This window comes from Hippopotamus amphibius, chromosome 13 (genome assembly GCF_030028045.1).
Source record: "Hippopotamus amphibius kiboko isolate mHipAmp2 chromosome 13, mHipAmp2.hap2, whole genome shotgun sequence".
NCBI lineage: Eukaryota > Metazoa > Chordata > Mammalia > Artiodactyla > Hippopotamidae > Hippopotamus > Hippopotamus amphibius.
The window spans coordinates 71,015,011-71,087,099 of record NC_080198.1 but is presented as its reverse complement, the minus strand read 5'-3'; the positions used below and the strand labels follow the sequence as shown (position 1 = coordinate 71,087,099).

General features: G+C 39.1%; 1 protein-coding gene across 1 annotated transcript; it reads right to left on the bottom strand.

The window, feature by feature from the left end:
• Positions 1-28,210: 28,210 nt before the first annotated feature.
• On the bottom strand, positions 28,211-53,937 carry LOC130834489 (cGMP-specific 3',5'-cyclic phosphodiesterase-like). The gene is made up of 3 exons (XM_057704632.1): positions 53,498-53,937; positions 31,532-32,120; positions 28,211-28,273 (listed from the first exon to the last, which is right to left on the bottom strand). The coding sequence occupies exons 1-3, from the start codon at positions 53,617-53,619 to the stop codon at positions 28,211-28,213; spliced, it is 774 nt and encodes a 257-aa protein (XP_057560615.1). The 5' UTR covers positions 53,620-53,937.
• Between the last annotated feature and the right edge of the window lie 18,152 nt (positions 53,938-72,089).

Sequence of the window (72,089 nt, the reverse complement as noted above, 5' to 3'; positions counted from 1 at the left end):
TCAGGCATACACATATAGGCAAATAACCCCAATTCTTCATTAAAATAGAAATTTTTTCTTGTCTAGTGAGATTGATCACTTTAAGCAAAGGAAAATTACAAAAATGAAATAAAATGAGCTCTAACATTAATCAGTCTCCCCAGCCTTATCCCTAAAACCACTCTCTTGTAAGATTTAATTCTTATTCAGGACATACGTATCAAATAGGTTAGAAATCAATGCAGAGGGGTACTTCACCCAGTGCATATAAATTCAATTTTATTTATAATGTATTATTAAATTCCATTTTTACAGAATCAACGCTTTCTTATATCACATTCTGGCTGCCCTGAGTTTTTAAGGGGCTTTATTATACCACTGAGTCAGACAAAACTTAAATACAAATATTTTAATTATGTCATTTCACAATAGCAAGACATTTTCGCATTTATGTATATGTATATATATATATATATATATATTCATATTTGTATATATAAATTTTATATAAGGAGCCGTGCTTTACAAGTGCTTTTTTCAATTCTGTCCATCTGAATGTCCCTCTCCCTCTCTTTTCCCCTATGCACCCTCATCCCCATAGCCATCCCTTTCACCAAAAAATTCTTACAAGCCATAACAGTCCTATCAAAACATAAAGGAGAGGGAGTCGTGGGAGGGAGGGAATATGGGGATATGTGTATAAATACAGCTGGTTGACTTTGGTGTACCTCAAAAACTGGTACAAGAGTGTAAAGCAATTATATTCCAATAAAGAGCTTTAACAAATAAAATAATCAAAATATCAAAAAAAAAAAAAAAAAGGAACAGACACTTGAAAGCAAAACAAGATGAAAGTGATGTGTACACAGATGCCCCCAGATCCATGGTCTTACTCAGAACTTCTCTTCTTTACCAGTTCACAGGTGGCATTAGCCATCTAGTTCTCAGGACCTGCATCAAGGGGATGTAGTGTCTAGCCAGGTGGTCTTTATGTCAAATTTACAACAAAACATATCATTTAGGATTTCTGATGCTGAGATTGAGTCCTCAGGTGGCAATCAGGATAAACAGGGATGGGACTAGAGGAATCAGGAATGAAGATACAGAAAGAACAGTCCTAGAGAGGAGGAGATGTTTAGAATCTTATAAGATTTTATTGTCTATATATATAATATAGACAATAAAAAGCACGTTTTCATTAGCACTCTAAAATTATAGCCCGATTTCATTATGCTGTGACTTTCAACTCACACAAAATTTAAAATGAGAATACAAGAATAACATGCATAGGCTAATAATATAGCTTTGCTGCCTTCAACTTCTAAATTTAGGGGACAAAATATGACTTACATATCTGTAATAATCAGCTGTCTTATGATGGTAGGTACATTACACACACACACACACACACACATACACACGAATCTCAAAAATCAAAGTTGGTTTTTAACTAAAAATAACTTTCAGGTACTTACAGTTATTCCTAGCTTTGAAAGTGACATGTTGATAACATCATTCACTGTGTCTGAATTTGTTACTGTTATAGTTACAGACTGCAAGAAGCAAGAAAAATTGCTATAAATAAGTTTTAAACAGGTGAGTAAATAACTATTGTCAAATTATTTATCCATATTCTAAAGGCAAAGCTTGTTTTCAGGTAATGACAATGTAAAGCGCATGTAGAACACAAACCCCTAATTATAGTTGATTTCCATTTCTTTATATAACATGAAGCTAGCTAGGAGAAAGCATTTCAGTAAAACAGATATTTCTCTTAAAGGATTTGTGGCACACAAAATATAGAAGCTTAAGTAAGAAAGAGAAAGACAGAATTCTGAGAGGGCACATGGGCTGGTCTTCAGCACCTTAAGGCTGTGTCTATAATGGAGGAAGGATAGTTTAAAAAGAAGGATCTGGACCCTCTTCTCTCTTCCTGAGTTGTGTTTTTATAGTATGGTTTTATTGCTTTGCAATTACATAGTAAAGTAAATTAGTAAAATTAGAATAAGAGCTGGCTATAAAATATATTTCTAAAAAAACTACTATTTAGTGAGTACTTTCTCTGTGTCAGGTATCATGGTTACTAAGATTTTCATGATTGAAATCTGTTGAGGACTTCCCTGGTAGCACAGTGGTTAAGAATCCAACTGACAATGCAGGGGACGCAGGTTCGATCCCTGGTCAGGGAAGATCCCTCATTCCGAGGAGCAACCAAGCCCGTGTGCCACAACTACTGAGGCTGCGCTCTAGAGCCCGAGAGTGACAACTGCTCCGCCCGTGTGCCACAGCTACTGAAGCCTGCACGCCTAGAGCCTGTGCTCTGCAACAAGAGAAGCCACCGCAATGAGAAGCCCGCGCACTGCAAAGAAGAGTAGTCGCCTCTCGCTGCAACTAGAGAAAGCCCTCGTGCACAGCAACAAAGACCCAATGCAGCCAAAAATAAATAAATAAATAAATTAATTAAAAAAAAGAAATCTGTTGAGTCAATTAAATAAAATCAATGAATCTAGGAAATGAGATTGTAAATTTTAAAGATTCCAGTTCCATTTCGAACTCTGCCCGTGAATAGGGTATTTATAATAGCTCTACCACACATCACATTAAGAAACTGCTCCAAAAAAATAGGAAGACACTTTATAGAAAATTAATATGAGGTAATAATGATTAAAATTTTGCAAACTTGGTGAAAGACATAAATTTACAAATTCAAGAAGTTCAGAAAATGCCAAACAGGCAGATTCGAAAAAGACCATGCTTTGAAACTTCATCGCCACGCTGCTAAAAACGAAAAATAAAGAAAAAATCTTGAAAGCAGCCAAAGAAAAATGACAAATCACATACAGGGGATTAATGTTTGAGCACAGAATACTCATCAGAAAACACAGAGACTAAAAGACAATGGAACATCTTTAAAGTGCTGAGAGGAAAACATTTGCAAACAAAATTCTATAGCCAGCAAAAATAGCCTTCAAGAGTTAAGGTGAGATAGACTTTTTAAAAAGTCTTTATTGACTTTATTACGATATTGCTTCTGTCTTATGTTTTTTGGTTTTTTTTGACCCTGAGGCACGTGGGATCTTATCTCCCTGACCAGGGACTGAACCTGCACCCCTTGCATTGGAAGGCAACGTCTTAACCACTTGGCTGCCAGGGAAGTCTCCCAAAGTAAAGACATTTTTAGATAAAAGAAACTAAGAAAATCTGTTAGCACCAGATCTGTACAAGAAAAGCTAAGGACAGTTTCCTCAGGATGAAATGAGGTAGTACCAGAGGGAAACTTGGATCTTCAGGAATGAAAAACATCAGAAATGTTTATTCTGTGTAAATTATATATAAAGTTGATTTTTTAAAATTTCAAGGTGATTTTCTGTGAAAAATTCTGAGTGTATCCCGCTGCCACAAATCAAAGCTGGCAGAGATAAAGAGTGGGCTTTGCTACAGGAGAACTCTCTCGTCTCATCTCCCTCAACCATTGCATTTATCTGGTGCTCAGAAACAGATCAGAATATTTGCATGGCTTTTGCTGTTGGCCAGGAAATAACTGTCTTAAACTACCTCTTCTTCTGTCTGCAAATACTATTTTATGTGATCTAGAGCTACTGTAAACTAGAGCAGAACAGAATGTCATAAAAAGTACCCAGAATATCTTGTCACTGTAAATGTTTTGGCTACTACAGTACACGTTCAGAAATTAAATGATATACAGATAACTGGGGCTAATGGTGTGACTTTTTTTTTTTCTCCAACAGCGGAAACAAAATCAGGTAGAAATATGCTGGTAATTTCAGAGTATCATCCCTTTCAGCTCAATTCGATCCTGACATTCTTCAGAATGAAAGACCTTTCAGAAGTCTTCTGCATTTGACATGACTAAAAGCAACACCATCCCCTTGATCCTGTACTGGAAAGGGGACAGCACTGAGGTCAGCTGACAAAATGGGAACATGAATGGTTGATTAAAGTATTACATCAATGTTAAATTTAGTAAAGGTCATAACTGTGTGGTGGTTATATGAGAGAAGATCCTCATTCTTAGGAGATACCTCAGTATTTAAGCATAAAGGGCCATGGTGTATGTATGACCCTCAAAAATAGTTAGACACATACACCTACAGAGAGAGAGAGAGAGAGGGAGGGAGAAATGATAAAGCAAATGGAACAAAGTGTTCATAAATAGATGAATCTAGGTCAAGGGTATATGGAGTATTCTTTGCACTGTTTTTATTTTTGTAGCTTTTCTGTAAGTTTGCAATTATTCCAAATAAAAACATCACAGGAAAGAAAGAAAACTGTGGAAACAATCCAAACCACAATGTATGTAAGTAGCAACAATTAGAAGAAAAAATGTTTAATTTCGATAGGAAATACCTGCTTATGAAAATTACTTTATTACAGTGAACCACTAAAGCCGTTATTAGAAGAATCCAGAGAAATATTATGGACACTTAACGGTCAGTATTCTTTCCATGCTTAAACAGTGTAGCTGTCGTGGATTCCTCTTGCTTCATATTGCCTAGGATTCACTTTTTATGAGGGAGAGTCAAAAATTATCCGCACTCCGGTTATATTAAAACTTCTGTTGGCTGTACTGTCTTATCAGCGCTTTCTGTTCAAGGCTACTGTCTCCCCAGTCACTGGTGTGGAGGTGTGAACGTGTTACATCAGTTCATTTGTAACTGCAGTGCAAGCAAAAATGGATGCCCCACTTGTGATCTGCACAAAAGAAGAGCAGCGTGCAGTGATTTGTTTTTTGTGCTCTGAGGGTGTACCCGGTGCCGATATTTATCGAAGACTTTGTGCGCAGTATGGAGAAAGTGTTTTGTTGTGACGAAGTGTGTATGAATGGATAGAGGAGTTCAAGGAAGGTCACACAAGTGTTAGCCATCAAGAAGGAGCCAGATTCACTTCTGATGAAGAAGTGAAGACAGCAGTGCATTTGAACATTTTTAATGAGGGAATATGAAAGCTTGTTGACAGATGGACAAAGTGTGTTGAAAAGCGAGGAGATTACATCGAAAAATGATGTATTTGTCTTCTCTGAAAGTTAAATTCTACAGCCAGAGTGCAGATAATTTCTGACTCACCCTTGTGTGTGTGTGTGTGTGTGTGTTTGTGAAGACACACATTTTTATAGGAAAATACATGTTCCCACATAGTACTTTCTAAATACTCCCTCTCTCTTTCCACTCTCTTTCATTCTCCCTCCCTCCCACCCATCCCATCTCTCTCTCTCTCTCTCTTTCTCTCTCCTGTATATCTCTATCAGTTTCATTTTGCTAAGTCAAGAACTTGGAATTTCATGTTTGATCTTAAAAACACTTACACAGGCACAGTTCTTGATGTCCTCAGTGAAGATTTTGAGGGGAATGCTTTTTGGCTGGTCCTTCTCTTTGGCTAACTTGATGTACCTAATAAAATTCAGTAATAACCCAAAACAGAGTAGACGAATTAGCTATTAGCTTATTTTCAAATCAATCTGTGTTGCTAATATTTTAAATAGTCTTTTTTATTCTCAAAGCATATAGATAGACTCAACAAAATCAAATTAGGGGTTGGAAGAAAATATGCAAAAATGTTTCCGGAAAATAAGATATGACCCAGAAAATAACAGGTCTCCTTTGTCATGTGAGATGTGGGCAGCGGATCCAGTCCTCAAAGCTTTCCTGCCTAGGTTGGCAGGCCCAGTGCCTTCCTGGGTTCAAGGGTAGGAAGTAGCAGTTGCTTTGAGAATCATTCAGTACAGTCAGTAACCTGCACTTATGGAAATTTAATATATGTTTTGAGAATAATGTTAGCTCCGGCCATAAGGATGGAGAAAAGGGAAAGATGAGAGTGATCATCAGAACTTCCTCAAAAATAAGCAGAACATACATGTAAATGAGAGAACAGTATTTGCAGTAGGAGCCATGATAAATCTACACAAGAGGGTAGTCTAACAATTCCTACCAAAGAGAGGGAGAAAAGTTTGGGGGCACTGCCTTGAAGAGATTTGTATTCTTCTATCATGGATTAAAGATTTAAGATACGTATACAAAATACCTTTGAAGGAAAGAGTGCCATTTTTCCTTTAGTTTGGAAGAACTGTAATATTAAAAAATGGGAGAAAAAATTACATGAAATACTTACACTAACATATTAAGACTTGTACTAACATATCAAGTGCCATTCCAGGTAAAAATATCAGCAGCCAGTTGGTAACCGATGTGTATGCATGTGTAAGTTGTACCTTCCTCATAACTGGGCTTTTGATGGATGGACTCTGCTCTTTTTCAAGCAGTATTACAGCGATCGCAAGTAGATCTTAAGAGAAATTGGTTTGGAATCTAAACACTTGATTGCAGCTGTGTGATGCAAGCTGTGTCATCACGGGCAAGTCGCTTAACCACTCTGAGCTTCAGTTTTCAGAACTGAAGAAGGGTTAATTATACCTCAGAGTGTTCTTGCAGCTGGAAGTGCGATTCAGGTATAAAGAACATTATTATTCAGATTACATCATACTTAGGAACTGGCATTTGGATGGAACTGTCTTGTCCCAGAAACAAGAGTATATTTTTAGGGAAAAAACCCTACAGTATTTTATTCCTTTATGTGTATAGCGTATAGCAGATTGTAATACATTAAATTAGTTTCTAGAAAACACGTTTTTCAGTACTGTGATCCTCTGATCGAGATCAATCTACCTACTGCTAAGTTATTAAAGAGTAGTAGTTTGTCTGCTAAAGTTTGTGCAGCACTTACTATCCAAAGCTGAAAATGTTTTAAGTCTCATTCATGTGTGGACTTATCACTTACTAGCTTTTATTTATTGTAGTAAATTTCACATAACATAAAATTGACCATGAGTGACCTTCAGTACATTAACAGTATCGTGCAACCCTCACCACTATCTGGTTCTGGAGCATTTTCGTCACCCAAAAGCAAACCCAGTGTCCATTAAGCAGTCACTCCCCATCCCCCCAACCTCAGGCCCTGTACCACATTTTGTTTATACATTCATCAGTTGATAAACACTTAGGCTTGTTTATTTGGCTATTGTGGATAATGCTTCTGTGAGCATGTGTGTATAGATTTTTGTGTGGATGTGTGTTTTCATTTCCTTTGGGTATATACCCAGAATATATATGTTCTCCAGGGGCTGCCACATTTTATCTTCCCGTCCGCAACGCTGCTCCTGCCCCCTCCATCACCATTTCAGGACGTGTTTTAATCAGGAAGTGGAAATGCCCACTTATCTCCGCAACCGACATATGTACATGACACAGCTTCTAATTACTCATGGCAGTCTGCGGGAGAGCAAAACAGCCAATGGCAAAAGCGCTAGGTGCCAGGCATTGTCATACATGCCGTATATGTTCTTACACAGATTTTTAGCCAGTATGACACGTGTGAACCTGCCTTTCGCATTCCCCCCTCACTAGAAAACAAGAATCTTGGACCCTCCCTTATCATAATCTTTGAATATTCCCAGTTGAAACTGCTTCCTTTCACTTGCAACATGGAAAAGATGTTAAGCCATAGGAGCTGATAATCTTTCGAGAAGTAAGTCATGGAAAGTAGACATGTAGAAAATGACACAAATCATGTTTCTTCCCAAAAAGCTTTGAAAACGTTCCTGAAGTCAACAGCTGCATTCTAGAATAGAGTATAAATTAACAACTTGGCAACATTTTCGTTGTCCTGTCTTTGTGATGGTGCCAGAGATTTTGGTGGAGTGGGGCGGGGGGGACAAGAAAGAGGAGTGTTGAGTGCCTGTGATGAACACTCAGTGTGCATAAGAATGAGACTTGAGGTGTGGTTGTTCCCAAAGGGCAGGCATAAGTGTTGCGTGACCCCTGGGAACCCAGCAGTGTCAACCTAGGATGTCCACATTCCCCATCCTCACTCCAGCCTAAGGATGCGTCTTGGAAAACTGACCTGTACTCCATGAAATCATACCTTTGTTTTAGACTGTCACCCCTCTGCAGACACCAAATAAGATAACCTGTACACAGCAATTTAGGCGACCTAGTATTTGATGAAATGATGAATGTTATGTGTCTAATTAAATCCTGTTTTTAAGGGAATTAATTTGGGAATATAAAGTCAGTTTTTCAAATGTAATTGTACTTGCTCAAGAAAGATATTCTAGTGATTTAAAGACACAGATACTCCCTTGAGATTAGGGGGCAGGAAGTTGGAGCGGGTTCCTAGGGTCTTGCTCTCATGCTCCTCCTTCCCGATACACGAACACCATGAACACATGAAGATGCAACTTCCCAAGCTCACATGGCCCATTGAAAAACCGCTGGTCAAAACCAAAGGAAGTTATTCCAGTAGTTCCCACTATTTATGATCAATATGCATGTATTTGCACATAAAAACCGTTTTTGGGGAAAGTACAAGGCATACAAGTGTCATGGGCTGTCAAAAGGTGATCACTGGCGTGATATACGATCAGATTTAAGTGTTTTCCTTTTTTAACCCTTACAAATACAGGACCAAGCTGTAGGTCTTACCTGAAGGTGGCCACAAAGTTCACCGTGGGCCAGCCTAGGACAAAGGACTTCCTGGCACCAGTGTTGGCTTCACCAACTTTGTCTGTACAGTTGGCAGTCCACATGGTGCTCAGTGGTATTTCATTTTTTACCTTCAAGTTCTTTTTATACCTGGAAAGAACCAAACAACACTTCTGTTAGTCTGTTTCTTAAATGTAATGGGAGAAGCTGTGTTCATGCTAAGGATGCTAGTTCTCACTGCTCCAGGGCAAAGCATGTCTCCTTCATCTCTGTTACTCTGTGTGCACAGCATAGCGAGTAGTTTGATAGACCTTTTCAAAGTGTGTGCTGAGCAGAGGCTGGTCCAGGAAGGCCCTGAAAGCACTTCCTCGATGGCAGGAAATAGGCATTTTCTGAATGTTGAGTGTTGAGTATGGACCATCGTTTATATTTTAGAGCTTTTTTTAGAGAACCATTAACTCATTCTTATATTTGTTATTTATGACACTATATATTACATATGTATTTTTGTAATTATAATTTATTATACACTCACGTCTTGCCTACTTCAAAAAGTATTGAGGGGCTGAACAAAGATACATGGTACATGGTTTGTAAAAATAATTATACAGTCTTTTTCCTAGCAGAGACAGGCAAAATAAAAGCTGGGATTAGAGAGATTTAAAATACATTTTCAACCTTAATTTTTAAAAAGATTTTTTAGTATAGGTTATTTTAAGTTTCCTTTCTCAAGATTTTGTTCATACAATTTTCTCTTTGATTATAGCTAAAACTGAAAAACTGTTAGCATACAGGCTGAACCCCAACTGAAAAATCAGTCAGTCAATCTCAGACCAGTGGCTAGGGTGTCTCATGTGTAAGTGATAGATATACTTCCCATTTATCTCTGGGGAGTCAGAAGGTGATTGTCACCAGTGAAACTGCTTTCTGACAGTTTCTGCTGATTCTCTTTTGACTTCTGATATGGAAACTACCATATCTTTTGGTTAATTCACAAATTGAACACTTAGGTGGGCCTAGGATTTAGATCTTTACAAGTCCTATGAAAGATGCCTAGGGGACTTGGGCACACTGCTCTGGAACTCCCCACTAGCCAGAACCACATGTAGAAACACTAAAGGTAGAATGAGATCAAAGACGCCTCACGTGCAGAAATCCCTGTGACTCTACTGATTCATGGAACAGTTAAAGCTACAACTCTTCAGTGGGATTTATGAAATGAAAATAATTTTGCAGGAAGCCCACTTGAAGGATAATCTAGATTCAGTGGGCACTATGAATATATATATATATATATATATATATATATATATATATATATATATATATATATGGAAACATACCTTATAATTCAAGGTGGCTTTTTTCTACACTTAATTTCAACAGTTTTACCCTATGTCTGTGTATTTTAAGATTTCTATGAAACACAATTATCAGATAAAATTCTTTTTCTACATAGTAATTCTAAAGATATTATGAAGCTAAAAATATATGGCCAATGGGGAAGATAGACACATATCTGCTGGATTTTATAGATTTTTTTTTCTGATGTAGATATCCATGTGTATTGACACCCAAAGTACTGTGCAGAAACTTCCCAATACACTGACCTTGCAAAAGTCATTTCAGTAATTCTCTTCTTAGTGAAATGAAGTGCCAAAATTATCCACTCCCTTGAAACCAAACCTAGGAGTTATCCAAAAGTCCAGAGCATGGTTTCCACTCTCCTATAACATTGAGCACTTACCATATGCCAAGCACTATTGTAAATATTTTATAAACACTATTTCCTTTAATTGTCAAACAACCACACCAGGCAGTCTTTTTTAGCACCATTTTACAGAGGAGGAAACTCACAGAGAGGTTAGGTGAATTGCCAAAAGCAACAGAAACAGGGTTTGAACTCAGACAACCTGACTCATGAGCCTGTGCTCGTAACCACTTGGCCTCCATGGGTGTTGACCTGTAGGTCCCTGAAGAAGCCTCCTCCTCTTGCCTGTCCTCAGCCCCACCTCTTCCCACAGAGCCACCAGGCTTTCTGATGGGATTGTTCTTTTATTTGTGGAGTGAGATGATATATCTCATGATATCATACCAACAGAGCTAGATGCTAGCTTGGAAATGTTTAAACTGTATCACAACAAAGCTTTATACTACAGTGATTCTCCTAGGGTCTCATTGTGTTTCTTCACACTCAGTCACAACTCAGTGAGATTTTCTCAGTAGAGGTCAGAAAGAACAAAGCTAATGTAAACTAACTTGAGAAGAAGGGAGAGGAGGGCTGCAGTTTTCATTTCTATCGTGTGTCCCTTACTATGGATACCCCTCTCCTTTCCTTTACCTCAACCTTTATACCAGGGAGTAAGCCCCAATGGTTTGTGGAATTTATAGGAGTCTAGGGAGATTTCTCTTTACACAGGGGTGTCCCCTTAGATGCTTAGGAGAAGGGATTGTGGTGTATTCTGTAAGTATCTGTCATTTCACTGGTAAATTAATAGTAATCGTCATCTTTTGACCTAAATAAAATTCATTTTTTCATTGTTTCTGTATTCTTCAATAACTAAACATGAGGATAGTGATGTCTAAAGACGGTGTGAGCTACGTACAGTCCCTTCCCATTTGTAAATTCTTCATGGACCTCTACTAGTATTAATATCTTAGTATTTACAAAGCAGATCCTGTTCTAAACAACAGAGGTAATCATTTTATTTGAAAAATAACTTATTAAGCATTCTAATAAATATCAAAAGTGATATTGAAGGTTTCATCTGAGTTTAATTCTTGAGAACAGAATTTTCTAGTGTATGCAGTATGAAAAAGAAAGGACAAAAACCTCAAAACAATTTTCACTGAATATTAACATCCCACACAACTGGAGAAATATAATTTCTTTGTGAAGAAATAAACATTTTAATCCCCCTTATTATTACATACAAGCTAAAATTTACTTATTCTGACCAACTACATAGGTAGCAATCAGCTGTTTATTCCATTTGTGTTGATTTCTGTAGCATCAGTCTAAAGATGAGTGAGTTTTCACCTGAAGTCTGAAGGTGAGCTGAGGTAAAAGGAAACTTTATTCAGTCCCTCCACCCCTTCTTACGGCAAGTGGAAAAACTGGGTGCTAAACTCAGATTATTAATTGGAACAGACTGATTCAGGGCATAACACGGTCCTCCATCTAAAAAGATGAGGCACGACAGGGAAGAAGTACGTTTGTTATCACAGACGGCTATTTCTTTTTTGTTGTTTCTTTCTGGAATAAAAAAAAACAATTTTTCTTTCATATTAATAATGATCATGACTATACCTAAATGTGTTATGGGAATGATCTTGTAGGTAGTTTTCTAAAAATTGTGGAGAAAATTTGTGCAAGGTTGGCGGCATTCAGTCCTGCTAGTTATTGCAATGGAAGAATTGTGTTCCCCCCGCTCCCTGCCAACACCTTCACACCCTGACGCCCTCACTGCCAACACGACTATATTTGGAGATGGAGCTTTTAGGGTGTAATTAAGGCTTATGAGGTCATGAGGCTAAGATGCTAATCCAGTAGGATGGGTGGGCTTGTTAGAGGAGGGAGAGAGCTTTCTTCCACTCTCCCCACATCCATGCACTGAGGAAATGCCATGTGAACATACAGTGAGAGGACAGCCATCTGCAAGCCAGGAAGAGAGCTCTCATTAGAACTTCCCTACGCTGGTGCCTGATCTTGGACCTCCAGCCTCCAGAACTATCAGAAAATAAATTTCTGTTGTTTAAGCCACCAAGTCTATGGTATTAGTTGCATTTGTATTCAGGGTTGAGAGCAAAGTGCACCCAGTTGGTTCTGTCTCCAACATGTATTCCAGATCTGTCTGGCCTCATCTTTCATTTTCACTGTCAACCCCACGATGGAGCCTTTGTTCCTGTTCATCAGGACTGTTGCCTCCTCTAACTAGTCTCCCTGCTTCCACTCTTGCTTACCCAAAAGCCCATCATCTTCCAATAGTTAGAACATTCTGCTAAAAATATACACTAGATATGGCTCCTATCCTAGTTAAACACCCTTCAGCAGAGTATTTCAACCCCTTCCAGGCCTGTGGAGACCCTCTGTGACCTGACTACCATATCACATCTAATGTCACGCCCCCTGCTTTAGGCTCCAGTCACACTGGCCTTCCCTGAACTCCTCCCTCCAGGGGACTGAGCTGCACCCACTTGGGCCTAGACGCCTAGGAGACTCATGCACCTTGGCTGGGGATGGTGGCTGCTGCTCACCCCGCAGGTCCAGTTTAGAGGCTGCCGCCTTGAGAGGTTCTCCTGCACAACCCCTCTCTAAGATGGTCCCATCTTCTACACGGTACCCTATCTCCCTTGTATCAGAAGCACTCATCACAATCTGTAATTTCCCCCTCTTATTTTTATCATCTGTCTGCAAGCCCCGGGGAAGAGAGACACTGTCATATTTTCCTACAATAAGGGTTAGCGAATGTGCAATTTTATGATCCTCGGGAGAGCATGTCATGTATACGCACTTGGTATTAGATATAAGCAACAAATCGCTGTATAAGAAGAGGTGCTGCTTCTGCCTCCTCCAGCCTCTTTTGAGTTCTACGGGGCTGTGGATCAGCAGGGTATGATTGGCTCCCTCAGAGGATGTAGTATTTTGGCTGTGGGTGTCCACCTCAACGGAAGGGCTTCTCCTGCAAAACACAAACACCATAGAACAGCTAGTCGCTGGTCAGATATGGGATGGAGTTTATGTTAAATGTCAAGCTCGACACATCTCTAAAAATTAGACTCAATCTCCCAAACAGGGCTTCATAGCTCAAACTCAGGAGTCAGTAAGTTATAGAAAGTTACTGAAAGAAATGAGGTCACCTAGGGAGTTGATATGGACAGAGAACAGTTTCAGGAACAAAACCCTGGGGCATGTGGACTCTTAAAGGTGGGGAAAAGAAGAAAGCAGCAAAGCTGCTCAGGAACTGTTAGGAAGAGGAGAACCAAGAGGCCAAAGGTAGAGAGTATGACAAGAAGGTAAAAACCACCACCACCAACAAACCAACAACAACCACCCAAAATAGGACAATGTGTGGCCTCATATAGATAAAATAAAAGGATATGGAGATTTGCAAAGAAGTAATTACAACAATTCAGTTTCACGTGAACATAAAACTTTAGATAACTGAGGATTCTGGAAGATTGACCCCAATCTTATCTAAGTATTCAAATTTGGGGGAAAATTCTCAAAGATCAGCAAATAATGCTGGAAACATCAAAAAGTTTCTAAGTATGGTAGTGCTTAGCTATTATTTGGTTGAGCTATGACTACGCTCTAACATAACTCTCAGGTCATGATAGGTAAAACAACTAAGTTGAACAGAAAATACTCTTTGATAAATAGAACAGACATTTTCATAGATCTACAGAAAGTTCTCCCCCGTGGAGCCAAAAAGTGTCTCCTACTCCCCACTCCACCCCAGGAATGTAAAGCTGCTCACTTGTGTTCAGCAGCACTGAATCCTATGAACACCAGTAGCTTTTCATGAAACCAGTGCTGAAGTTAAAAATTAGTTCATATGTCTTTGAGGAAATAAAACAAAACACTTCCTGTGACCACCATCTGTTTTGATGATCAAAAATAGTATATTAAAAGACTACCTGAGGCGGCGAAACCTTGAATGACCACCAAAAAGCTCAAAGTGCTCTCTGATTGACGCGAACATCGTTTTTTCTCCAATTCTTGGCACTGAAACCAGAGTATGTCTACAGCACTTGGCAGAGTACTGTGGACAAATCCACGAAAGCTCAGGATTCCGTAGTAGTCAAGATCACTGGCCATTATGATGTCAGAGTTTTGAGGCTTATGCTATAACTGACAAACGCCATACTTGTTTCGCTGACTTTGCTTCCACCTTTTCATATTTTAAAATTACTCTTTTTATTTTGAAATAACTGTAGATTCCCATGTAGCTATAGGAAATAATATAGAGTCTATAACCTTTTCCTCAGTTTCTCCCAATGGTAACATGTCTCTAAGCTATAATACAATATCATAACTAGGATATTAACATTGAAACAGTCAAGATACAGCACATTTCCATCACCTCAGCAATCCTTTAAATTACCCTTCTACAGCTGTGTAGACTTCCCTCCAACTTTTACCACCTCTTTAATCCCTGGCAACCACTAATCTTTCTCCATTTCTTTAATTTTTTGCCATTTTCAAGAATGTTATACCAATGGGATCATACAGTATGTCACATTTTGGGATTTGCTCTTGTCCACTCAGCATAATTGGAGATTCATCCAGATTGTTGCAGGTATAATAGTTCGTTTCTTTGTAACTCTTGGTAGTAGTCCAGGATAATGATGTATCACAGTTTGCTTAACCAACTGGGTAGTCTTCAGTTTTGGCCTGTTACAAATAAAGCCACAACAAAAACTTGTGTACACATTTTTGTGTCAACATAGGTTTCCCTTTCTCTAGGCTAAATGCCCAGGAGTGCAAATGTCTGGTTGTATGGTAGTTGTACCTTTTGTTTTTAAAGAAACGGTCAAATCATTTTCCAGAGTGGCTGTACCATTTCACATTCTCACCAGTACTGTATGTGTTTGTTTCCCCAAATCCACACAAACATTTGGTGGTGTCATTTTTTATTTTAGGCATTCTGATAGCTGGGTAGCTCCATCTCATTGTGGATTTAATTTGCATTTCCCTAATAGTTAATGACACTGAACATCTTTTCATGTGCTTATTTGCCATCTGTATATCTTCTTCAGTTTTACGAACCTACGGTAATCTGCTAAAAACATTTCCTGTAAAGACACCTTTCTCTTTCCACTAGAAAACTGACCATTGTGCAGTTGAGGAGGCTGCTGCACAGATAGTTTAGGTACCATGAACCCAAGCAGCCACAGTGTAACGGAAGGATTCAAATCCCGCTGACTCTGGAGGTCACACAGCCTCTGGGCAGTGAGGCCCCTAATCTTTTCTCACAGGGATGGTCTCTTTGCTCTGACAACAGTGAAGGACTGAAATCTGATTATGTAAGAAAGTTTGTGGTTTCCCTTGCAAGCTCCTGTAATAGTTATCTGAATACATATCTTTTATTCCCCACTAGACTCTAAGGACCTCAAGGAATGAGTCTATTTTTTGATGTATCATTAAATTCTCACAGGCATTGGCACATTGGAGGAATTCAAAACATTTTATTGAGTAAATCAATGATATAGCTTTCTGCCCTGGATGAAGGAAAAAAAGAGAGAATCTAAAAGTCTCTCTTCCTTTTACTTCATTCATTTAACAGAGAGTATTTGAACCCTTACTGAAGGAAAGGCACTTGGTTAGGTCTGGGCAGCAGGGAGCAAAAGGGACTCTGGCCCAGCTCTCTCACAAAACCTAGATTTAAATGGGGGAGACAGAAATTAAACAGAATCTCACCAATAACTCTTATGTCAGACTCTGGTAGGTACTACAAAGAAAAATTAAAGAGTGAGATGAGCAATTACAAGACGGACCAGACACCTGACTTTGTGGAGAGGGCAGGCAAGGAAGGCTTCTTTGAACAGCTCCTGTGAAATGAGCTTTACAAGATAATTTGGGGGACCTCCCTGGTGGTCCAGTGGGTAAGACTCTGTGCTCCCAATGAAGAGGGCCCAGGTTCGATCCCTGGTCAGGGAACTATATCCCACATGCATACCACAACTAAGACTCCACATGCCACAACTAAAGATCCCACATGCCACAGCTAAGACCCGGCATAGCCAAAATAAATAATAGATTTTTTAAAAAGATAATTTGGAATTAATTAGGAGGGTGGAGAGGAAAGGAGAGAGGTAAAGAGGGTTGGAGGGAAGGAGCGGAAAGAGAGAGAGGGAAAGAGGGAGAAGAAGAGAAGAGAAAAATGTGTGTTGGGAGAGGATGTTTCATATTTCTTGCTGAAGGGATAGAATCTGAATATATGAAATTTCAGAGACGGGAAAGAGTTTGGTAGATTGGAGACACTAACAGAAGGTACAGGAAGGTGAAGTAAGTCAGGAAAGGTGGGTGGAGGCCAGAAGCACAGGTCTTTTTAGTCCTTTGTGACTTTGTTAAGGTCTTCACTCTTAAAATGAACTAGCATAGAAGCGGCATATAGACAGTGGCCTCCAGAGACTATTCAGCACTTTTAAAGGGACAGTGCTGGTCTGGACATGCTTGACTGTGATTAGAACCGTGGAGGCTCATTGGGCAACACTTTCTGGCCTCTCATCAAGCATTTGGCAGAATCTATTTTAGGCAAGAAATGTAGGCAGACATATCTCTGCACCTTCCCCAGTTCCCAAATTATCTCCATTCTCTGCCTCTCCCTTTTGGAGAGGTTAGGGGCCAGGAAGACGTCTCCCCTTCTAGAATCTAGTCACTGGCAATCGGTTCTGATATTCATCGAGGAGCTTTTTAGGCTGTCCTCTCCCAGAAACGTTGAGTTACCAGATCCAGAAAACCTGTATTTATAAAAAGTGTTTTGCGTGATCCTTACATAGGACCAGGACTGTGATTGTTTTTTTAGGCATCAGTTGAGGAAGAAGTATTCTTACACCATCTTCCCTTTCTAGTGAAGCAAAAGAGAGAACACTTCTCAGAAAGATCAAGGAAGGGTTCCTTAGTCATGTAATAGTAATCTTTAAATGTAATAGCTAAAGCTGAATTTCTTCCAAAATACCATTGTTAGTTCTTTTAATTTTATGAAAGAATTCTAAATGGAAAAACAGTGACGTGTGTTTTCTTTTTTTTTTTAACTTTATTTAATTTTTTTATTGGGGTATAGTTGCCTTACAATGTTGTATTAGTTTCTGCTGTACAATGAAGTGGATCAGCTATATGTATACATATATCCCCTCCCTCTTGGATCTCCCTACACCCCCACCCCCAATCCCACCCATCTAGGTCATTACAGAGCACCGAGCTGAGCTCCCTGTGCTATACAGCAGGTTCCCACCAGCTATCTATTTTACACATGGTAGTGTATATATGCCAATCATAATCTCCCAATTTGTCCCACCCTCTCCATCTCCCTCCGTGTCCACATGTCCATTCTCTGTGTCTGCGACAAGGTGCGTTTTCATTTATTTCATTGAACACTGAACTTTTGCCCTAAGTATCAAATAGAAGAGGTGATCCTATGACAATAGTACCAACATTTAAACACGTTGCAAAGATGAGACTATTCTGTTTTTTCCTTTAGATTTTTAACTCTTTGATTAAATGTCTGTATTGGAAAACAGATTGGGTATTGTCAAGAGCATGAGTTCTGGAATCCAGTTACCTAGTTTTGAATCCTTCCTTGTTCTTTACCATGTGGAAAGACTAGGAAAATCGGTGTGCAATGTCCTTATTTGTAAAATAGAGATGATGATAAAAGTACATCATGAAAATTAAGTGAGATTATACTTCAGAAAACTTACTGTGGTACCTAACACAGTAATCCCTCAGTTAATGTTAGTCATACTTTTAGGAGACTGAAACTTTGTATTCAAAGATAGCAAGCAGCATGGTGGATATTCTTCCAAGACAAAGACAGGGAGCTAGAACAGCTACCAATGTTGACTGACTGACTACAAGTTGCCAAGCTCTTTGCCATGCAGTTTATGTACATCATCTCATTTCTTTGCAGCAGATTTGTGAGGTGAGAATCATTATTTCTAGTTTTAGAGATGGAGAAACTCAGGCTCAGAAAGGTTAAGTAACTGAGAACCATATACCAAACAGTTTAGAGTCACGTTTGTCTCATTTCAAAGTCAAAATGTTTGCACAACTGAACAATGTTTCCCCTCTGGAGGAGGGAAGAAAATATATTTAAGCCACATCAGGTTTAGGTTGGCTCCCAAATTATTTAATTGGAATGTATCTAAGTGTTTTCATTAACTGTCAGCATTTGCATTTGGTGCCCATACCCTACTCTGTCCTCCTTAAAATGGCTGGTTGTGGAACCCTTGGCTGGCAGCATGGACTAGCTCTCAGACAGGAAGTTTATATCAGCTCCCAAGGTGGATCGTCGACTCCTGTTACTTTAAGGAGCCAGACCTTGGGCTTCGGGCAGGCTGGGAGTAGCAGTCAGGACTGTGAAAGTGCTCTGATGATTCACCTCCTGATGTCTGGTTGTCCACGTCTCTGTGACACAGACCAGGCTGTGAATGGTGGCTAAACCTTTCCCCTGCCTCCTCAGCCTACTCGCCATTCTGGGTCACTGTCTCTGTGAGTAATTTCTCTCCTGATTCTGGCACTCTGGACCGTCTACTACCTACTAATTGATTTTTACCTCCGCAGAAAGGGGAAAGAGAGGGATGCCCAGGCCTTGGCAGTGAGTACTTGTTCCACTACCCTTTTCTGCCCCCTGCTGACCATACCTGGGAATTATGTTTAACCCCCAGGCCCTTGGTCCAAGCCAGATTCCTAATAGAGTGAGTGAATCCTGGCACACACAAAAAAACTAAGTAAATAAAATAAGTGATATTTTCATGCATTATTTTTAAAAGGCAAATTTCAAAAAAATACTTTAAAATATATTTCAAATTTCAAAAAAAATACATGATTAACAAAATATCTCAATGTATCCTTAAAGAATACAGTCATCCCTCAGTATCTGTGGGGGATTAGTTCCCGGATTCCTTGTGGATACTACAATCTACAGATGTTTGAGTCTGTTATGTAAAATGGCATAGTATTTGCATATAACCTATGCACATCCTTCTGTATGCTTTACATCATCTACAGAGTACTTATAATAGCTAATACAATGTAAATTCTAGGTACACAGTTGCCAGTGTGCAGCAAATTTAAGTATCGCTTTCTGGAAATTTCTGGAATTTTTTTGGAATATTTTGGACCTTAAGTTGGTTGAATCCGTGGAACTTATGGATGCATAGGGCTGACTGTACCATCTTATATGTACATAGACCCTACCATCCATCTTTTCACTCAAGGGACAGGTCTGATAGCAGAGTTGAAAATCATGCTAACAGTATTGATCAGTCTTTTTCATCATGCATGTGTATGAGAAAAAAACCCCAGAAAGTGTAGTAGAAACCAGCAGCAAAAATGATAGGGTCCAAGTGGAACCGATATAACAGTTGACTCCTGAAGAAAACAGTTAATTAAGAGAACTGAAGAAAAAATTGATAAAAAAAAAAACCACCCCAAACCCTAACATCTTCAGAGTCAAGAAGCCAAAGAATAGGTGGCTGGGAAATGAGAATAATCAAAGAAGAAAGATTTCTTGGAAATTAAAGGTATCCTTGGCTAAATGAATAATTTAGTAGGAAGTCTTGAAGATTGGGTTTAAGGAATCCCATTTGAGCTTGACACTTGGAACATTCATCTTTCCATTTTAATGATATAGATTACCTTTTTTTCCTCAATAGGTAGAGCTATTCAGTCTTTCAACAAGGAGTAATTTAATAATCGGAATAATGTAAATGCTATTTCAGTTTGTAGAATCAACATATAAACAAAACTTGGAAGACAATAGTAGCTATAAAAGAGAATCTAATATTAATAACATTGATAATGTATAAAAATGGAAGTCTGACTTTTAAGGCAGCAGAGAGATGTGGAAGGTAATATCAGACAGATTTTTCTCACGTTATCTAGTAATGAATCAGATATACTATCTAAAATTGATGTAACGAAATATGGGGTTTAAGCATATTCTTTAAAATTATAGATAACCACCAGAAGAACCAAAGCACTATAACTGGAAAAACTTAGTAATGGATAAGGAAATATGAACTAAGTTTATTGTCTTTCAATAGATACTATCTAAAGTTGATGAATGAGAAGTGGAGGAATTAGCATAAGTTTCAGAGGTATGGTAATAACCAGCAACAGAATAAAAGATGTTTAAAAATAGGGAGTAAGGGGTGGTGGGATGAATTGGGACTTTGGGATTGACATATATACACTACTAAGTATAAAATAGATAACTAATGAAAACCTACTGTATAGTATAGGGAACTCTACTCAGTGCTCTGTGGTGACCTAAGTGGAAAGGAAATCCAAAAAGGAGGCGATATGTGTATACATATAGCTGATTCACTTGGCTCTACAGCAGAAACTAACACAACATTGTAAAGCAACTATACTCCAATAAAAATTAATTAAAAAAGTAGGAAGCTGGGTTAGAAATGGGCCGTGGCAGAACGAGGTCAGGTAGAGAACTTACATTTTTTAGTACCACTCTGTACTGTTTTATTTTTTTTAACTTGTGCATGTATTAATTTTACAGGTTAAAGTAAAAAGTGAAAACACACACACACACACACACAAAACAACCAAAAAAAATTCTGCAGCTGCAGCTCTTGGCACCATTTTCCTCCACAGCTGCAGTCTCTCTCCTTACACTGATGGTCAGATCCTACTGAGACAGGAATGCGTAAGAACAGAAAAGTTTCTACCCTGAAGTTTAGGTTTAAGTATTTTTTGTTTGTCTGTGCTTGTGCTCTGTCTTTTCAGTGGCCCAACCTTTTGGAATACTAACTTTTGACTACTTACATCTGTGATATCTAGAATCTCCTTAAAAGTTTTGCTAAACTTTGGTATCCTCCTGTTACTTTTTCTTCCTTTTTTTGTTTTTTCAATCAAGGTAAAATTGGTATATAACATTTATACAAATTTCAGGTATGCAACATTATAAATCAATATTTGTATACACTACAAAATAATCAGCACTGTACGTCTAGCTACCATCCATCACCATACAATTGCTCTCCTTCACTCACTTCACCCTTCCTCCAGCCCTCTTCCTTCTGGTAAACACCAATCTGTTCTCTGAATCTGTGAGTTTGCTTTCGTTTTGTTTGTTTTGGTTTTTATATTGCACATAAAAGAGAAATTATATGGTATTTGTCTTTCTTCTTCTGACTTATTTCACTTAGCATAATGCCCTCAAGGTCCATCCATGTTGTCGCAAATGGCAAGATTTCCTTGTTTTATGGCTACACGGTATTCTGTTGTGTCTATATACATTGCATCTTCTTTATCCATTCACCCATCCTTGGACGTTTGGGTTGTTTCCATATCTTGGCTGTTGTAATAATGCTGCAGTAAACATAGGGGTGCATATATCTTTTCAAATTAGTGTTTTTGTTTTCTTCAGGTAAATACCCAGAAGTAGAACTGCTGGGTCATTTAGAAGTTCTAGTAAATTTTTGAGGCGTTTCCATACTGTTTTCCACAGTGGCTGAACCAGTTTACATTCCTACCAACAGTGCACAAGAGTAATCCTGACTCACTGGCCTCTCTTGTGATCCTGGTGTTTTTTTGTTTGTTTCTGTTTTTTGTTCTTTAATACTTATTTGGGCTGCTCCAGGTCATAGGTGCAGCATGCGAACGTAGTTATGGCATGCAGACGTCTTAGCTGCAGCACGCAAGTGGGACCAAGTTCCCCCGTCAGGCACTGAACCCCAGCCCCCTGCATTGGGAGTGCAGAGTCGTACCCACTGGACCACCAGGGAAGTCCTGATCCTAGTGTTTTATTTTTTTTTTTTTTAATTTTGACTCTAGTTACCTACGGCCTACCTGGGTCCAACTCAGCCTGCCTAGGTAGGAAGGAAACGTTTATGGAAAAGTGACGACAATGACTAGTATCAGAGTAAATAAAACAGTGTACATTATTAAGTTAAAACATAGTGCGAAGGAAGTAGGGTGATGGTCTCTACTCCATTCCTCACATTTTCATGGAGAATAGTGTACTTCACCCCTACAGAGAACACACTTGGAAGGATCTGGGAGTAGAGGTTTTCTCTAGACCACAGTCTTGCATGAGACAATAGACAGGAGGAAATGAAGAAACCAGAATATCTAAATAAGAAGGCAATAATGTCTCGCATGTCACTCTCTGAGAGAAAGTAGGCAACACATACGGGGGGAATCCCCACAAGCATCTCCCAAACAAAACAAAACAAGAAGAAACACAGAAATACATATATTATACATGTAGAAATACAACTGTTGGGCAGTTTCTGGTCAGTACACACAGATGCCCAGGCTGTGGACTCAACACTGGTGCAGCTGGCTGGCCTGCCATGGGACTGAAACCAGGTGTTCTCAGGTTCTCACTGTCTCCCACACAGCTACCACTAAGAGTTACCTGCCATGCTCTTTGGCTGAGAATAGCAACATCGAACGACATTCCACCATTCATTTAATTTGGGGATCATAATTTTGTTTGTGATAACTTCTGCAGTGGAGCTGCAGTTTCCTTTGTGGCTACTGACCCCTTGGAGAGTAAAATTAACCAGAGATTTGAATTTAAAGAGGCTGAAGAAGCTACATACCTATGAAAGACAGCTTGGGACACAGCTGCAGATGTGGGAACCCAGACAAGTAAGTAAGACCCTCTGGCTGAGACGGAGCCAGTCGTATAAAATTGGGAATGAAGGCATTTGGACTTTCATTTCTGTGGGCTTTTATTTGCAAGGGGATTTCGTTTTGAGGACGTTGAATAATAAGAGTTTCCTATTGTTCAAATTTGGGACATGTTTCTGTTGTTGATCCAGTCTTTGTATTCATTTCATAAAATCTGGTGGATCTATTCTGGACAACATGACAGGAGATAATTACTGATAAGAATAGAATAGGGAGTGAATTTTGAGCTTAGGGTGCCGCATGGAATCCTGGCTGACTCATGATGCTAGAGTCTTTTGTGGGCAAAAGGTGAAATGCCCATCAGCAGTTCCAGAGGGGAACGTTGTGTAGAAAGGAGCAGAGTGTACGATGGTGAGAGCACAGCAGCACTGTGAGCAGCTGCCTGCCCTGCTGAGAGGACGGCAGCCCTGGCTGACTTCTAACTCGCTTAAGAACAATGCCTTATGACATCCTTTCCCAGCCTTCCTTCATATACACGCTGCTTTGGGATTTTTATTTATTTGCGCATCACCCATGCTAATACTGATACATTTTTAAAATATTGTGTGTACTTTAAAATTCTTGAGCTCATGATATGTTAAAATATTTTTTTTCTGAATACAGATTAAAATGCATAATTACTAAAATTAAAAAAAATGCCTGTCACCATCACCCTGCTACCTGAAATCAACTGACATAATGCCAGTGGGACACACACTGTAATATGCTACAAGATGAGAAACCTGGCAGAGAAGGGGAGGGATGCGTGTTGCTTCACTCTTCAGGTTTCTGTTCTAATCCTGTTGATGGAAAGTGGTACTGGATAAATATTTGGGGCCCCTCTCTACACCTTCTCTCTCGCACCTTCCCAGGCAACAAAGAAGAACTCAGTTTCTAAGACTTGCAGGAGCTCAGGTACAGCGTTTTCTAATTCTGCCCTTGGCGTTCAGGGAGCAGTACTTCTTACTCCCACGCTGGAGCTGGGCTTGAGTGAGGAAGACTGAAGTTCATTTGTGGAGAACTGGAGCAAACCTATTTCTGCTTTAGGCCTAAGCCTCATCTCCTACTCAGCTTTACTAGGGAACCCCATAATTTAGATGATAAGACATACATTTCAATCTCTGCTTCCTGGGTCTATTTCTCAACCTGGCTAAAGTCCATAAAGCAGAAGCCCAAATTCCAACACAGCATTTAGTTACAAAAACAAGCGAAAGAAATGAGAGAAGAAAATGTTGACTGAAGAAAACGAATGCTCCTGTTACACAACAAAATGTTTTGTGTTAATAAACATTTAGTGATAGCTTATTATGCAAAAGAGTTTTTTAAAAAGTTAATGTTCCTTGACACTCAAATATTGTGGCTGTGAGTTTTCACTTCTCCAGCTTGGGGTTAGAGTCGTGTGGTATTGTAGTCTCCTTGGCTGAGTCTGCACAGGGAAACAGGGGAACCCTTCTTTGTTCCCCAGTCTCTGAGAAGCAATGAGATACAGTAGAAAGAATATGGGCTTTGGAGTCGGGTCTGGGGATGTATTCTGGATGTTTCAAGTTGGGCAAATTACTTAACCTTCCTGAATCTCACTGTTTACAGGTATAAAATGGGGATAGTAACTCTCATTGGGTTGTTGTGAGGACTGAGATAATGCATGTGTAATGTACTAACTTGATGCCGGATCCCCTCCCTGCCCACAAATTGAGCTAAAGATACTCTAGGAAGGATTCTTTCTCCCTACTCAGTGTTCCTTCACGGTTATCCTCTGGGACTTACTGGGGATCAGCAGTTATACAACCTTCATTCTGGATCCAGTCCTTCTCTTTCCACACTCTTCTCCCCTCACAGACCTGAAGTTCTGGAGCTATTCCTTACTCTGGAGGACTTGTCATTTGGAACTCAGACTTCATTTTCTTTGCTTCGTGGCTCTGCCTATGTCCCATCACCAGTTTCCAAGACCACAGGCTGTAGCCCAAGTCTCCCACTTCCCCACCTAGAAGGAACCAGGCTGAACAGGTGTAAAGCACCGAATTGGTATTTGGCACGCAGTAGATGCTCATTACCTATAAATTTCTTTTCTTAGATCTGGAAGCTTTGAACTGTTTTCTACAGAGCTGTATTGACTATTATGATTGAGTACAGTGATCCAAGAACTGTATTTTAGAAATGAAGTATTTTGGATATCACTGACTCAATCTTTAAAACCACTAACTTCTGCACTTAGTGAGACTGCCATTCAAATAGAAATCATAACCATGTCTAGGCATCCACTCAATATGTCCATATCTAGATAGTTTTTAAAGACATTTTGAGATCTTTCCCTTGCATAGAAAGAGTATGGTTTGCCTCCTTATGCTCAGCGGCCTTTTCCAGCACAGATAAAATTCCAAGATAATAAAGATTTTGATCTCATGCAAGTTCCTTGGTGCAAACAGGCTTGCATAGCAAAATGATGCAGATAAACGTGGATGAAAACGGACTTTACACAAATAAATGAAACTATATTATGTTTCTCTAGTATAAAAATAGATCAAATGGCAGGAGGACAAAAATAGGTGAAGTGGTAACATAAACTGACTTGTGAAAAAAAGCAGTCAATAGAAAATGACCTCAAGATAATTCAGAGGTTGGAATTAACAAACAGGGACTTTAAAGCAGCTATTATAAGTGTGTTTAAGGACTGAATAGAAAATATGGTAATAATGAACAGATGGACATCTCTGTAGAAAGAAAGAAGTATTTTAAAAAAGCCAAATGGAAATTCTAGAACTGAAAAATAACAAAAGTTCATTGATGGATTTAACAACAGACTGGAAACAACAGAAGGGTCAGTGAACTTGAAGATAGATCAACAGAAAATATCTAGTCAAAAGGACTGAGAGGACAAAAAAAAAATCTATAAAAAAGTTAACAGAGCCTCAGTGTTCTCTGAGTCCAACATCAAATGGTCTAACATATATACAATTGGAGTTCAAAGAGAAGTGAATGGGGCAGAAAAAATATTTAAACACATGACCAAAAATTTCCCAACATTAGTGAAAACCTTAAACATACACACATAGTGTGAAAATGACATATATTGTGAAACTCATAAGGTGAAAAATGAAGGCTGGCTGACTTCTCATAAGAAAAATTAAAACCAGAAAAACGTGGGAGAACATTTTAAGTGTTGAAAGGAAACTACTATTAACTAAGAATTGTCCAGGCAGTGAAAATATCTTTTAGGATTACAGTCAAAATAAAGGCATTTTCAGATAAACGAAATCAGAGAATTGGTCACCACCACACGGGTACTAAAGAAGAGTTAATGAAAGCTCTTCAGCTTGAAGAGAAAGATAAGAGATTCTACAGAGAGGAGTAAAGAGCTTGGAACATGGCTTGAGCACATGCACACATATATAAAGAATAAGGAAATGAATCCAGAAAGATATTGCTAGGATTTATGTTAAGGAGTTTTATAGTGTTTTCTGTTTTCCTCTAGGAGTTTTATAGTGTCTGGTCTTACATTTAGGTCTTTAATCCATTTTGAGTTTATTTTTGTGTATGGTGTTAGAGAATGTTCTAATTTCATTCTTTTACATGTGGCTGTTCAGTTTTCCCAGCGCCATTTACTGAAGAGACTGTCTTTTATCCATTGTATATTCTTGCCCCGTTTGTCAGAGATTTGGGTTATGACGGCATCTGTGTGCTGGGATGGTGATGCACTGCCCCTCCTCCCACTCGAGAGAGCATGGAAGTTTTGTGTCCCCCACCTCGTTCCTTGCCCTATGCATCTCTTCTGTTTGGCTATTTCTGAATTGTATCCTTTATAATAAAACTGTAGTGTTAATTATAGTGCTTTCCTGAGTTCTGAGTCATTTTAAGAAATCATTAAATCTGAGCAGGGAACTCCTGAATCTGTAGCTAGCCAGACATGGATGTGGGGATCCTATTTATGGCTGGCATCTGAAGCGGGGACAATACTGTGGCACTGAGTCCTTAACCTGTGGGGTCTGCACTAACTCCAGGTAGCTAGTGTCTGAATTGAGCTGGAATGTAGCTCAAAGCGGGTGCAGGAGAAGTGAAGAACTGACTGTTGTTTGTAAAACCAAACAAGGTCTCAAGGTCAACATCTGTGGTATTCCTGCCAAAAGTGCCTAACTTGTATCTATTCAAGGAAAACATTCTACAAGATAACTGCCCTGTATTCTTCCAAAATACATGTTAAGAAAGATAAACACTGAGAAACTATTCCAGATTTAATGGAGACTAAAGAGATAGAACAAGTATATGCAACATGCAGTCCTGAATTAGAGCCTTGATCAGAGGGAAAAAACAACTATAAAGGACATCATGGAACAACTGACCAAATTTGACTATAGAATGTCAGATAAGAGTACTGTATCATAAAATTTCCAGATTTTGATTAATGTATCACAATTGTGTAAGAGAATATTCTTGTTAGAAAATATATACTCATAAAAAAGTCTCCAAATGGTTCAGAAAAAAATAATATGCATATATTACTTACATGCATTATATATAGAAAAAGAAAATAATAAAGCAATGGCACAAAATATAAACAATTGGAGAATCTGCGTAAAGGGTATGCACAAGTTTGTGATGCTGGTCTTGCAACCTTTCTGTAAGCTTGAAATAATATAAAAATAAAAGATAAAAGAAAACGAAAACGGAAATAACACAGTAGACTTGCCAAATTATATGTCGGTTTTCTTCCGCAAAGTGGAATACCTAAAGATTATTAGAACATTGAACAAAGATAGAGCAGTTCCCGAACTGTGTTTCCTGGAGTACAATTATGCCATGACAAATTTATCAAATTTATCAAAATTAATAATTTTGATAAATTAAAGACTTATCAAAATTAAAACAGTTGCTGTTGTTCTTTCTTTCCTCTGAAAATTCATTTTAGAAATAATTTCATTCATCAGAAATTCACTTGAGTAGCAAGTGAGACCTGTAGGATGAGAGCTGGTGAAGATTTGTTTATCTGGAGAAGGACTGAAAAGGGAGGAATAAAGTAGGGGTGGGTGAAGGTCACATGAGTGGCAATGTGACCCTTCCCTAAGACCTTCCAAGTTTCCTCCCTAGAAATCATGGTATCCATGGAGAGGCTGTCTCCAGGAAACAAGAGAAGAGTACAAGTTTTGCATTCCAGTTGACTTAGGAAAAAGGGTTGTTTAGACAATGTAAATCCTTTGACATAGGAAATCTTGGGGAGGCTTATGGCTTCCACAGGTCATGGAACCAGGGGTTCAAAGCAATTTGTGATGGTTAATTTTCTGTGTCACCTTGACTAGGCGAAGGGATACCCAAGTGGCTGATAAAATGTAATTTCTAGGTGTGTCTATGAGGACGTCTCCAGAAGAGATGAGCATTTGAATCAGGAGAATGAGTAAAGAAGATCTTCATCAACGCAGTGGGCATCACCCAATCCCTTGAGTACCTGAACAGAACAAAAAGGGAGAGGGAGGACGAATTTGCTTTCGGAGCTAAGACATCCATCTTCTCTTGCCCTCCTGCTGTCCATCAGAGCTCTTGGAACTAAAGCTTTTGGACTCAAACCAGAGTTACACAATTGACCCCTCCCTGATTCTTAGGCCTTCAGTTGATTATACCATCAATTTATCTGGTTCTCCAGATTGTGCAGATGGTGGGCAGATTGTGGAACTTCTAGGCCTCCATATCCAAGTGAGCTAATCCCTACAATAAATCACTTATTTATCTCTGGATATCCTACTGGTTCTGTTTCTCTGAAGAACACTGACTAATACACAATTCAATCTCGATATTGGATGATATCTAGTTTTCACATATGAGGATAATGCCAACACATTTATATAGTTGTTCTGATTATTATGTGTTAATATCTTATTATTAATAAATACTGTGCCACATTCAAGAAATTTGCACGAATGATGGGGCTGATGAAGGAGGAGATGATGTGTGACTGAACACCATTGGTATATGTGGTCTAATTGAAACTCACTGGTCTAAACTGTGGACCTTGTCTTCTATTTTAAACATATGAATGTGTTATTTTATTAATAATATAATAGTTGAATCCCTACATTTATATCATTCTGTTACAAAGTTTTAAAAAGCGAATCAAAAGTTGACCATTTCTTACAATTAATCTATCTAGCAGACTATTTTTTTACTCTTAGCTTCAATCTGAGCACTACTTTGTTTCACGGCCACTTCTTGGATTTCTACTGCTACATTATTAATTTTTAAGTGTTCTGTGGTCTCATAAGCTGAAGAAATGTGTCATTTTCACAGACACGTATTTAAAGAAGTAGGACTCAGAAAACATAGAACGTACTTTCATATTCTGACGATTTTCATAAAAGGCTATGAGACAGTATTTTGACTATTCAAATTATGAGTGGGCTAAGTGATGAATTACCCACTAGCCAACTGATTTCCACTGTTAATACCAATGTAAATTATGGCCCAGATCAATCCCACAACTTCTAATGAAATTCCTGGGATGGGAATAACTTCTGCGAGGCCTCTATAAACACAGATCAAGGGTGTCAAGGGTGAAGCAGCAACATGAGAAATCCACAGACTAAGAGGCTTCAGTCTGGGGTCACTGCAAATCAAGGACACTGAGCCTATTTTAGATGGCAGTACAAGAATTAAATCATTACTAACTGCAAAACAAAGATTACACCATCAAAACTCTAAAGATGGTAAATAGATTAAATAACGTGCATATAAGTGAAGAAATTCTCAGGGCTGGAGAAATTTAGGACCATGCAAACAGATGAAGGCTTTCTCAGCAAAGCTGTAGCATATTTATGGTCCTACTGTACTTGGGACTATAGTGCCATTGAAAAGCGGAAACCCAGCTGTCACCTAAGACAGGACGGGAATTCTGCAAATTTGGCAGCCATCCTTCAGCTGTGTCCTTAATACCCCTCTTGGAGTCTGCTATGCTGTGACATTACTTACAGAGCTCAAAGAGGTCATGGAGATAGCTCCGTGAAGAATCAAAATTGAAAACACTGCTGGTATAGAGTGGATTCTGAAAGCTATCTCAGGATTTAGCCAATCTGAACTATCACATCTTCCCCCAGATACCTGCCCTCAGGATTTCTCACCAGTTACTATTACTTATTCACCCAACTTCAAAACCTGAGTCTTCTCCAACTCCTCTTTTCTCCTCACTTCCACCTCCTGTTAGCTGCCAAGTCTAGCAGATTCAGCTTCTTCATCTTTAATCCAGTCCCTCCTTTTGGTCTCAAAGGCCAGTGCTCTGGTTCAGGTGCTTAATTCCTCAGACTATTTAACCTGTCCTCCCAGTTTCCAGTATTTTTCCCTCTAATTCATTTTATGGCCACCATAATATTCATCTTTCTAAAGCACAGTCTGAATCATGCCAGTCCCCCTTTCAAACCATCTTTAATTAGTCCTCATGGCTCTGAATCAAATAAATACTCCTCAGCTTGGCATTTAAGACCCCAGTAATCTCCAGTAGCTCCTCAACGTCTATACTATCACCCACACATTTCCTTACAAGCACCCCATGGTCCAACTTCCGGTTTCTTCCTCAAACTTCTTTTTGCAACTGGATCTCAATATGCACACGACTCAATCTACTGAAATCTTATCCATCTTCCAGGGTCCATATCAATCATTGCTTCCTCAAAGAAACCTCTCTCCATCTCCCCAATTGTATGTGATCTCCTGCTTCCCTGAACCTAACACATTTTCCCTGGATCAATTATGACCTGCTATCTAGTCTACTTATTTATCTCATCTACTATAATTTTCTCCCAATCAATATTTATTAACACTTATCTATGTTCCAGGCACTGTATTAGGCATCAGGAGTACAGGAATGAATAAAACATCTATGACCCCTCAAATGACACAGAGGAGCCTCAAGCTGGTATTATTATGGAATCTTCAAAGTGTACCACATGATAAGTAACTAGCATAATTGTTCTAGCATGATGCCAGAACATAATTCATAAACATTGTAAGTGTCATTCAATTAAGATGATTTGTTTAAAACCTCTAATTCAATTAATAAAAGAATCATTTTAAATGGGAAATTTGAAAAATCATACAGTGTAAACTTTAAGTCCATAATAAAGATCTGTTCATAATGGAAGCAAAAGTGGAAGAAATATCAAATCTTTCCACTGAAATATTGTAGGGCAAAAATGTCCATTTTCTAGAGCTATCCACACATTTATTTGTTTAATGAAACGAAAGAGTGGGAAGAAGGAAACTCAGACTTTGGTGTCAAAGGGACTTCAAATGAACGAATATGATGTATTGAGTGAATGAATTTAAAAAGACTATGGGTTTGGTTTTCTGACACTTTTTGGACCTATCATTTTAGAATCTTAGTAAAGTCCCCAGAAGTTCACGTGGAGATAACATAGATAGGGGATATGTATAGTGATCAGGTAAAAAGATGAAAGAATACAACTGTGAGATGAGCTATGTTAAATTATCATTAAGCAGGAAAACAAGACAATATTTCCCTCAGGCCTCTATCCTTGATTCAGCCCCCAGTGAAGAAACTCTGGCATTTAAAAGATGGGGAGGTCCTTACCAGACAGTCCCATTTTTAACAAGTATGCACATTTTTACATCTCAGTTTCAAATATCCCCACAATTCACAGTAGTTGTCCAAGGCCCCACCCACGCTCCACCTCCCACCCCGCCTCTGTTTCTTATTTACCTCATATGCATCTTTGATGTTCAAGGGCTCACCAAGAGCAGCCACGTGTCCCACGATGCCTTTGTTCCACTCTAAGCAGATACAGTTATTTGAAGCTTCTTCCAGTGTTGAACCTTCTGCAACATCAAAGAGGCGGCTGATAAGAAACTTGTCGTTGGAGCTGTCCTCACAGACAAGGAACAGGGAATAGCGGTCAGCGGAGATGAGTCCATGGATGTGCAAGAAAATTTTGTGACATAAGGCTGTGACATCCAAGTGACTAGAAATATCTTTCACTAATTCCAAGAGTCTTGAGCACTGGTCCCCTTCATCATTATCAAACCTTGGGGGGGTTAGAGGCATCTGTTCCTTCTTTTCTGAGTCAGAGAGGAAGCTCACAGTTCCCTCAGAATCCTTGACGACAATGGGTCTAAGAGGCAGATCAAATTCGGAGGCGGAGATTTTCCTGGTTGGTGTTCCAGGAACGCTGCTCTCTGCATGGGGACTCTGCTGCGAGGGGCAAGAGCAAGCTTCCGTGTGGCCTCTGACGCCTTCCTTGCACACAGGGATGGTGTGAACTCTCTCAGCAAACCATGCATTGACCATTTCTCTGCAGAAAAGAACATGTAGACACAGTAAATGTTTGAGGAACACCCCTTCTTAAATACTGCTACCCCCGAAAGCTTCTAAAAAGCCGCTCATGGTAAACTGATGTGGTAATGATTGATTTGTCATAGAAAATAAAAACAAGATGGTTTATTTAAGACAGTTTTATTTTGAAAAACTCTAGAGGACAATTGCTTCAGTGAACATTTTAATAAAGCCTAACTCCTATAACGTGTATTTTCAGATATCTGATTTATAACACATTGTCAAGTCTGCTCCTCTCAAATCAGTTTGTGTTAAAGTAAAAGACACTAAATTTGACAAGAGTCTTAGGAAAATATAAATATGGAAATTTATCTGCTATTTAAAACATACAACTTTTTCTGAAGTTAAATATTTAAAAATTTTTAAAAATTTATATAAAATTGGCTAGCTAATATGCTTAATTGTAGATAGTTGTTTTAATCTATATCGCTACATATAGATTAGATTTAGAAAGGGAAATGGAAAATATAAACCATTTGATCTGGTATGTGGTAGAAAGATTATAGATTTCCATTAAAATCATCCTAATAAGATTTGTTCAATTAATGGTAAAGATGATTTCTTCTTCTAGAGTATCTACTCCTTGTATAAAGGAGAAAACAAAAAAGGTAGGTAATAACATATAGAAAATTCAGTCCAAGAAAACTTAAGTTATTTATGTTATTAATGTGCCATCCCATGAAAAGAACCCATTTGGGCTAAAGCCTTCACAGTGGGTGATTTTTTTAAACAAATATGCCAGATCATACACATCCAAATGATTGTTGTTCAGGTCAAATAATTCCTCTTGGGAAGCTGCATTCTCATGCCAACGGATGGTGCCATTACTTTAGACATTTTTGGAACTCTTCTTTTGAAACTAACTTCTAAAAATTTTCAAGAGCCACATAAGAATATTAGTTTTTTAAATTAATTTTTTTGGAGTACAGTTGATTTACAATGTTGTGGGAGTTTCCGCTGTACAGCAAAGTGAATCAGTTATACATATATCCACTCTTTTTTTGATTCTTTTCCCATGTAAGCCATTACAGAGTATTGAGTAGAAAGAATATTTGTTTTATCTTAAAGTTAGATCTTGTTTTTCAGTAAGCCTTCCTCTCAAAACAAGCAAGTAAAACCACAAAAACCTAGAGTAAAAGCTAACTTAATGTATATCTTATGCATTAGACTTGACTTTTTCTGAAACTCAAATTCACTTTCAAGAGACAGAAACTTGCTACCACTGAGGATACTTAAAAGAACTGCCCTATAAAAGCAATGCAATCTCCACTTGACAATGACTTACTGATTATCTTCACCAAGGAGCCAGGATAAAAAAGTTTGACAGTGTATCATTTTGGAGAGTGCAGGGAAACAGGCACTCTCTAATCCTTCTGAATGCAATAGAAATTGATAACACCTCTTCAGAGGGCAAGTAGGCAATAGCTAGCAAGTTTTAAAATGCATTTATCCTTTGTTCCACATATTTTACGCATGTGGGAAAAGAAGTACCAGGGTATTTATTTACTGTGGTACTTTTTGTTATAGCGAAGATAAGAAGCAACCTAATACCACAAACAGAAGCCTGGCAAAAACACATCATGGCGGACTTCCTAGGTGGCGCAGTGGTTAAGAATCCGCCTGACAATGCAGAGGTCACGGGTTCGATCCAAGCTCCAGGAAGATCCCACATGCCATGGAGCAACTAAGCCCGTGTGCCAAAAAAAAAAAAAAAAACACATCATGGCACATTTATAAAGGGAACACTAGGCAGACATTTAAAAATGGTCATAGGTACTGATGTGAATAGTTATCACAATTTATTAAGTGAAAAAAGAAGATCCAGAAGGGAGAAAGAAGAGTTAGCCTTTTTTCTGAGTCTCTACTAAGTCTTTCACTTATAGAATGTTCCCTTAATTATTTTATTTTGAACAGCAACTATTGTTTGGTAAATACTGTACTACCATGAAATGACACCAGTCTAGAATGAAATGGGTCAAAAAAAAGATAACACAGATATGATCAGGATTACCCCATAATTCCAAGTGTTAGATACAGTTATAAATTTTAAAGTTCTCTTTAAAAAGCAATGTAGGGACTTCGCCCGTGGTCCAGCGGTTAAGACTGCATGCCCTCAAGTGCAGGGGGCACAGGTTTGATCCCTGATTGGGGAACTAAGATCCTGCATGTGACGCAGCATGGGCCAAAATAGTAATAATAATAATAATAATAATAATAATTAGTTTTTAAAAAAGCAATATAGGGCTTCCTGGTGGTGCAGTGGTTAAGAATCTGCCCGCCATTGCACAGCGAAAGAAACCACAAACAGGACTAGAAGACAACCCTCAGAATGGGAGAAAATATTTGCCTATGAAGCAACGGACAAAGGATTAATCTTCAAAATATACAAGCAGCTCATGCAGCTTAATACCAAAAAAGCAAATAACCCAATCCACAAATGGGCAGAAGACCTAAATAGACATTTCTCCAAAGAAGACCTGCAGATGGCCAACAAGCACATGAAAAGATGCTCAACATCACTACTCATTAGAGAAATGCAAGTCAAAGCCACAATGAGGTATCACCTCACACCAATCAGAATGGCCATCATCAAAACAACTAAAAACAATAAATGCTGGAGAGGGTGTGGAGAAAAGGGAACTCTCCTGCACTGCTGGTGGGAATGTAAGTTGGGGTACAGCCACGATGGAAAACAGTTTGGAGGTTCCTTAAAAAACTAAAAATGGAACTAACATATGACCCAGCAATTCCAATACTAGGCATATACCCAAAGCAAACCATAATCCCAAAAGAAACATGTACCATAATGTTCATTGCAGCACTGCTTACAACAGCCAGGACGTGGAAGCAACCTAAATGCCCATCAACAGATGAATAAAGAAGTTGTGGCACATATATACAATGGAATATTACTCAGCCATAAAAAAGAATGAAATTGAGTTATTTGTAATGAGGTGGATAGACCTAGAGTCGGTCATGCAGAGCAAAGTAAGCCAGAAAGAGAAAAACAAATACTGTATGCTAACTCATATATATGGAATCTAAAAAAAAAAAAAAAAAAAATGGTACTGATGAACCCAGTGACAGGGAAAGAATAAAGATGCAGATGTAGAGTATGGACTTGAGCACACAGGGTTGGGGGAGGGGGAAGGAATGGGGAAGCTGGGACGAAGTGAGAGAGTAGCTTTGAAATATATACACAACCAAATGTAAAATATATAGCTCATGAGAAGTTCCTGCATAACGTAAGGAGACAAACTCGATGATGGGTGATGACTTAGAGGGCCGGGATAGGGAGGGTTGGAGGGAGTCACGGGAGGGTGGGGATATGTGTATAAATACAGCTGATTCATTTTGATGTACCTTAAAAATTGGCACAGCACTGTAAAGCAATTATATTCCAAAAAAGAGCTTAAATTTTAAAAAATGACACAAAGATAACTAAAAAATTAAAAAAAAAAAAAAAAAAAAAGAATCCGCCTGCTAGTGCAGGGAACACAGATGGGTTCAATTCCTGGTCTGGGAAGATCCCACATGCCATGGAGCAACTAAGCCTGTGCACCACAACTACTGAAGCCCATGCACCTAGAGCCCATGCTCTGCCACAAGAGAAGCCACTGTACTGAAAAGCCCAAGCACCACAACGAAGAGTAGCCTCTGCTTTCCGCAACTAGAGAAAGCCCGCACGTAGCAATGAAGACCTAACGCAGCCAATAAATAAATAAATAAATAAATAAATAAATAAATAAATTTATTTTTAGAAAAGCAATGTAGTAAGTATACTGTACAGATCCCCGGTGTATACCTACAGCACAGAATCTTTTAAAATATAATTGCCTAATGTTTTATAAATTCATGACAAGGCTTAGGACAAAATTTTCAGCAATGAGAACATACGCTGATAATAAAATAATGCTGTATCTCAAAAACTTCGACAGAAATGAGGGGGACATACTTTGGGAAATGCTTGCATTACCTCCAGAATCACAGCAGTAGTGCCAAAGACACTGATGTCAGACATGTATGTGAAAAATGCACAGGAAGCATTTGAATATAAGCTGTTTCATAAAATGTAAGACAGAAAAGAGCAATACATTTAACTTAACGTCTCATGTGATTTAAAAGTGTGTACATGTAACTTAAATTCTCAAATGTATACAAAAATAGGCATTTTAACTATTTCAGCTACAAACCTGAAACACAGCCTCAACTTATTTCTTATCCTCTCATTGAAAAATGGTGGTCGACTTTTAAATTTTTTAATCAAACCACCTACTTGACAACTCCATGTGAACATCTAAACAGACACCTTAAAATCGTGAAATCAGAATTCCTAATGGCCCATCCTTCATCTTGCTTCAACCTCACTCCTTGACAGTTTTCTTCATATTAATAAGTAGCACCATGATCTCCCTAGCTACTCAACCAAACATCTAGGAGTTACTCTGAATTTCTGTTTCTTTCAACTCACACGTCCAATCCAGCAGCCAAGTCTTGTCTACATGACTTTCAAAACCCTATATTCTAGTCTGTTCATTTCTATCTCCTGTACTACCTCCCTGATCCAAGCCCACCACCTCTCACCTGGGACTGTGGCCACAGCCCCTTAACTGGTCTCTCTGATATTATACTAGCCTCCCTTCAATCCATTCTCCACACAGCAGCCAGAGTCATCTTTGAACAAAGAAAACCTTAACATCTTAACTACCCTACTTGGCTTCTCACTGAATTGAGACTCAAACTCAAACTCTTTCTATCCCCTACCATAGCCCCTCTCGCCCATGCCGGCCCCTTGATACTCCTCATCACATCAAACTCTAACTGCCCCCAGTCTGGACCACTCTACTCACCTGCACCCGGCTGACTGCAGCTCCTCATCCCCTGCGCAGACAGGTCTTCCCTGATCACTCCACCTCAAGTGGCCTCGACACACTATGTTCTCCCCCCACGCTATCTGAATTCTTACTATCGTCTATTTTTCTTGTTTACCAATCTGTTGGTTTATTGTCTGCCTCCTCCGAGGAGATGTAAATGTCATACTTGTCTGTCTTGTTCACGGCTGCATGTCTGTACTTAGAAAATGCCTTGCACATACTAAGTCCTTGATAACTATTTGTGTGAATGAATAAATAAATGAAGCCTCCTAAATTAACTGCATTAAAAGGGACAATAGTCCTTTGAAAATCTGAATGCTGGTATATTTGTTACAGAAAATCAACATTGTGTTTTAGCTATTAATGTTCATCTTCCTTTGGATGTGAGTCTCATAACCGACCATGGCTAATTTACCCTATAGGATATCCTATAGGGCCTAATATATGTCTTAAACTAAGCCAGTGTCCAAAAATTCTTTGTTAGGTGTTTTGTATTATATTTGTATTGTGTCACAAGTGTTTTACTTCTAGATATTTTCTTGGAGAGATGAACTCAGTATTAAATGACTCAGGAAAAATAGATCTGGTATATTCAGTGACTCAATCAACAATTTTTATTAACTACCAGTCATGGAGGGAAGGGTTTTCTCACGACCACATTATTGATTATCTGAGTCCCTGTAGATATGTCCCTGCGTAGGAAAACATATGTTATCATAACATCAAAACAATCACTTATAAACCAAGCATAAATGAAATTAAATCCTCTCTCACACCTCTCTCCCTTTAGGCATCCCTTGAGGTTTTGCAGTGCATGACCTATGTGGCTGTATGAAGTGGGCCTTCCTTCCTAAGACTAATATCTATCATCTCCTGTTGATTGTTTTTTAATACTTTAATCTCTGCAAATACAAATCACCTGCAGACTGCAATTTTACACTCTTATGTAAGATATAGAATTTCTAGAAGGAAACCAAGGTGATATTGGAGAACTATTCTAATATTACATAAAGCCACTGATAATTAAGGGTTAAGTCCAATTAAAAAACAGCTAACAACTGGAAAAAAATCAACAAGGATCATGATATAACAAACATGTGAAAATAACTGCATTCTAGATTAAGAAAGGCTGCTGGAAAAACGTCAAATATTAATTTTAAAAAACTATATTTGAGGAAAAAAGACTCTCTTTAGGATCCTGCTGCGAATGCCAAATAAGAAGTAAAGATACTTGTGTTTACGATACAGCCTTGCCAGAAAATTGTTTATTTTAATAGCTTGGCGTTTTCATTATAATCTAAATCTTCTTAAATCTAAAATAAGGTAAATTTACTCTTATAACCCGTGGTTCCATTTTTCAAGATAAAGTTCCAATCAAAGCCTTTTCACTGATATTTTTCCGTTTTAATTGGATTCACTTTTGTGTCCTTTTTTTTCTAGAATAAATTATTCTCATGAAGGTCCTTGAGTGTGTCAGGCACTAGGGATACAGGAGTGAGCAAGCCCAGACCTCTCCTCCCCAAACTGAAGTTTATATTGTGTCCAGCAGCTAATTTACACACACACTGAATTTGCTGTCATATGAAGTTATATGTAACTGCATGTGAATGAAAAAAGATGGAAAGATGAACATGTCAAATATGAGGGTAATATACCAGATGGGATTCAAGAAACCTGGCTGGTAGCTCTGATGGGGCAAATCACTTCTTTGGCCTGAGATAGGATCTCTGTTTTCCCTTCTTTCTCTTCCTTGAGTCTCTGAGATTTTGAAAAGTATTTACATTAGTGATATTGGAAGGGAAAAAAAAGCACCATTTTATTTAAACCTCGTGAAGCAGGCATGCACAATCCCAGTTTCTAAATTATGAAGCTAAATTAAATGGCTGAACCAAACACATTCTGCAAGCTGGTAACAAAACCTGGAATCAAATCTGGGTCTCCTAATCCAAGTCTTATGGCCTACAAGAACCTAAAAGTTCCCAGAACATCAATGTTTGTCACGAAGACACTTCATAATGTCTAGCTGCATCTGAAAGAGTCAAAGATCAAATTTAAACACACAAGGCATAGAGAAAATAAAATCACCTATAATACACATCCTCTAACTAAATTCTTTCCATCCAGATCATAAAAGGACAGCACACTTAACCACTGAGGTAAAAACACTGCCTCAAGGGATTCAGAGAACAAAGATTCTTAAGGATAGTGTCCTGAAAAAAAATCTGACTGAATCCCATGCCTATGTTTCTCTGAAAGCATAAAATGTTTTACAAACCAAAAATGATTCACTGAAAAGAATATATAATAAATGTGTTCAAGAGAAGAATAATTCTCAGGGCTGCTAGATTTAGCAAATAAAAATCCTGGATATCCAGTTAAAACTCAGTTTCAGGTAAACAATGGATAATTTTTTAATATCAGCAGTATCTAAAATTCAAATTTTACTGGGTGTCCTATATTTTAGCTGGCCACACTAGTCACTCGATATTCTATTTTTCCCAAGTGACACTGTTGGCAGGTAGACAACAAAGAAAAAAGCAGGTTCTATGCAGCATGCTAATGAGCTCCAGGCTATCAAATCACTAATACTAATTTTATCATTGAAAGAGCACAAAGGATCCTGTGTAAGATAACTGAACCTTTTGAAAGCTCTTGGATTAATAATTTGTGGCATAAAAGTCTTCCTTAAATCAAGTTTTTCATTTTACTGTCCAAACTATACCATATATTTAATAGAGAAAAAACAAACTGCAATCTACTTATAAAAGGGAGGCTGACTAAGTGCTAAAAACTCTTGGGACTTACAACCACACCCCGGGAAGCTGTGTTTTTCAGCCATAAATCCTAAATTCCAATCTGTTTCTTAGCTTTTGCTACCAATGGGATTTGTGACCAGTGGCAAACAATTTTCTTCTTCTGAGTTTCGATTTCATCCTCTGTATAATAGGGGAAATACTGCCTATTCTAACTTCTTCATGAAGCGCAAGGTGCTGACTTTCTTCAGCAGAGTATGAAGCCAAGAATACCAAACTGGCCATCACGAGAGAACTCTAGTTCCAACTATAAGAATACACAGATGTGAGGCTGAACCAATCACAACTTCTCTGGAGTTCATTGTCTCCAGAGTACAAGTTCTTCATTGTACACACGGTCAGCCATATGAACAGGTCATGAAGCCTGCTTACATGATGAACGGGCCAGTAGGTGATGAGGATTAGGTTGGTCAACTCTTGTCATCTCCTTTTGCCCCTCAGCTTCCTCATTTTTAAACAGGCAAAAGACGTCTTCCTCCTTCACTCACCGCACAGGGTTGGTGTGCGCGTCAAGTTAGAAAACGCACGTGGAAGCATTTCAAAATCTCTTCCATATATTGAAGATGTTGCTATCTCCTAGACCCTTAGGATTCATTCCAGTGGAGACGTAGGGCTGGGGTAAGGAGCCATGGCTGTTCACTCCCTCCTAAAGTCCAGCCAAGAGAATCAGAGAAAGTGAGGGAGAAAAAGGTTGTATTCCTGGTGGTACAGGCCCACAGGCTGAGTGGGCCTCAGAGGGTTTGGAAACAGGCTGACTACCTGCACCCTGAGCATCCAGAGTACTTGTCCAAAGCAGATACTGCAGATTGTCACTCATTATAGAATCCCACTGAGTTCTCCCTCTAAAAAGAAGAGTTACATCATAACTCTACATAAGTTACATCCTAGCCACTTGAACGAAAAGAACAAAATGGATGCACGTTCCACAAAGGTATTCCACCCTCTCCTACAAGCACTGATAACTTAGTGACTCTGCTTTCAGGTATCAGCAAGTCCTTGCTAACTGCCCTGCAATCGAAAGCAGAACAGACCTCTTGAAGTCTTTGAGTTGATTTAACTTTTACAAGGCTGTTAATGAAAGACAACAGGCCCTGGTTAATGAAGGACAACAGGCCCTGGACCCTTGAAAAAAACCCACAGCCAAGGGAAATGCAATAAAAATTAACGCCAAGAATTTATCATCGATGACAAGATCCCGATGTTTAACACCCCATCTAAGTCATTCCTTCTCTCCTCACCGAAATCTGTTTTCTTATTCTCCAGTCAGTTATTTCCTTCCACATTTTATTACACACAAAATTTCTCACCTCATAAATGAGTTGCATTATACACCTTTTTAAAATGGGTAAATTCGACGTAATTTGTTTTTAAACTTCTACAATATGTCTTAAAATAACTGGAGAAACCCTGGAGGGTGCCAAAATCAATGTTGGGAGTTACTTCACTCAGGTAACATGAATGTGAATACCATCTGTGCTTTCAAACGTACAGGTACCAGAGATGCTGCTCAGGGCTCACGAAGGGATCCTTTCCCTTCCTGAGCAAGTAAAGAACCCCAAAGATTGAAATTAATTAGAGAGCCGGAAATACAGCCACTGGAAGCTGATCAAAACGTGCCATGAGTTATCACAAATGTGACTTGGATTTTAAACCCCGAATCTCTTAAAACAATGAATCCAATCAGAAGTCTACTATCTTAGTATTCTACTTTACTGAAGACGCTTGCAGCTCAAGAGTCCCACCCGTGCAATGATGATTTAATACAAAAATCAGTGTCATGAGGAATAACGTTTAACATATTTTGATTTCAGGAGGCTTCTGTAAAGCCCCAACGGCACTGCATCCTTCAAGACAATGTTCATTGTGGCTGGAGCACCCTACAAAACTAAATGAGTTCATGCACTCAAAAGGCCAGGCGGCCAGGTTCTAGCAGCTGCTGCAGGAAAAGGCTGAGCTTGACATTTCCAGTGTCGGGCATTTGGGATCTTTGGTAATACACAGAGAAATGGAAAGAATAAATTCATTCGTGAATGATAAGAAAAAAGCATCGAAGAAATTCTGGGGGGTAGAAAGCCTAGGAGGTAAATTGTCATTTTTACAACGGTTGTAACAAAGAGTTATCTCATCAAAATTACACACATGGTAGAAACAAAGTGCTACATATTTCATTCCTACACATCCTGTGTGCTCATATTTTTAAAGAAGATGAAAAGTGTATCATTCTTAAAATGATAGATTCAATTAAGTTAATGATTAAATTTAATGGTACCAAGCTAAGAATATCTTTTTACGGGATATTTAAATAGGTTTAAGTTTTAGATATGAGCTATGCTTCATCTCATATTCTACAAAAATTTTATAAACTGATTAGTAATATCCACTGAAAAAATGGAATGTCACCAGATGATGGCACATACTCTGTTATGAATGACAACTTTCCCCCTTTTGCAATTTCTAATTTTCACTCAATATTATTACCTATCCCAGGGAGGAAAACTACAGTTTATAATTTGTGTTCTAGAAATTTCCCACTAATCTAAACAAGTCATAGCTTCTTCCAAATGCTTACTATCTAGAAGTATTAAATAGAATATGCAAAACTTACTGCATAGTGGGATGCAAATTCTCACATACCATTTCAAATACGGTTAGCAAAAGGGAGACACACACACACACACAAACACACATGCACTCGCAACTGTGTACAAAGGGGCTCCACGAAGCAATAGCTTTTACTGTGCTCACTCATCTTAAAAAGACAGAAATACCTTAAAGTACATATTCAGTATTCCAGATGCCTTGAAAGGGAAAAATAATTTAAATACTTTGTCTAGGTTTTATAGACTATTTCCTGGCATCTAGAAAAGTAAGGCAAAGAAAAATTTACAAAGCAGTGTAAAATTCTGATGTGAACATAATTCTCACGGGTTAAAAATATAATTAGATGAAATCTACTTGTAGAGCAACTAGTTTAATGTGTTTCGTACTCTTGCCTAAAATAATGTATCAGAGGATAAAAATTCTTTGAAAATATACTGTACTTAGGGTATTTGTGTTCTAATACTAAAAATACAATGGTAACAGTCCAGTACCCAAGTTTTCAGCCGTTCTATTTTAAAATGTCATTGGCGAGGTCCCACTTTTCATACTCTAAAATTATATATGGAAACGAAACCCACTTGGGCAAAGTCTTTAGGCACCTCATTTAGTAACGTGCTTGCACATTAAGAGGCCCTAGGAGAAACTTTAGTCTCTTCCTGAGTTAAATTCCTCACGACATTAAATCTATGAGTCTTTGCTTTGCTTCCGTTAATATTGAATATTGAACTTCAGTAGAGATTGGTGGGTAAGGGCTCTTGGTGGGACAGACTGAGGCTTCAACCCCAGAGCTGCTTCTGAGATAAGACCTCAGGTGCATTATTCACTCTCTATAAAATAGAGATAATGGCATTAACCCTCATCGCGTTCTTCAGAAAATTAAGGGAAATGATGCCTATAAAGTAATAGCATAGAGTCTAGTACACAGTGTTTAATATGTGGTCATTACTGTTTTTAAGTTAACTGAAGTTTTTGTTTCTGGCCACGCCATGCAGCCTGTGGGATCTTAGTTCCCTGACCAAGGATCGAACCCAGGCCATTGGCACTGAAAGCACTGAGTCCTAAACACCGGACCACCAGGAAATTCCCAAGTTAATCGAACATTAACTGAAATATATTTTCAAAATTTATTTTGTAAAAATAAAAATAATGTATTCATGGGTTTCTACAGAATAATGAGATGTTACCCATTTGTTTCTTTTTAAGCTCCTAGTTTAAAAGCACTAATTTCTCTATAGAAACACTTGTGCAAAAAAAAAAAATTGTTTCAATGTTGGTATTTTCTCAAATTAGAACTGAAAAAACATAGACTCCCTAGACCAATAACTACACTTACATATGACATAATTTCCTGAATAATGCACAAAGATTAAGAGCTGAACAGTGTTGTGTTTTGTTTCTTGAGAAAAATCAGTCTTTCTATTACTACTCAGAATTTAATTTTTAAAAATGTTATAGAATTTCGGTGATAAGTTTTTCAAAACATCACAGATATAATAAAACTGTTTGACAACAAATGTGATAAAATATACAACTAATTACTTATGATAAAAACCATAGCAATATTTCATAACAACCATACCTCTAAACTGGAGAATGGTTTTAAATATCAACACTTGATAAAAACAATGCTTTAACACTCTGCTACAGGAGATTTGGGGATTAAAATTGGTCCACTTTAGTTCCCACCCAAGGGGGCTTACTTGGGGGAATTCTATAGGTAGGCTGATATCTGGGCCTCAAGGATGTTACCCTTGAGTAACATTACAGAGATCTGCAGGGTGCCTCAAACAAAACAAAGGAAACAGTTACAGGCCCTGAATGATCCACAAACACAGTGCACAATCATGTTTTTAAGTCTACTATTAAAACATGACCCCTTTCTCTTTCTCTCCAGTGCCTTTCTCCATCACTGATGGGAATTAACCACTTAAAACCAGAATTACAAAGAGTACACTAATTTCCTGTCTAAAAAGGGATGGTTGATAACATAGGGAAATGTGATAAAATGATCTGTAGGAAAAACATAAAAATAACTCACATAAAATATAATGTTAGATATTTCTTCTGCTCTTGGATCCTAATTTTACACAGTTCTAGTTGTGTTGTTTGCATAATTGACCTAGATCCACCACTCATACTTGGAAAATACTTAAAGAAGGAAACTATTCAATCTGAGAAGTTGATATTCTGCTCTCCTGGTGAGAATCAAGAAAGCTTAGAGCTGAAAGAGATTGTTAAACTCATTTATGAATTTCTCTGCTTTGATTTCTCACCCCCTCCTATCTCCCATTTTAAAGCCAAGATTTATTAACCTGGGCCAGTCACAAAGCTGGGAACACAGGCAGGAGGTCTGGACTCCCATTTCAATTCCCTTTCCAGTACCTTACACAATCCACAAAAGGTTCTGTTCCAACCATTAATAAAAACTCATCTAAAAAATGAGAAGGACACAAAGTCTATTAAGTCCCTGTTCTGTTGTTCTAATTCCCACTTATCAGAATAAGGGGGTGACTCTCAAAGTTTGCAATTATAATTAAGGCACTGATGATTCTCAGTAAAATAAACAGTAACCTACTGAAAATCAGTCTAAAAAAGATAAGGAAATATGTATTAGTTCCTTTAAATTCCTTAAGAACACTAGAAGTCAATGCTATTATTCCCATTTTGCAGAGAAAGCAAATAAAGTACCTAAAGGTACTTTTAAGAAAGCGGTAGTTCTGGGGTTGAAGCTTAAATCTATCTTATCTGGGGCCCTTAACCACCATAAATAGAGGTAAATTTTAAAGGGTTCAGAACAGTGGCTCCTAACCAAGTAGTGGTGCCAGCCTTTGGGGGTCATGTGGAAATGTGTGTCACAATAATCAGGGTGCTCCTGACATTTAGTTTCTGGGGCCCAGGGATGTTAAACATCCTGCAACACGCGGAACAGTTTCTCACAACAACAAAAAGTATCACTACCGAATGCCAAACAGCATCCCCTTTAAGAAGCAATGGTTGACTACAATGAAAAAGAATCTGAAAAAGATGAATCACTTCGCTGTAAACCTGAAACTAACACAACACTGTAAATCAACTATACTTCAATTAAAAAAAAAAAAGGAAAGAAAAAAAAGCAATGGTTTGGATGAATAAAAGATTCACATACTATAACAGGGTATTAAATGAAACAGGGGCGATCTGGGACACCTCCAAGTGATTCCTCCAATAATCTCTACTCTGATGTTACAGTGAGTAGTTCCTTTGCTTCTGGCATGGTTTAGAAACAAATGCTGCCTAAAGTTATTTGATGTTCCCAAGTGTTCTCCAGCTATGAAAACATCTGAGACGCTTACTGGGACCAAATATAAATAAAATGCACAACTGCTTCATATTTTTACATTCAAATTTGACCAAGAGTTGGAAGAGACATGTTTTATAATTTTCCATGCATTCACAATCACATATATGAAAAATGTTCTTTCATGGAAAACCTGCTTACATCTGAAAGAAAACCTAATAAGCAAAATCTATACTGTAAATATGTAAACCGATTTGTTTTGCAGCTTAGATATGGGAAAGACTGGACTAGATTGGCATGTCTCAATCTAAGGTACGAGAAGCCGGGACAGTCCAAAGCAAGTATGTTTTGAAGATCTGTAGTTTTTCTATGGAAATGCTTCAGTTTTGCGTTTTCACACTAATGACAATTAAAACCTAAAAAAAAAAAAGTACAAGACATATACTTTAAATGATTGGGATGACCACCTTATAACCAAATACTATCCTGCAATTTTAGCAGTCAAGTTTATATTTCTGTTTACAATCACACTGCAGCCCAATGGTTCGGGGGTAAAGAGAAAAAAAAGTAGATTTAATATGCAAATATGCTTTCAAGCCAAATAAAACCCCAAAGCTGGTGTACTGTGCTATGGCACTAAAAGTTGCACGACTGTTAAGAGGGCCCCATTGGGAGAAACAATCATCAGGAGGCAACTGCAGCCAAGGCAAGCGGACCTCACCAGACCCCCGCAGGGGAATCAGGGCCACAGTCACCCTTACCAGGATGATTTAATGAAGCCTGTCAATTTACATTTGGCTAGAGTTTTATCATTTAATTTATAATTAACTTATACACTTTTTTTGGTATTAGCTGTATAATTGCTATAACTAGGATTAACTTATACCTACTCTTAAGAATTCCACATTTAACTAACAGTAAAATAAGAGAAAGTCAGTACTAGTATGGCAGATCTCTGGAACCTCTGGAGGTGCTGACATCACTTTCTTTGGGGAATTTCTCCTCCCCCACTGACGTATCACACTATGGGCGACCTGCCCCAACAAAGTAGTGAGACACCCCTATTCTTCCTGACACAGTGACAGGTCCAGAGCAGGCAAGTCATGCAAGCAAGGCCAAGTAATCTTGAGATGACTGATATGGATAAGAAGGTACTTCTCAAACATCAGAAGCTTAAGACCCACATAAACTTGCCAAGAAGAAACTTTTCCAGGGCACAAAGAAAGCCTGCCTGAGAATAAAGCCAAAGCTGCATAGGGCCAAAGGGATGGAGGGAAGCAGGGATGGAGGGAGGGAGGGAGAGAGGGAGGGAGGGAGGGAAGGAGAGAAGGAATGAAGGAAGGAAGATTGATTAGACAGATATACAGACAAAAAGAATGTTGACAAGATTATTTCATCAGGTGAATTTCACACCCAAACCAAACTCCAGGAATGTCAATTGTCAGTTAATTTTGTATGAGTTTAAGATGAGTTTCTGTCACTTGTGACCAAAAGCTTTTTAACGAAGATACTGGGGATCAATAAGAATGTCTTTCTTACAAGGTAAACATTACTTAAATTTGAGAAACACTGGACATGATCTCCTCTAACTCTACAGTTCAAAGATCCTGTGTGTTTTAATTATTTCATCAGCTTAAAAAATTAGGGTTTTTTCTCTTCTTATAACCTCAGTATACTTATTCAACAGAAAGTAGAAATGATGACTTTTTAAAAAATAATTATTACCAGGGATATGAGATCAGACAGGGATCTTTTCTTTCTCAAGTTTAGATATAATAAAATTATTCCGAGAAGACAATTTGCAAAAAGTTAATTTTACTTTACAATTCAGAAATAAGGGAAAGGTCTCAAAGAATACAGAAGCTAACAATGGCACCTAAGACTTTAAAAAGCATGTTCACTACAAACTACAAATGGGGTATGTGTATATATACATCTATGTATACATCCATATACAGAAGGCTTTTTATAAAGCTTTTTAGACTATTCATCAGGATGATTCTTATGAACGTAACACTTAGTTTACCTTACCTGCCTTAAATATTTAGTTGGCAATAAGTAGAAATTCCTACCAGTTAGAGAAAATGAATAAAGCACTCACACCATGAAAAAAAATATGATTCAAAATAAAGTGAGAATACCAAGTCAGTAAATAAGATTACAGAGCTAAATATCAAACGAATGACTCATGTGGAAAGAGTTTCTTCAATTTTTATTAGTAGGTTGTAATTCAAAGGCACTTTTTTTTTTTTTTTTTTTTTTACTGAGAATCTGATTTAACAGATATTTCCAAGGCCACATCAATCAGCTGTAACATTGATCAACTGAATCAACATCTGTCCAGCTAAAGTAATCTCATAGGAAGTCCTGCAAAGTCAGTAGCTAGTGTGCAGTCTAAATTCAAAAATTAGTCATTTTTCAACCATCCACTATCAATCAACTCAGTGATTTATTTAATTGCCCTGAAGCCCTTACCAAAGCAAGAGTTTTTATCCTACAATTAGCCCTGAGAACAAAGAAAAAATCTAACTTAACGCAACAGTTAGGGGTTTAATAAATTGTTAGTTTGAAAAATATTTGAGGGACAAACTAATAAATACCAAGCAGTTTTTTTAAAGACTTTTCTCGTACGAAAGAACTCTTTCCCAAGCATTATTAAAAAGTATTAGGAAGTTCAAGCATGTTTAGGTTAATTCGTGTTTTCAAATCTAGAAGAAGGGAAGCATGCATCGTAGTAAGACATACTCTCTGTAATCAGATAAGGGTGAAGGTACAAACTTTACCCATACAACTTGAAAGCATTTTCATATATTTTAAAAGAAATCGTATCAGAAACCAGACTCAAGTCATTTCTTCAGGTGGAACTATTTAGAAAGGAAATTGGGTTGCACAACATAATCAAAATGCTAAAAACTGCTCATCTTTAGGTACTGAAAACAATATTAAGAAAATACTGGCAATCTCTATAGATCTTCAGATCAAAAACAAAAAAAAGCTACTGAATTGTACTACAAGCCTATTTAAGTGTTACACTAAGCAAATAGATTTGAATGACTAATTGCCACTGATTAGTTCTGCCACAGTTTTAGGAATCATGATCTTGTATTGGGGGCTTTCAAAATGGAACTGAATATGAAACCCTGAGAACACTGGTGATAGAAGAGCAATGAGAAACATTTCAGGGGCTCCTATGGATTCTTCCAGATTCAATCCTATGCAAATTCAATCCACATGAGTACTTTTAGGGCACTAAAAGGTGTCTTAGAGCTGGCTATAAGGACCCTGGTCATAAGCAATACACGGATAAAAGGACATTATTACACCAGAATTACCATAATGAAAATAGAAATAATATCAAAGCCAGACTGAGTCAATGCCCACAGGACTTTATTATCTTCAGTATTAGTGACTGCTTAACAAAATATGCTTAGCAACTCGTTTGAAAATTGTGAAAAGTTTATATTCCTATATGATCACAGAAACAATCATTTTTAAGATCGAACAGCAAGATTTATTTTACACCCATCATCTGACTTGAAGATAAATATCATGCAAATAAAAGGTTATAGCTTTTAGAGACACACACACACAGAGAGACAGACACAGGAAGGAAGGAAGGAAGGAAGGAAGAGAAAGAGAGAGAGAAGGAGATATAAAGAGAGAAAGGAAGAAAGGAAGGAAGGAAGAGAAAGAAAAAGAAAGAAAGAAAAAAAGAAAGAAAGAGAGAGAGAAAGGAAGGAAGGAAGAAAAAGAGAAAGAGAAAGAAAGAAAGAAAGAAAGAAAGAAAGAAAGAAAGAAAGAAAGAAAGAAAGAAAGAAAGAAAGAAAAAAGAAAAAGAAAGAAAGAGAAAAAGAAAATCCCAAACACAGGACCTGAAACATCAACTAATTCACCACAGCTTTGCAATGTCAAATAAAAAGTCTATCATAGAAAACTACATGGGAGTGTAAAACTTCTGTTTCTGGACTTTGATCCAAGTAGTCATAAAAAGTTGTCCTCACTTAATATCTCCTATTTCCAGTATATGCCAAATATTCTCAAGCTTTGGCCTAGTGCAAAACAAAGCAATAAAAGTCAATCATATTACCCCTACAATACTAAAGGATCAAAAACATCGCCCACAATCACAGAGCTGATTAGTAACTAATGAAAGATAAATTATTCTAATATGCTGTCAAGAATAACAACAGCTGTTAAAGTGGCATTAGCACCAAAAAGGCTCCATCTGTGAATGTACAAGCATTAAAGCCCTTAATGAACACAGCATCCCAAACCTGCAGGACTGCAAAGTTTTCTATAATAGCGAGGGTGGAAGTTTTCCATAGGTTTTAGTTACTAGTCTCAAGTTAATTTTTATGCCAATAGATTATATTATGAAATGTTCAACTGACACTCTCAAAATTCACTGAAACAGGTTTTGATTGCTAAAAAGCATCTATTTGTGTGCTACAAGCTATAGCTTTTAAGGAAAGATAATTATAGGAAATAATGTAAAATATAGCAGCGATAATTGCTTTCAAGGTCAACCAAAATTCACAGGTGTTTACATGAGAGTTAAGGAGGGCCAGAACCTTCCTTCTATTCAATGACTTACTATTGAGTGCAGACCATTCAGTTTGGGGAGAGAACAGAGAAGCATGCATGAATGTCAAACAACAATTAAATCAAATAAGGTAGAAACAATTCTACCAACCAGCCTGTTTACAGGCACAGCTGGCCATTCTAAGTGAATGCAAATTTATTTTAAATCTTAAAACACACCAAATGCCTCTACAGAACTATTCTCTTTCAAGGGTTTCCCAAATCACATACAGTGTTCATTTTATACATAGTCTAACAAAAGGGGAAAAAGCAAAGTAATGTGAGCTTTTCGTTAAAAACCAAAAACCAAAAACCACAACAAAAAACAGCTGTAAACAAAGTGTCTCCAATAAGCTTTTACCACAACCATGTGAATCACACTGTGTTCAGCAGGTTGGCATTTTTATAATTTGCTAATGTTCAACCTCTCATTCTGTGTCTCCAGGTCATGCCATCAAATAGAAGCCCAAACTGGAGTACTGTTCCGTGAAAAATCTCTGGCTACAGACAAGACAGATTATATTCTTCACACTGACTACTTTCAGCGCTTTATGTATAACTCCTAAAACTGAGGGCCTACACTACTCTTGATTATCTTACACTTTCGTTTTTCAACTTGAACTCAACATAAACTCTTCTCCCAAGATTACATACACACACATATATATACCACAGAAAGCGTTTCAGCGTATTGTCCACATCAACTATGATATAAAAACCCTAACTGAAGAGAAAACCTTTAACAAAGTCTCAGATGATCTACATTTTACGCTAAGCAGTGTAATTTTGAGAACTGGGATTTTAATCCTATGCTATTTGGGAGAAAAAAGTAATGTGAAAAGAAATGTAACAACTCGTTCAATTTATTTTCCGGAAAAAAACCAACAAAAAAAACCAAAAAAACGTTACTCTCAAGCTTTTGGCGGGCTCTCATAGTGAAGTGTTTTTATGTATGAGTTAAAAGCTACCACCAAACAATCCCAAGTTTATGTCTTTAAAGGGAGAGGGGAGAAAAAAAGAAAAAGGACATTTACGCTGAGTTTAAAATAAATAATTTTGTTCTTTCTTAATAATCTGCCTAAAGAACATCCCTCTACACATTTAAAATATCAGCCCCGTTCTCCTGCCCACTCCGCATTATACTATGCGCTATAATTCATTAAGGGTGGAAGGGTGGAAGTATGCAAGGGTGAAAGGAAAACGGGGACAGATGGCCTCGGAGGAGGAGACCTCTCAAAACTGCTGGCTCCCAGCAATCGATAATTCCAGACCTAGATGGTCTTAGTGCCTCACCCCAAACCCGCAGAAAAGTGCCCTTCGAAAGGGAACCACTTTCCATTCAGGATTTATCCCCTGGCTCGCTCCAGATTTACTATTTTGATAGAAGGCGAAAGCGGGAAGAGGATTTTAAAAGGCAGGCTGAGTAATTAAACAGAGGAGATAAGATCTGTCCCGAAGCCATCGCCTCTGTTAAAACCCCCCAAAAGTGATCAACTCGACACCCACTGAACATTCCTTAGGAGCGACGGAGTTAAAAAGCGCCCCATCTAAGACCTCAGAGTATTACATCTGCAGGAAGGTAGAGGAAGACAGAAATGTCACAGAGCACATTTTCAACGAAGCATCGCCCCGCCGGTGTGACCTGGGTGCAAGCACCCTGCACCCGGCCCCCACCGCGCCCCCGGGGAAAGTGGGGAAAGAGGGGGAGGATGCTTAAGGAAGTACCTTGTTTTGTCTCCAAAAGGCAACATAGCAAACGTGGCGAGTTGGAGATGCAGATGAGGCGGCGTCGGCGGACCCTGGACTCGAGGAGGCGCCGTGGGGGTGGGGGCTGGGGGCCGACGACGTGCCCAGGGGAGGCCAGCGACTCCAAGCCGGCTCCCCTACCGCCCCCGCCGTCGCGCCGCCGCCCGCTCGCCCCGCGCTGCGCCGCCCCCTGGCGGGGAGCGCCCGGCCGAGTCGCGGCGGTGCACCGGCGGGTGGGAGCCCAGCGTCCAGCCCCGGCCGGCCCCTTCAGCATCACCGCCCCGCTCGCGTCTCCCTCCCGGAGAGGCGGCCAGCGCCAGCTGCCCGAGGGCCGCTGCCGGGAGCCGGCGACGCCGAGATCCCGGCCCCTCCTTCAAAGGGGTGCGTCTGGAGTCAGCCCCGCGCCGCGCGCAGCGGCCGGCCGGGCTTCGCACCAACTCCCCCGGCTTCGGGGCACCCGGCCGCCGGGCACTCTGCGTTTCGCCCTCCTAGCCCCTCGGCTTCAGCCGCGATTCCTCTCCAAGTCTCCCGCGAGCGCTTCCCACGCGCGCCCCGACTGCCCGCTGAGCAGCCGCCTCCCGAAGGATAGTCTCTCTCTCCTCCCCGCCCTCCGCAGCAGCCGCCCTGGCGCTTGGCTCCGGACCAGGAAGAGCTGGCCTTTGGGGTTGTCCCGGGCCGCGGGACCTGTCACCCCGCCCCAGGGTCCGCTCCCCGCCGCGCCTCCGCGCCGTCCTTTGTGTGCGCGCCGCGAACCCCTCCACAGAGCCCGTTCGGCGGCGCCGCCTTGCGCGCAAAAGCGGCCGAGAGGAGGAGCGCGAGACAACCAGGGGACTGGAAGGGGGCAAAAAACCGACAGCACTCACTCTGGGAAGGTTCCGGCATGCTGCTGCCCTTGGGGCTTCTTCGTGGTCTCGTGCCCTACCCGGGCTTCCCCGCCCCGCCAGGGCCGGGGCGAAGGGGGACGGGGGAGGAGCGGAGCCACAGGGACCGCATTGGAAAGGGTGCTTCCGGAGCGGCAGGGAAGGGGCTCAAACACTGTTTTTGGTTTCGCTAAGGAGATTTAGGGGAACCAGGAGGCTAGAGAAGGGCTAGAGGAAGGCCCGTGAGCGCAGGCATAGGAAAATAGTCTTGCTCCCAGGGAATACCAGGGCTGCCAGCGTGTTGGGGGGAGGGAGGGAGGGAGAGGGGGGTCCGGCACGTTCATTTTTGGATTTGAACTTTGTGCAAGTTGGATCGAATCCGACGCTTGGGGTTTTCGGCTGTACTCGCCTTAAAGTCGAGGTCTCTACACCGTAACAGGATCACGGCCCTACTTCAAAGGCAAAGGGCCTGACAGTGGAGACTGTTTAATGGTTAACGAAGGGGAAAATTCAATAAGGGACAGAGATCAGCCCCAGGTTACGCTCCATGCCCCGGCCGGGTCTTCCACGGGTCCTCTTCTTACCTGGTGCCTTTCCTAACAAAGTAAGAGAAGGTAAAGTCCCAGTGATCGTCCAGCCACGCTTCGACCGATTCCTGGTCCCACTGCTGCTGCGGCCGCGCGGAGCCGGGGCCGGCCCACTCCATGATCAGCGCGGCGCGTCTCTGCGGCTCCCCCGTGCAGGTTTTCCACCCCAGCTGGGGTCCCTCCCTCGGAGGAGCTGGACTCGGCCTCGAGACCCTCCCCCTTCGCCCCGCTCCAGTCCGGCCGGCTTTCGGCGGCGCTGCTCAGGCACCGGGCCAGCCTCCTGCCGCGCCCCGCCTCTCCCGGTCCTCACCGCTCCCAGGTGTGGCGGGCGGGGCGGGGTGCCGCAGCCCCGCGCTCTCCCTGGGGTCTGGCTGAGACTGGCTCTCGCAGGCTCTCGAGTCCCCAGATTCCGAGGCGCGCGCGGCGGCGACTGGCGAGCTCTGCGGAAGCCTAGTGGCCAGGACGAGAAGGCAGCCACGCGGCCGCTGGGGTGCGCTGTGTGCCGGCCGGCTCCGGACGAGCGCGCAAAGGTGACTGTGGGTGTGTGTGTTCGCTGAGCGTCCCACTCCAGGACAGGGAAGGGCGCGCTGTGGAGACCCATTCCAAGCCCAGAGAGCGGCAGCCGGGGGAAGTTTCTCCCGAAAGTGAGAGGTGCTGGTAGCCCGGGCCAGGGAGAACAATGACTGTCCCGCCTCGCTTTCTCCCAGCCCAGCGCGTGGGTTCGGGAGGAGCGGGGACCACCTCCTTCGGAGCTCAGCCAGCGCAGTGGCTCAGAGCGCCCCAGCCAAGCACCACGCCTCGGTGAGGAGAGTTGGGGCGTGTGTCACCGAAATAGATTTGCGGGTCCTGGTGGGTAACTTCCAACAAAGCCATTCCCGCGATTTAATGTTAATAATAACAATCATGATTATAAATTATGTGCCTTCGCATCAAAGGCTTAATTTGCATTAAGCCCCCTTTCTTGACTGGAAAAAGAAAAAAGTAAATTGAGATACAATAATCACGATGTTTCTGTATGAAGTCAGAAAACAAGGGCATCTCTGTACCATTAGGTGAACTTGAAGGTATGGGAACTACCCAGGTACAGTGCAGAACAGCCAGTTAGCCCAATTTTAAATTAATTCATCATCTGTACTCAACTGGAATTAACACACACACACACACACACACACACACACACACACACACACACACACACCACGGAAAAAAGTATCTGTTTAAAAGGGCTCAGCCTTCCTACCCGGTTTTGTCCTATCCCTATTACGCTTTACAAAAAAGAACTGGTGTCTTCCTTTGCTTTATCCTCATCCCTGTCTCCCTGCAGTTTTCATATGGTATTTTGCAATGACCTAATTTTTTGGGCAGAATTAAATTGGAGCTGTGTGTTTCACAACGTGTGAACGACACCATTAGCAGTGATATCCTAAAAGTGATTTAGCTGACATACTTTTAACAAACTCCTTTCAAAACACTCTTGGCAAGAATGTAAGACATTACTCACTGTGTAGAAACACATAATTCAACAGATAATATGAGAACTTTAAAAAATGTCTTCCAGTCCCCCAATGCAATGGTTTATACTTCCTGCATTAAATAATTGTCCTTTTGTAACTTGTTTCTTTGAAACTTCATTATTGTATGCAAGTAGCCACAAACCAATAACAAGCAAAGGAGTATAGCATGAAGTAATGCATGATAAATTATATCCGATTTTAAAATGAAAGTTCTCTTCTCATTTGTTACTATGATAGAGATTATGGTGCTCATGGAATAAAGACTTTCTCCTCAGTGCTCAGTTTTTCCCTGTGGAAAGCCATGCATTTCTCCTCTCAAGAGGTCAATTATAATTTAAAATTCTATGTCCTACTAAAGATGGAGTGAATTTTTGGCTTGAATTTCTTGCCTTGGTTGGCTCCCATGATTAACTAAACAGGCGTTATCCAAATGTCCATTTTCTTTCCTAACCTCAAAGGGTTAAATTATCAGCAACCAGGAAGGCTTCCGAAAAATTTGTGCAAGAAAAACAATCCATGGACTCTCCCATCAGTGAGTCTCAATTCTGCGTGGCATAGATGCTGGGTTGAGGGTTACTGTGAAGGCCTGTTACCTGAGTGAGTATATCTCAAGGGATGGGGGATGAGGCATTTCAAACTGTTCTAGTCTCTAGAAAACTCAGAGAAAACAGTACGTCTTGTAACTTTAAAGTACTTAAAGTTAAGCATATTTTGAACTGGCCTCACCCTGGCCTTTTGTTCTCCAGCTCCATTAATTCTTTATCCCATTTATTTGCTCCATTATTTTATGTATTTTCTCACTTTGTGGTATGGATTGCTCTAAGCATGTCTATCTTGTTGTAGAGTAAGCTGAAGAATAAGTGATAAACATTACTAGGAAATAACTTGGAAAACGATATTAATACTACTTACAACAAACAAACATGCAACAACTTAACAGAAAGCCCTCCAATGCATTCCCATTGAATAAAACCCAAACTCTCTACCATGGCTTAAAAGGTTCTGCATGATTTTTACCGACCTCTGCTGCTAAAGGTTTTATTCATACAACTAGAAAAAACGAACAAAACCATGGATAATCAAATTCCTTTTCCAAAAAAGAGAACACAAATTATAAAAGTCATGACATCTTTCCTGCCTTTTGTTTTGTTTTGTTCAAATACCACATAGCAGCTTCTGTGTCCTTGCAGCGAACCTATATACTCTAGGCTTGAGAAAACTGAGTAAACACATTTGCACATATAATGTGATCTAGGTTTCTCATTGTTGAAGGGGAAGCCTAGACGGTACATTGTGGTGTTGAAATGGAATTGGAGGTTAAAAATTAAATGTGTGTGTGCATGTGTCATGTGGGGAAATCCCACATGACAAGGAAATGCAGGCAGTTTCTAAGAGCTGTGGACAGCCTCCAGCTGACAGCATACACGGAGCTACATCCAGCAACAAAATGAATTCCTCAATCTTATAACTGCAAGGAACTGAATTCCACCAACAACTGGAGTGAGTGCAGAAGCAGATATTTCCCCAGTCAAGCCTAGATAAGACCACGATGCCAGCCAATAAACTGGTTGCAGCCTTCTGAGATGCTAAGCAGAAGACAGCTTCATAATTGGCATCTTAATAACACTGGGTCCTAGAATCTACTAACATAGTATATTTATTCATTTATTCCAATCTTTTCAATTTCTCCCAGCAATGTCTTGTAGTTTTTAGTGCATGTCTTGCATGTATTTTGTTACACTTATCTCAGTATATACTTCACCGTCACTGAGAGATACTAGAAGCAATGACATTCATGTGGCAATGAGTACACTTCGTCCCAGATTTGGTTTCTAAATACCATTATTCACTTTAAAAGAAACCAGGAGTCTTTGGAGAAAAGATTCCAGGTTTGTGTCAGGAAAAGTACAAAATGTGCCTGGAAAATCTTGTTTTGACAGAAAATAAGAAAATAAAAATGATGCCAACATATCAGAACAGAGAACATATCTGAAAGGGGCTTCCAATGTACATATCTAAAGCAATTGGAATATCAAAATATATATTGATTGCAACAAATTTTAAACCATTGACTAACATAAGAAACTGTGATTCCATACTGATATAAATAAATAACTAGATAACCAAATAAACAGAAGAGAAAGGGATGTTTCTTACAGTAGAACACCAACAAATAAATATAAAAAGAATCACGTAATTAGAAAAATATTAATGGTTACTAAAACTAATTAATGAGACTGATGATGGATGGGATATTTTCATAGCTTACAGCATCTCCTCACATAAGAATCAATATTGTCAAAATGACTACAAAATGACTACAAAATGACTACCCAAAATGACTACAAAATGACTGCCCAAAGCAATCTACAGATTCAATGCAATCCCTATCAAATTACCAATAGCATTTTTCACAGAATCAGAACAAAAAATTTTACACTTTATATCGAAACACAAAAGGCCCCAAATAGCCAAAGCAATCTTGAGAAAGAAAAATGGAACTGGAGGAATCAGACACCCTGACTTCAGACTATACAACAAAGCTACAGTAATCAAAACAGTATGATACAGGCATAAAAACAGAAATATAGATCAATGGAACAGGATAGAAAGTCCAGTGATAAACCCCCACACCTATGGTCACCTAATCTATGACAAAGGAGGCAAGAATATACAATTGAGAGAAGACAGTCACTTCAAAAAGTGGTGCTAGGACTATTTACAATAGCCAGGACATGGAAGCAACCTAAATGTCCATCAACAGATGAATGGATAAAGAAGATGTGGTACATACATACAATGGAATATTACTCAGCTGTAAAAAGCAATGAAACTGCGACATTTTTAGAGACATGGATGAACCTAGAGACTGTCATACAGAGTGAAGTGAGTTAGAAAGAGAAAAACAAATATAGTATATTAACACATATATGTGGACTACAGAAAAATGGTACAAATCAACCAGTTTGCAAGGCAGAAACAGAGACACAGATGTAGAGAACAAACATATGGACACCAAGTGGGGAAAGTGGGGAGGGTTGGGGGGGGATGAATTGGGAGATTGGGATAACAAATTGTACACTCTATATGCAGTTTATTGTAAAAAATAAAAAAATTAAAAATTAAAAAAAAAGTGGTGCTAGGAAAACTGGACAACTACATGTAAAAGAATGAAAGTAGGACACTGTAATACCATACACAAAAATAAACTCAAAATGGATTAAAGATCTAAATGTAAGGCCAGATACTATAAAACTCTTAGAGAAAAACATAGGCAGAACACTCTCTGACATAACTTGCAGGAAGATCTTTTTTCATCCACCTCCTAGAGCAATGAAAATAAAAACAAAAATAAACAAATGGGACCTCATGAAACTTAAAAGCTTTTGCACAGCAAAGGAAACCACAAACAAAACAAAAAGACAGCCCACAGATTGGGAGAAAATATTTGCAAACAAAGTGACTGACAAGAGATTGATCTCCAAAATATATAAACAGCTCATCAGCTCAATAGCAAACAAACAACCCAATCAAAAAATGGGAAAAAGATCTAAATAGACATTTCTCCAAAGAAGACATACAGATGGCCAACAGGCACATGAAAAGATGCTCAACATCACTAATTATTAGAGAAATGCAAATCAAAATGACAATGAGGTATCACCTCACACACTAGTCCGAATGACCATCATCAAAAACTCTACAAACCATTGCTGGAGAGGGTGTAGAGAAAAGGGAACCCTCTTACACTGTAGGTGAGAATGTAAATTGGTACAACCAGTATGGAGGTTCCTTAAAAAACTAAAAACAGAGCTACCATATGATCCAGCAATCCCACTCCTGGGCATATATCTGGAGAAAACTATAATTCAAAAAAATACATGCACCCCAATGTTCACTGCAGCACTATTTAGCCAGGATGTGGAAGCAACCTAAATGTCCTTTGACAGAGGAATGGATAAGAAGATGTGGGGGGGGGGGTGTGTGTGTGTGTATACACACATACATACAGTGGAATATTACTCAACCATAAAAAAGAATAAAATAATGCCATCTGCAGCAACATGGATGGACCTAGAGACTATCATACTGAGTGAAGTAAGTCAGACAGAAAAAGACAAATATCATATGATATCACATATGTGGAATCTAAAAAAGGTACAAATGAACTTATCTACAAGTCACAGATGTATAAAGCAAACTTATAGTTACCAGGGGGTAAGGGGGGGGAGGGATAAATTGGGTGGTTGGGGTTGATATATACACACTACTATATATAAAATAGATAACTAATAAGAACCTACTGTATAGCACAGGGAACTCTAATTAATACTCTGTAATGACCTATATGAGAACAGAATCTAAAAAGGAGTGGATGTATGTATACATATAACTGATTCACTTTGCTGTACAGCAGAAATTAACACAACATTGTAAATCAATTATACTCCAAATAAAAATTGTAAATCAATTATACTCCAAATAAAAATTAAAATAAAAGTATCTCTTCACAGGTTGCTTATTATTTATCGTGGGAAAATAGTATCTTTACAACAAAGAGACCTGTTGGATACCTCTCTAACCAAGTGATTTGATTTAGTATCACTTATACTGGGACAGACTAACAGTATACACCTTTTAATAGAATATACTGAGAAGGACACAACATTCCTTCTATGTCATTACTGCCAAAAGCATGAATCTAATCACGAGGATGAGATGGAGGGATTTATATAAAACACACCTAGACTGAGAGACATTCTACAAAATAACTGGCCTCTATGCTTCAAAGATTTCAAGGTCAAGAAAGACAAAGACCGAGGAGCTCCTTATTATTTATTGCTATGCAATGATATTACCACAATATTAGTGGCTTAAAGCAACACACATTTGTTACCTCCGTTTCTGTGAATTTGAAGTTTGGGTTGGTTGAGCTGGCTCCTCTGCTCAGAGGTGTCTCACAAGGCATTAAGGTGTTAGCCAGAGCTTCAGTCTCATCTGAGGCTCAACTGGAGAAGGATCCTCTTCTAAGATTACTCAGGCTGTTGGCAGAATTCAATTTCTTGTGATTGTAGAACTGAGAAATTCTTTTTCTTGCTGGCTGCTTCCTGAAGGCCTTTTTAGATTATTGGCTGGAGGCCCCTCTCTGCTTCTCAAAACCACTGTCAGTGCCTTGCCACATGGAGTTTCCCAACATGTCCAGTTGCTTCCTCAAAGCCAGCAAGGGAGAGAGCCTCCAGCAAGATGAGCAATATAAACTTATAATAATATAATCAAACAGTCACATATACACAATCACATACATACATGCATACGTACCTTTGCCATATTATATTTGTGGAAGTGTGGACAGAAAAAAGTTGCCTGCCATTTCAGTAAACAATGAATGTTGCCTGCCATCAAGCCATGAGCCACTGCAGCTGCCCCAGCAGTGTGCCCAGAGGGGAATACAGCGTGGAGAAAAGCAGAATACTGGCCCTAGATATTGATAGTTAAGATGCATAACAAAGGAATAATTTCTATAAGCCCAGACTCTTGCATCTTCCCATATATAGCAAAGCACTAAAAGTCATTAAGTTGAAATGTCTGGGGGTTTTGTTTGTTTTTTTTTTTGGGGGGGGGGGTGATTAGCAGTAGTCTTTTGATGTTTGACTGCATGGTTTTGTTTTGTTTTGTTTTCCCAGCAGAAAATCCTCTATGTCCTGGCTCCTCCCTTACCTCTCTGGAATAGTTCCTCAGAGCTGTTTGAGAGGATGTATCCTATAGTCCTCCATAAGGCCACTGATTAAAACATAATTCTCAACTTTTAGGTTGAACATTTTTTTTCAGTTGAAAGAAGCAAGTCAAGGTTTTGCCCTCACATAAGGGGAAGGGATCATACCTGAGTGTAAACAGCAGGATGAGGGGATCATGGAGACCACCTCAGGAATCCATCTAGAATAATATTGTATAATAAAGCACAGTGATTGGGACATAGCATGGGTTCAGTAGATATTTGTTGGGTCATTTTAAAAAGAAATGTGGGCTTTTTCTTTTTTTTAATTTATTTTTGGTTGGTTGGGTCTTTGTTGCTGTGCATGGACTTTCTCTAGTTGTGGCAAGCGGGGGGTGCCCTTCGTTGCAGTGTGCAGGCTTCTCAGTGGGGTGGCTTCTCTTGTTGCAGAGCACAGCTCTAGGCATGCGGGCTCCATAGTTGTGGCTTGTGGGCTCTAGAGTGCAGGCTCAGTAGTTGTGGCACATGGGCTTAGTTGCTCCACAGCATGTGGGATCTTCCCAGACCAGGGGTCAAACCCATGTCCCCTGCATTGGCAGGTGGATTCTTACCCACTGCGCCACCAGGGAAGTCCTGGGCTTTTCCTTAGAGTACTTTGGAAATACTTTTGCTCATTGTATGTATGTAAATATGTCAGCAATTGATCTCTGGGGAAGGGTTATTTCTTTTAGTAGTCTTTGGAAGTCATATCACGCTTAATAACATCACCGTTTATTCTTAGCAGCACTAAGCTCATGTGACATAGCAGTTTTCTGAGGACAGTGTTGGAGTACATGTTTCAAGCTGTCACACAGTAGAGATCAGCCTAATATCTTAAATGCGTGAATTTAAATCAGATCATAATTCTAACTTTCAAGGACAGAGCCAAACTATGAATAATAAAACTATGTTATAGTGCAGTGCAATGATTCCAATCAGTACACAGCATTTTCCCCTCAAATCAAACCTAGGGTTTTCTACCTAAGTCCCTTGAAGCAGCCAAGAATTCAGTTTGATATACAAAGGCTGATCCATGTGAAAGGATACTACACAGAGGATGGCAAGCAGCTGTTCTCTGTATCAAGGAAGGTCACACGTAGAGGAAATGGACTTACATTAAAACAGGAGAGATTCCGGACAGATACTAGACACACTTTCCTGACAGAAGGATGCAACACAGATGGACTCGTGATGAAAACCAACTGTGGAATTTTTCCCTAGAGACTTTTACAAATGAGGTGGATGACCATCTTCTGATAATGCTTTGAAGTCCTGTCTCAGGGCAGATCAACCTCAGGAACTCTCGAGGCTCCTCACTGCCCTTTCACCTGCATCTGGAGAATGTGTTAAACAGAGGAATGATGTCATTTTAATTGATAAATAGTAATAGTAACCATTCACAGAAGCGTAAAATAACCTAAAACACCTATATCCAGAACAAATCTGTACTCTTTTCATCCACTTTCATATTACAGAAAAGATTTCATTCTCTAGAGAAGATATCCTGCGCTAGTCAGAGTGACTAAAAATAAAATAATTAGTTTAGAAAGAAATAGCAAGGAGTGAAACACTTTTAAGTTAACTGCATCCAGGTGTGACACACTTAACTGAAAACCAGTTTAAAAGTAGGTCATTTAAAATAGACTCTTTAAAGGTTAAAGGAACAAAATGTGTATTAAAAAAAAGATAGGTTTGTTGATCTTGAGTCTAGCCTACAGAATCATTTGTTTTTCCTTTATAAGTTACAGATGAACATTTTTTACTTGATGCTCAGTCTCATTTGGAAAACCTCGGATAGCTGCATAGACACTGTTGTGAAGCCTGCCTCTTTCCAAATGTGTAAGGAAAGGTGTGGTTTAATTATTATGCCAGAGAAAAAGAAAGAACCTCATGACTGGAGATAACTTTCATCTTTCAGGAGTAGCTTGTGGATAAACTTCTTTGACTCAATTCTTTGAAAACAAAAATCAACATTTTACAATTTAATAAAATCAATTAAAACTCAAACAAGACCCCCAAATTAGGGATAATAAGTGTGCAAAATTTTTACTCAACTTTGATAGATGCCTTGAAAATACTCCATTTTTTAAGTAAACAAAGGCTGTATGAAGATCTAGATGAAGCCAGAAGTTCATTCTTTATATTAATAGATATAGTCACAGTGACTGAATTTTCCCATTCCTTTCTTACAGGGAAATGAATAATATATTGACAGGAGATGATGTGCAGCCGTTCCAATCTGGAAGTTCTAGGATAAAATTTCCAGCTATGCTTACATAAAATGTTCTCTTTAAATAATAGCACTTCCAAGAAGAGTAATCAATAAATCAATTGAAAGAAGGAAATACTCCACAGAACAGGCCCCAATTCCTTCAGTTCATTTGTTTTCATTCTTCCCTGTCCATGAAATCACTGAGGTGGTGCACATATTAGAAGTATTGTGCAAGCTATTCTAGCATGAGAGTAAAACCAGCAAAATTTCTTTCATATTAGGTCTGCGAAACCGAAAAACATTTCAATAATGTCTTAAAATTCTAGAATTGATCAATGCAAGTGATTTTCTCTCTGCAATAGTTACCTTGGAAGGCCATATGATTTTACGAATGGTATTGCCATTGCTCAAAGCATTTTGGGAAATTCTTCTTTGAATGCTTTCAGAGTCTGCAGCAGACTTTTTGCATCTCTTCAGTAGTAACAATATTCTGGTTTGTTTAGTTTATGCTGAGAGTGAATTTGGTTTTTTGTATATCTTAAACAGTCAAAAGTTACTTCACCTATGGTCTGGTGGGAAATACATTTTTTTTTTGGTAAAATAAGAAATGGTTATAAAATAATGGCTCTGGTTTTTATAGTCTAGATTGGAAGTTTGTATCATCCTGTTTTCCAGCTGGGTGACTGCCCAGTGCCTCAGCTTCCTTCTCTGTAACAGGAATAACAATGGCTCACATAGACTTGTTCTGACTATTATGTGATATAATAAATATACCTTAGTAGTCAGAGTGCCCAGCACTCAGTTAGAGCTCCGTAGTTCTTACCTGGAGAATAACTACATGAAGGGACTTCTAGCCCTCTCCCTTCTATTAAACTCCTTACTCCATCTATTCAAATCCAGCATATGGTTCAAAACTGACTCCAAATCCATTCTCTGAAGCCACCTTTTTGGTGTAAATAATTTATTTTGTAATTTTCTCTTTTTCCAGCCAATCATGGAGGCCTAAAGACTGATCTTATATCATAGCTCTTAAATCCATCCCCTTTCTCCAACCCACTTCCTGTCTTCAATCCTGAAGCCATGCGTTCTCTATGTCGCAGGCAGAGTGATCTTTCCAAAGTGTAAGCCTGCTGGAGTCACTTCCGTCTTAAAACATTTTGGTGTTTCCCCGTTATCCCCTCTAACCAGAGGACAATCTTCTCAGTGGGACATATAAAGCCATGTGTGGCCTGAACCGGGTTCACACTGGCAGAAGCATCAGTGCCACAGTTCTTTAAATGTAGCATATTCTCAGTTTCCCAGGACTTTGCACAAGGCTGAAATGTGCTCTCTTTGGCTTCTTGCTAACTCCTACTGTTTCCTCTGAATTTCATTTAGAGATTAAGTTCTCCAGCAAACTCATACTCCCAGGCCTTAACAGGCCCCACTTCTCACCCAAGGCTCATTTAGTATACCTCTTAAGTAATCTCATAGCACATGCCCAACCTTTGCACTGTACTGTAATCCTCTACTTGAAATTTATTTCCACATCAGGATATGAGCTCCTGGAGGGCAGGCCCTGTGTCTTATTCATGCTAGTCTTAGTCACACCCTTCTAAGACCTTGTGTTCATATCTGTATCCCTAGCAACATAAATGAATGAATGAATGAGTAAGGTTTCATATGTCTTATTTACTATTCTTGTGACTCATTAACAGTTTTTATTGTTATTAAGATTAAAAAAAATCTCCCAAATTGGGGAGATTGCTCACTCTGACTTAAAAAAAAAAAAAACCCAAATAGTTGCATAGCTCCACATCTCAATTAATGTGGATCTTTGCTCACATATCATCTCAGAAGGGTCTTCTGAGTAAGTAAATAGGACACACAATCAGACCACTGCCAAACACAGCTGTATTTTTCTTGATACACTTATCTACTCTGGACATTATATTCTATATTATTTGTTTGTTTATTCCAGATGTCTGTAAGCTCCATAAAGTGGAGTTTGTTTTATTCACCACTGGGTCGCCAGCTCCCACAATACTCTCTGGTACATGCTAGGTGCTAAATGTTAAGCATTGACTACCAGATTATAAGGTCCTTGAGAACAGTAAATTGTGTATATCCACATCATAACCTAAAATGTTATAGCATATAATTGATAAATATATGTACATGTATTTGTTTTAGTCACCTAAAAAAAAGTAACAGGGTGCCTCTTGAGGCAGACAATACCTGTAGATAGCCTTTGGGGGGGGCGGGGGAATTAAAAATTAAGTGAGCACTTCCAACCTGTAAGAAAGGAGACAGACAGTTTCTTTGAATCAGATCCTCTGCTACAAATCACGTGACATTTTCCCTTTAGTTATGTACATGGGGTATAGGAAGGGTTCCCTTGTTTGAAGGGGGAATGACAGTTGAAACAGAAGGCTGCCATTCCCTGGGACCCCTTCATCACAAACAAGGTCCCTAGGATGGAGTTAGATTAATTTTCATAAGGAATTTGGAACTTCTGGAAGAGAGGAACGAAACCACGTCTCTTTATGAGCTGTAATCCAGCACTGGGAGGCAGCGGGGGTGGCGGGGGCTGGGGTGTACTGTGTGCCAAGCTGACTCAGGATGTCCCTGATCTAGACACAGAGGCAGAGAAGAGCAACGGCGCCTCCTGAGGAAACATCATCTGCAAAAAAGGGCAGAGGTGGATGTACCCCAACGTTACAGAAGCTTCCGGATCATTCCTTTATAGGGCCCCTTCTGAATCTCTGAGTGGGTTTCTAGCAACATGGCCACATCGCTGCAATTATTTAACTGCTGACTGTTTAAGACAACGGACTCTTTACACCCAAAATTTCCTCCTCAGACGTCAGCAATATCACTGGAGTGGCTGAAGGCATTTTGGGGATTCAGCGAAGAGGACGTTCAGTTAGGAATACATTTAGTTTGGTTTAAGGGAGATATCTTTACCTGGTTCAAAGTCAATTCTTTTCATTGTTAAGCTTTTGCTCGCTGCCCTGGTGTGGGAGAGACTTATATGAATATTCCTACCACACATTCTTCAGAATCACCTAATTCCACGATGAAAAGGGTCAGACATCGCGTTGCGAAATGAATATGCCTTACATTACTTGTTACTGGAAGTGTGTGGATAGTTCAGGAGGAAAAAGCTCTTTCTGACTTGGGGAATCTGGAAAACTGTGATAAGACTTAGTTTAAAAGGAAACTATAATATATTTAAAAATTACTGGACAGCAAAACATTCTGGAAGGTATAGAAGGAGAATGCTCCTTTACTAGCCTTTGCTGAAAAAGGAAGTAACTATTTGATTCTGAAGATAAACCAAACAGAAAATGATGTACAGTATGAGTTTAAGGCCTTCACCTGATACTCTACCGTTCCCTGCCTTCCGTCCAAAAAAATTTTTTTTAAATAGAACCTCACGATGGAAGGGGACATAGTATCTAATGTTGCTAGACTCCTGAGGCACAAATGTACTGCATCCCAAGCCTCAGCATGCTAGCACACACAGACTAACATGTTGCTACCCACCCTGTGTAAGAATGATTTGCAAGAATATTCCAATGGTGGGATTCCAGTTGGAGGTAAGTCTATTTTTTCCCTGTAGATGGGAAATTGCAGTACCGTAATTGACGGTATGTAGGGAATGAAATTCTAGCCCACACCAAAGAACACTTCTATATGAACACAGATTAAGACTGGAAGAATGAAAGGTACAATAATAGGAAATACAAATACAATGAAGGGCTTATATGATTCTCTCCTCTTGGTCATTCCCATGTTCTCAAGAACAAACTCCTATATAACTCTAGCACAGTGCTTGAAAGTCTTTTTGAGGGTTTGGAGAGTCATTGGATATGCTGGATATCTTCTGTTTGTTCCTCCAGGTCCTACTCTGTTCCCAGAAGGCTGACCTATAAAGACTACATAAACAAGCTCCTCTGGAGCCAAGAATATACACTGGAGAACAGACAGTCTCTTCAATAAGTGGTGCTGGGAAAACTGGACAGTTACATGTAAAAGAATGAAATTAGAACATTCTCTAACACCATATACAAAAAATAAACTCAAAATGGACCAAAGACCTAATGTCAGACCGGATACTATAAAACTCCTAGAGAAAAACACAGGCAGGACACTCTGACATAAATTGCAGCAATATCTTTTTGGATCTGTCTCCTAGAGTAATGGAGATAACAATAATAAACAAATGGGACCTAATTAAACTTAAAAGCTTTTGCACAGCAAAGAAAACCATAAACAAAACAAAAAGACAACCCACAAAATGAGAGAAAATATTTGCAAACAATGAGACCAACAATAAACTAATTTCCAAAATACACAAACAGCTCATACAGCTCAATATCAAAAAAACAAACAACCCAATCAAAAAATGGGCAGAAGGCCTAAATAGAAATTTCTCCAAAGAAGACATACAGATGGCCAACAGGCACATGAAAAGATGCTCAGCATCTTTGCTAATTATTAGAGAAATGCAAATGAAAACTACAATGAGGTACCACTTCACTCCGGTCAGAATGGCCATCATCAAAAAGTCTACAAACAATAAATGCTGGAGAGAATGTGGAGAAAAAGGAACCCTCCTACACTGTTCATGGGAATGTAAATTGGTACAGTCACTATGGAGAACAGTATGGAAGTTCCTTAAAAAACTAAAAACAGAGCTACCATATGATCCTGCAATCCCACTCCTGAGCATATATCTGGAGAAAACTATAATCCAAAAAGATACATGCACCCCAATGTTCATTGCAGCACTATTTACAATAGCCAAGACATGGAAACTACCTAAATGTCCATCGACAGATGAATGGATAAAGAAGATGTGGTACATATATACAATGGAATATTAGCCATAAAATAGAATGAAATAATACCATTTGAAGCAACATGGATGGACCTAGAGATGATCATACTAAGTGAACTAAGTCAGACAAAGATGAATATATGCTATTACTTATATGTGGAATCTAAAAAAATGGTACAAAGGAATTTATTGACAAAACAGAAATAGACCCACAGACATGGAAAGCAAACTGATGGTTACCAAAGTGGAAAGGGGGGAGGGTGGGATAAATTAGGAATCTGGGATTAACATATACACACTGCTATATATAAAATAGATAACCAACAAGGACCTACTGTGTAGCACAGGGAACTATACTCAGTATTTTGTAATAACCTATAAGGGAAAAGAATCTGAAAAAAGAATATATATGTGTGTGTGTTTGTATACACATATATATATAAAACTGAATCACTTTGCTGTACACCCGAAACTAACACAACATTGTCAATTAACTGTATTTCAATGAAGAAAATAATATGAATATAAGAATGTATTGTGTTGGCCAAAAAGTTCATTTGGTTTTAAGTAAAACTAAAAGACATTTTTCATTTTCACAAAGCACTTTATTGAACAACATATTCACTAACCGAATGAATGTTTTGACCAACCCAATATTAACAAACAATAAATATATGACATGATTATAAAAGTAGAATAATATAAATTTGTATATTTATAAATTTGTAAATTTTCTCAAATTTTTAAATTTTAGTAGGATTAAAAAAAAACAAGCTCCTTTGCCCTCTGGGTATTGGTTGTCTTGGTTTATAGAGAGCATCAGCAAGAGATGGCAGGCCAGGAGGAAATGAGCTCAGAATCTTTAATAACCGGACATGCTAAACTAAACATGCTGTCAAGGGTTTTTGTGCTATTTCTCCAGTTGAAGATTTGATGAGTGGAGTCTAATTCCCCTCTCCCCTTTAATCAGAGCTGGCCTAAGTAACTTGCTTGAACAATCGCATGTAGTGGAAGTAACATTTTGAGACTTCTAAGGCTAGGGCATCACAAGAAGCCTTGCAGCCCCTACTACCTAGGTCTCCTGGAGCCCTCACTCTTGGAGCTCTGAGCTGTCTTGTCAGAAGTCGACTACCCTGAGACTTCCCTGCTGGAGGAAGCCATAGGGAGAGATCATGGAGAGAGAGCGATGCTGGCCATCCCCTAGCTGTTCCAGCCTTCCAAGGCAGATACGTGAGTGAAGACAACATCTTGGAGGACGCTGCAATCCCAGCAGATATATCATAGAGAAGAATGAAGGAACTCAGCCAACAACCGTACTGAGGCCCCAGATATATGACCCTTGTTGAGCTGTCTCAAACATCTCCGCTGTTCAAACCACCCCAGCTGAGACTCCAGGCTTTTGTGAAGCAAAAATAATCCATTTCTGCTGTGCCCTGCCAGAGTTAGTGACCCACAATATTGTGAGTACAATACATGATTATTGTTTCACAGCAATAAATAACCAAACACCTGGTAACCTCCCAACTGGGCCAGCCCTGGTTGGCTGTGTCCCTCTGCCAAAATCTCTTCAAGACAGCCCTCTCCATAGAACTACTCTTGCCTTACAGCCTATGGGAGGTAATGGCTCCCTGCCATTTCTAATTGTACTGTCTTTTGTTATTGACTTTTAGAAATCTTGTCCACCTTTCAAAAATGTCCCTTAATTAAGTTCTCCTGAATTACCCAGTTTGAGAATGTCATGTGTTTCCTGTCAGGATCTTGGCTTATATACCAGACCTGATGTACATATCTCAAGATTTATTAAAGAACAGAGGAGAAAGCTAACAGTCTATGTTAAGGACGTCCAAAATTATGCTTTAGAAAGCCAGAGACAAATTAGCACAAGCATATGTGTGTGTATTCATATCAGGTAATTAGCATGTTACCCTTAACAAAATACTTTAGAATATTTTAGAAGAGACCAGGTTTTTCAGGCCATCCTTTATTTAGGTTTTCTGGATTCAGTGAGTCTTCCCATTGTTGCTTTGTGGGGAAATTGGTCATTTTCTGGCATACTGTCTTATTTTATATTCTTTTATTTATATTATATATATTATATATCTTTAATATATAATTATAGATATAATTATATCTATATATAGATTCTATCAATATAATCTATAGATTCGATATATATATTAGATATATCTAATTAGATAGATATTATATAGTCTATATAGACTACATATCTATATAATATTATATTGATAGAATCTATATATGTATGTAATCTATATATAGATATAATTATATCTATAACATATTTATATTATATATTATATATGTTTTATATTATTTTATATTCTATAAAATATACACTTTCTATATTCCAGGCACTCTGGAACAATATACAAATAATAATTTGTTTAATCCTAATAACCTTATCAACCATGTGCTATTATTATCGCCATTTTACAGATGCAGACACTGGGGTATGTAGAGGTTATATTATTGGTTCAAGGGCTTACTGCTAGTAAGTGGCGAAGGCACACAGTTCAGCTAGAGGGTGTGCACTCTTTACCACTGTGTTATGCTGTGAAGTCTTGTCAGGAAAGGCTTAGAGAACAGGAGAAATGAGTCACCCTGGTCTGCTGTGTCATTAGGGTCAGTGAGCGCTGGCGCTGCCTATTCTCACAGGTGTCAGAGATGATGGACAGTGAAAAAGAGGAAGAGGTTGGGAGCTCCTCAGAGGACAGACGCTGGAGAGGACAAGCGTAGTAGTTATCTGTTGCTGTGTAACAGGGTGCTTCGAAGTGCAGTGGCTTAAAGCAACAATAATAAGTGTTTCTGTCTCATGGTTTCTGTGGGTCAGGAATTCAGATGGGGTACAGCAGGGTCTCTAATCCACTACACCTGGAGTCCCAGGTGGAAGACGTGGAGGCCGGGGTGGGAACCACATGAAGGCTCGTTCACTCCTATGCGGGCCTAGTGGGTCTGTAGCCTGGAATACCCTTCACAGCTCCCTATCCTCCTTCTGATTCCAGGGATGCTTAGAGGAAATGCTACCCACAAAATGAAATGTGATTTCACCTGTAGGAGTTCCTATTTTGGAGAACCTGGCTTGCGTCCTTATTTAATTGTTTCAGTCAGGATCTCTGAAGAAAATAGAGGGTAAACTCAAACTGATTCAAAGGATTATTTTTAAAACTGTGGGAGTGTTTAAAGAAACCAAAAATAAGGATTATGTAGAACTTCAGAACTAGCAACAGCAGAAAACCATTACCTGTTCCTGGTCTGAAGGAAAGGGAGAAGTGACCAGAACTCTGAGGGTGGCTATTTGTAGAGGGTGTCTGACAAGAGCTGTGGCATTTAGGGAGGGATGCAGGTAACCAAAGACGACCCAGTGGATTAACAGGAACCAAATAAGAGATATGCATAATTTTTTTCCCTCTGCGTTTGTGGAGTAGGCCATAGTAGATACACATGTTTGTGTTCGGTTAGAAAAAAATTTTAAAGATGTCTACCTTTCTCTTTATGTATTTTTGGGAATTTGAAACTATACCAATTTATATATTCTTTACTCTTGCCCGTCACTAAAACAAGCAAATAATCTTGCAATACTATAAGATTAAAGGATTTGTATTCATACGCTTCATTTCCTTTGAAGGTTAACTTCTTTAATTGGGACACTCCAGCAACAGGCCTTTTCCAGAAGTTGCTTAACCTTTATGGAGGGCCTACTTTATGTCAAACATTGCTCCATGATTTTACACAGTTCATCTCATTTAAATCTTCCCACAATTCAGTGAGGTAGTTTTTCTTTCTTTTTTATAAATGAGGAGATAGCTTTATAAGGCTCAGGAATTTTTCCTAGCTGGTTATAAGAGATGAGTCTCTAACCACATTATTGGGTTTATAAGCATCAATTATGATCACATTTGAATCAAATGGCAAGTGAAGCAAGAATATTAGTCAGATGCTTGAATATAGCTAGTCTAGGAACATAGTCAAGATTTAATATAAATGGAAAATGTAATATAACAAGGGTTTGCATAGCTCCTATTTTGTTCTAATTAATCCCTCACTCCAAACAAATCGTTTTATCAGATAGCCGAGCATATTCGCCTTAAACTTTATCTCCTCCACCAAATTCATGAACTACATATGTGCCAATAATATATGAAAGATGTGTAAAAAGTGCCTTGAGTAAGGATAGTGCTTGTTAAAGTCTAGCTGAAGAACACATTAGAAAAAAACATAATCTGAAATGAACAGTAACAAATGCGGCAGGCAAATAAAATATCTGA

Excerpts from the sequence above, each read along its gene's own strand:
- LOC130834489 (XM_057704632.1), bottom strand. The coding sequence starts at position 53,619 with ATGGAGTGGGCCGGCCCCGGCTCCGCGCGGCCGCAGCAGCAGTGGGAC. Across the intron at positions 32,121-53,497 it reads TTTGTTAGGAAAGGCACCAG|AGAAATGGTCAATGCATGGT; the intron begins GTAAGAAGAGGA and ends TCTTTTCTGCAG. Across the intron at positions 28,274-31,531 it reads ACATCAAAGATGCATATGAG|GTACTCAAGGGATTGGGTGA; the intron begins GTAAATAAGAAA and ends TGTTCTGTTCAG.